The sequence below is a fragment of the Cydia strobilella genome, chromosome 14, assembly GCF_947568885.1.
Source record: "Cydia strobilella chromosome 14, ilCydStro3.1, whole genome shotgun sequence".
Taxonomy (NCBI): Eukaryota; Metazoa; Arthropoda; class Insecta; order Lepidoptera; family Tortricidae; genus Cydia; species Cydia strobilella.
The window spans coordinates 2,635,523-2,707,611 of NC_086054.1; the positions used below are offsets into that span (position 1 = coordinate 2,635,523).

General features: G+C 38.1%; 1 protein-coding gene, 1 long non-coding RNA gene and 1 pseudogene across 2 annotated transcripts; all 3 read right to left on the bottom strand.

Moving 5' to 3' along the window:
- Positions 1–9,849: 9,849 nt before the first annotated feature.
- On the bottom strand, positions 9,850–17,000 carry LOC134747337 (uncharacterized). The gene is made up of 3 exons (XR_010128316.1): positions 16,951–17,000; positions 15,550–15,649; positions 9,850–9,985 (listed from the first exon to the last, which is right to left on the bottom strand). It is a non-coding gene; the product is annotated as an uncharacterized LOC134747337 (long non-coding RNA).
- Positions 17,001–17,017: 17 nt separating this feature from the next.
- LOC134747374 (uncharacterized) lies at positions 17,018–28,441 on the bottom strand (annotated as a pseudogene).
- Positions 28,442–37,396: 8,955 nt separating this feature from the next.
- LOC134747338 (uncharacterized) lies at positions 37,397–43,556 on the bottom strand. Its single transcript, XM_063681972.1, has 4 exons — positions 43,255–43,556; positions 41,065–41,222; positions 39,199–39,324; positions 37,397–37,489 (listed from the first exon to the last, which is right to left on the bottom strand). The coding sequence occupies exons 1-4, from the start codon at positions 43,334–43,336 to the stop codon at positions 37,397–37,399; spliced, it is 459 nt and encodes a 152-aa protein (XP_063538042.1). The 5' UTR covers positions 43,337–43,556.
- Between the last annotated feature and the right edge of the window lie 28,533 nt (positions 43,557–72,089).

Genomic DNA, 72,089 nt, shown 5'->3' on the forward strand with positions numbered 1-72,089 from the left:
ACGAAGGGTTCCGTACCATTACGGAAAAAAAAACAGCAAAAAAATCACGTTTGTTGTATGGGAGCCCGATTTAAATATTTATATTATTCTGTTTTTAGTATTTGTTGTTATAGCGGCAACAGAAATACATCATGTGAAATTTTCAACTGTCTAGCTATCACGGTTCATAAGATACAGTCTGGTGACAGACGGATAGACGGACAGACAGATGGACAGACGGACAGCGGAGTCTTAGTAATAGGGTCCCGTTTTTACCCTTTGGGTACGGAACCCTAATTAGCTAAAGTTTATTAAAGTTGTGCAATATAGAGTGCCTATTATCTGGTATGTAGTAAAGTTGTGATACAACAATTAAAATCACTAAGTGATATCAACAGGATTCCTAAAACAAGAGCATATGTCGGGCCATGTGCAATGTAGAGTTCCGTAGTTACCTTTCTGTCCTTTCGTTCCATCTGTATATTTTTGTCGTGTATGGCGTTCTAGTGTTCATAGGAATGTAGACCAATTTGAGCAGCAGCGATTGGAAGACCTAGATGCTAAGCGTCATATCCGCAAGAGACGACCTAAGCCCTCCTACACGTACACCCGCAACTCGACTGGACAACTCCATTGCGCATCTTGTGACCGCATCTTTAAGACAAAGTTTGGTTTTGCGAGAATTGTTAATGGGGTCGCCATTGCCAGATGCGGCAAGGATGGATAAACACATATTTTTGTCTCCAACTTTAATGAGGACAAAAAGTTTTTCTGATCCATGCAGTGAACTTTAATGGCATTGTTTTTCAACACAACACATTTTTAACAATAACCGTTTTTCGAAAAATTATCAAACGATTGTGTGGGTTGGTTCTCTTATGTATAAACAAATACATCCAAATGATTTCGAAGAGATGATTTTACATAAAAAAAATCAAGATACATGGGACCCTAATTTTTATCAATACAATACATTTTACAAAAACCTTTATCAACTAAGCTAATTTCGATTATGCAAACCAGAGCGAGCGATCGGCCATTGTGTGCCATTGTGGCACGCGCTCAGACACAATGGCACGCGCTGTGGCACGCGCTCAGACACAATGGTACACAATGGCCGACCGCTCACGGAAAAGAAACTGGCTTTTGTTTAACAGATTAGGGTCTTAGACGTAAAAATCATTTGAGAAGATTCATACTATACCTGGCCACATACTATTAATTATTCTGTGACCTCGCTTAGCAACATCTGCTGCTGACTGTACTTGAGCCTTATTAGACATGCTCGAACGTAATCGTGATATGTCCACGAAATAAGAAACGCATTACCCATGCCGCATTGCGTACGTCCGGGACGGTTGTGACACAGACTATGTTTTATGGCCGATATGGCAGACTCAAATAGAAACGAATTTGTTGAATACTCTGGTTGGATGCAGCATCAGGCTTATCGTGGTTTAATTCAAAATTTACTGCTCAAAAATTATTAGTATTATTCTTTTACTATCAACCCGCCTGCAACCGATGCGACGTTGCAGTTGGCATGCTGTTGGAGTTGCAGTTCCGATACAAATTGCAGTCCGCTGTATCGGCTCTTAAGGCCAGTCCAGACGGGAACAATTTTTTGCCAATCTGATTAAATTGTCTGATCAAATCAGGTGTGTCCGCATCAATTTGGCTCGACGGTTCCATCCATAAAAAAGTCAGTGTATCTCGCTAGAGGAGTTCTAATTTGAATTTGAAATCATTTATTTCATGTAACTGTGACACATACATTTTGTTAGTAAAAAACAGTTTCAAAAAGGTTAGTAACAAAGCCTAACAATTATACCTATACCTAAACCTACACACTTAACCTACAAGTTACCACTGTATGGAACCCATAGGGGTGATGTAGTCCCGCACAGTGTAGCATTAGCGGACAATTATGCTTATCCGCTATCATTCTTAAGATATTGCCAGATGAACTAAAAGGGGCCCACTGACTATCAGTTCGCCGGACGATATCGGCCTGTCAGTTGTTCGGAACTGTCAAATTTTTGTTCTATCTGACAGGCCGATATCGTCCGGCGGACTGATAGTCAGTGGCCCCCTTAACACATCATTAGATATAGGTATCATACATCATCATTTTTGTAAACGGGTACCGTATCTCCTTGGCAATATGTCATCTGTTCCCTTATGGTTGCTTCCGTTATCGCCCGTTGTAACGTGCAGACACTACAGATATTTTGTCGTTTTAATATATTTATACCATGATGGATGTATGGCACACATTTTTGGGAGAAAATCGCTTTTTCGGTTGCGAGACATGACATGCATGTTTTTACAAGTTCACGTTTTTGATGGAACTAATAACATTATTAGTGTAACAAAGATGTAGTGGCGCAATTAAATGCATTACAATTTATAGATGTTTTCTTTATATAGTGAATAAATAGTCAGACATAAAACACTATGTAAAACAAATTAAAAACCAACTTAAATAACAAAATAGAAGTGAAATATGAATAAGAACGGTCCTAAAACTCTGCCTTGCGGTATTCCATGTAAGTGTTCAATGAATGACGATTGTATGGTATGTTCTTGTAAAGTTTATAATAAATATAATAATGTAAAAAATTGCTTGTTAAACTTCCGTATTTGCTACAAAAACCTCATTTGGCACATTTTACGGCAAAATGGCGGGAGTTCATTTAAACTGGCCTAGTTGCGCGAGGAGGTATTTTCGTAACGTGCGATATTTTCATAACATTCTGCACTGTGGTACAAGTCAAATCACAAACATTTAAACTAAAAAAAACTACCTTTTTTATGATTACGTGGTGATCTATAGGTACCTAGGAGGATATATCCAAATCCAATCAAAAAGGAAGGAAAAGTTAACTAAGGTTAAGGACAGAAATGTAGTTATTACTTAGGTATGCTAATAAATATAAATAGAAAAAAAAAACATTTTTGGTACAATTTTATATTACAATTATTTTATTGCAACTAAGTTATTAATATAACATTGGTTCCTGGCTCTCAAAGTAGGTTTTCCTGTGTCTCAAGAGCCAGTTCCTCCTTCCGATTACAAGCGTATGGTTATAATGTTAGACATTTTATTGAACAGCACTCTTTTAAAGCAAATCCGTTCATAAAACAATGAGGCCATAAATATTTAATTTAGACTTCGCTTCTGTTAGAATGAGATGAAAAGACAAAACGAAGAGCTAATTGCGTAATTTGACTTTGAGATTGGAATTTTCTATTTGTGAAAGCCAATTGAACGCCATTGTAATCGCTGAGGAAGTGATAGCTCAATCCGTAGTAAAAAGTAAGTTTAAGCAGGGATGCGAAACTTCTCGCTTCGGGCAAACTCGGCTCCGTTCGGCTCAGCATTGCAGCAAGCAATTATTAGGGTTGGCACAACTTGACGTCAGTTTGCGTGCACGACTACAGATAAGATAATGACTTGAAGTTTGACAACCCTAAATAGCCGAAAGGGATAGGTATGCTAGTTTTAAGATTTTTATCTATGGGCCAATAATTGCCTTAAAATAACTTACTTACTCCGTTGGCTCAGCGACCCAAAATGATACTTGGCCTCCGACACAAGACGGGGCCATTTTTCTCGATCCTGTGCGACCTTTCGCCAATTGGTGAAGAAGTTCGCGCAGATGCACCTCCACCATGTCGCACCAGCGATACCTAGGCCTCCAATAGGACCTAAAAAAAGGCCTTAAAATAAAGAATAAAGAATTTAATTTCATTTCTTTTCATTTCATTTCAAAATACCTGTAGGAAGTAAGGTTGTAACTTGCACCAGCATCTTCCGAGACGCATACAAGTTATGACGTCATAGAGTAGCGAGAACCGAGCTTTGACAGGGGAAATTGAAGGAAGCAAGTAAAGGGCCGCTCCAAAACACATTCGGCTCAAGTATTTTAGCTTTTAGTTTCTACTGCAGTAAAAAAAGCTAAATATATGTCGCGATTGTGAAAGCTGTATTTATTGATATGACTTTGATAACAGGCACTAAGTAGACGAGATATTCTATCTAAATTATATACATAATAAGTCAGGGATAAGTGCGCCTTTGTACTACTTTTATCTGAAGTAACCATGATTCCTTTCTTTTTCGTACAATAAAGTGTTTACTTACTTACTTACATAATATAAATGCGTAAAGTCAATCTGATATATTTGTTGTTAGTTAAAATCTTTGGCCCACATAGAAGCGAATAATAAAAACAATATTTTTCTAATGTCAGCGAAAAATCTCAGCATAGTATGTAGCACGATATTACACTATGCTGTGGTGGGAATATATTATTTTGTTATAATTTTCTTCATTGACCGATGAACACACTATATTTGTTGCCTTTATGCGAATTATATTATTAAACTATCATTTTAACCTTTTATCTTATGAATATACATAAATCATACTTACGAAAAAACAACAACTTAGGTACTTTACTTATTTGTTGACTGTGGTCATAGCAAGGAATCGCTGAGCTGATATAACGAACTGGCTTATACACAATAAATTTATATTCTTTGTCAACAATTTCCATCGCAAATGTATACCCCCAGATCTAAGGAATCGGATTTCCTTATACGGCGCTTCTCAAATCGCTTTTGTCAAGGTCGAAGTCTGCATTCTCTTTGTTTCAGTCTAATGTAAATCTAGCGGATCCTATTTTCACAATTTGAGTCTCAATTGTCGATGTGTGTTGTGATCCATTAATTTATTTTGTAGAATGTAGGTCTGCGCGTCGACATGTCATAATTTCGTTTGACAGTTTCAATAAAAAAATTGTATATAGTACCTAACTTTTTCTTATTTGTGTCCATAAATTCGCAAAAATACTGTTATACTTATAAATCTTATAATATATAATGATTGTTTTTCTCGTGACTTAAGATTAAGATCAGCCAACTACAAAACAATTTCCCCATAAAATAATTCCCTATAAAGTTACCAGACGAGACATAACTAATATGAATCTATGATTCGAATATAACTAAGACATGCTACTCGCAATACAGTTCTCTGATACAATTTACTTAGATAACAAGAACAAAACCCACAAATGCCTGCATCATGTTTTGTCAAGAATACAAAGCTGGTATAAACAACGAAATATTTTCCAAGAACAACTTTCCCTCAATATATTCAGTCCTAAGTCTGCACAATCGGATTGTCTCGCGGGCTTCCTTCTAAAAACAAAAGACTTACATGATGAATATTACCATAATCGTGTATACATATTATACCGTATGTCTTCTGAAATAAGGACGGGATTTGTATACATGTTTATAAAAATCAATGGAGATACGACCGTTTGGGGCGAAGATAGAAGTTTCCTCAGGATTGAGTTGAGTGAAGTGCAATGCAATAAACACAGGTGTTTGTTGCGAAATGTCGTTTTGTAGATACGGCGGATACACTTTGACATTTTAAAAATCTTTTCCGTTCGATTATCTAGGAAAACAGCGTCTTGGCGTCAAAGCCCTTAACTCGGACAGTTTGCTTAACTTAAGTTATGCAATGGCTTGCCAGTAGAAGGATTGGGGAGTAATATTGGTTTAATAAAAATTAAACTTAGTGCAGTAGGTACAAATTTCAGTCGCAATATAACTTTTCGTCGACAGTGAGTAAAGTAGACCAAGTGTTTAAAGATGGCTCTCGCAACAAACAGTGGTGTTCATCTGTACCGCATCCATGCCGTTTGCCGCTGAATAATTTTAAATTTTATTTGACAAAGAAAAAAGGGCAAAGGCCGGGGTAACGCTAGGTAGAAGAAGAAAAAATGTTCGACAAATGTCACCTTTTTACTGCCTACGCATGGGAACTGTTGACTGTCAAAATTATGAAGAAGGTCACTGATCGCCTAAAGCTTACGGTTCGAAAAACTATTTAATTGAAAAGTAGTATATTTTTGGTTTTAAAAGAAAGAACAGTCGGCGATAAAGGCTTTAAAAAAATATGAATAATTATTTCCATTAAAGCCTGACCAGTAGGGTATTTGACTACTAGTCAAATCAGTTTCTTTTTTTGAACTGTCAAAACGATTTTGCTACTATCGAATTTATATGAAACACTAGCATGTGACGTCACAATCAAATCACCTAATTTATAGTTTTATAAGAGTTTTAAAATAGAAATTCCGTCTAAAAATAACTGCTGTCTACGTTTCTCTATTAATCTTCTGGCGCATTATTTCATGCATGGTGTATAATAATTTATTTTTCAACACACTTGTTCAAAACGACGTTTTTATTCCACCGATTTTTGGCTCATAATCCTAGATATTAAACACGCGTGCTCTTTCAGTGTATTATTCCACTCGTGCTTTTTCATTATATTATCCGACTGAGTTAAGAAGCTAACTGATTGCTAATAATATGCATGGAAAGGGAGCCTTCTTTAATTGGTCGGACTGGCGGGCACGGGCGCGCCCGACCGCCTGCGCGGTGCGCGGCCCGGCCGGCCCGCCCGCCGCGCCGCCCGCGGCCGGCGACAGATGAAACACACAATACTAACTGTTTTAACTATTAAAATTTGATTAATATGAAAGTTTCTTTTTTTTTCTCGCAAGTGTGTTGAAAAACGTCGTATGAAACGCGTGTGCATTGGTCATTACACACATCGGCTTTCTTATTGCGCGCTCGCTTACAGCTCGCGCGCACAATATCGCCTCGTGTGTAATAACCAACTTAGCACACTTGTATCATAATGTACTATTAAATACAGTCGAATACCCTATTCGTCCTTAACGGAGAAATTGTTTGAAAATAAGGATACCGTTGCACCCGGCCCTTGCATTTAGCAATAGTATGTTAGATGTAGATCGAAGGTGATACCTATGTTTTTAAAAGTATTGATTTCATATTTATATATAGTCAACCTCATCGTTTTCTATGACGGCGACCCTCAATAAACATAATGGACGTTGTCTAGCGTGAGGCCTAATATGGCTGGCCAGGCCGAACTTGCTCTTAAATGCACTATTGCACCTGTGACAATAAAGTTGGCCAGCTGCGTTGAACGTGTACACGTAGTTTAATTATTTAACAACGGATACAAACGACAAAATATATGATACGATCGCTACAATGAGACCACATTTTAGTTAGGTATAAACTTTGTTTGACGTCGGTAACATAATTATTCATTGAATTGCAATGTCAGCATCAGACAAGCTTTTGATGTTAGAATACAGACTAGAGAATAATTACTTTTGTTAGTAGGTATTTTACTTAGATAAGCGTGATCCAACCCAAACTTTTGTAGGTATTTTTTGCAGATAATCTGCTTTTTATTTTTAGAAACGAAGCTTGACCTCACGATTTTCTTAGCAAAACAATTACTCGTCCTGCTACTAGTAGTGCTTTATTTACTGACTTCTTCTTTCAACAAGTTGAAAGATAATATTTCTGAGGAATACTGTAATAGAACCAGAAATAAATAAGTACAGATGTTTATATCCAATTAAAGGTATTTTGTCAACAAATAACTAACACAAAGTGAAATAATTGGAAATATTTTTCCGCTGTATGGTTATTATTTAGGTATATATATTTATGTACCTATATACAGCAGGGGCCCGTTTCTCAAAATCTTGTAACTTGTAATACAAGAGAATGTCAATTTTTGACAGCTTTTGTGAGAAAGGGACTTCCACTTGTATTACAAGTTACAAGCTTTCGAGAAACGGGCCCCACGTCTTTCAAGGAAAAATACAAGTTATCTACCTATTGCTAGTGGTGGTGGCATTTTATATTTGGCATATTTTGTTTTTGATTTTGTTTTAGTTTTTTAGCCTCCAATTCTTTCGTAGACGTCGTTGGAGGTTCACTTTGCAATATTGCTAAAATAATTTTGGCACTTGGCACATGTCTATACATGTGCCAAGTGCCAAAATTATTTTAGCATTATTGGCAGTAACATCATAATCTATATAGGATGTAACCTAAGTCTTTAATTAAGTACTAAATAACCAGACCAAGTTATTAATATGGTAATTGCTTCTTCGGCTCAAAGGGAAGTAATTATTAGGTAAGAGCGGGCTACTTTTTGTTTAAATACATTCCGTAGAACCTAAAAGGGAAAAATTGTGGACATTTTCACTTGGAAATAATCCAAATTATCATTAAACTTGTACAATTTTTGTACAATTTCAATGATAATTTGGATTATTTCTAAGATAAGGATTGGATAAGAACTATGTCCTTCTCCGGGACTCTATGCTATGCCAAATTTATCTAAATCGGTTCCGCGGTTTAAGCGCGAAGAGGTAACACACAGACAGACAGACAGAAAGACTTTCGCATTTATAATATTAGTAAGGATAAAAGCTATTTTAAGTAAACAATCATTTATTATTAATTATTATATTTCAGTTTACAATAACCTATAAACATTTGCTTTACTAAGTAGAGACGTTACCAAATAGATATTTGTACACTGACCCGCCTGTTGCTATCTCTATTGCACGCGCATAATTATATATATAGCTGTCCCGCCCAAGATAGCGGTCGTCAGTGTCAATATGCGAGCGTGCTAGCAATATAATAATGCGAGTGCAATAGAGATAGCAACAGGCGGGTCGATGGACGAAAATCTATATGAAAAGCGCCTCGTCATTATATTTATATATTACGAATTACGAGTTTTACGAGTTATTTCATCCTAAAATACAAAAACTTTATGTACAGTCGCCATCAGAGGGCCTACCGCGAACCACGTTCGACGTGTTGCCTCTCTGTCACACTTACGTACGAATTTACAAGTGCGAGAGAGGAGAAATATGTCGAACGTTGTTCGCGCTAGGCCCTCAGATATATCGGAGCGGCCAAGGTGTTCACAATATCTAATGTCTTGACAATGAGGGCTACCGCATTTAATTTCGCCGCTAGGGGCGCTAGTGTAGATGGAGGTCTTTCAAAATGTCAAATGCAGAGAAGTTTTGGGGGTTTCAAGCTTTTTTTATCGGGAATTTTCACTCCTTATTCATAATTGTGGTAAATCTCTGTCCATCTTTGATTAATAAACAATATATACGCGTATAGCTCAATAAATGTTAGTGGTTTAAATAAAAGGCCAACTAATATATAGGTATATGTAAAATTAAACAGGTTGAAAAGAATAGATGGCATATTTAGACATTAAAATACCTTTGTGTATTAGGACGTATTGATTTTATAAAAAAACCGGACAAGTGCGAGTCGGACTCGCCCACCGAGGGTCCCGTACTTTTTACAAGCTTTTTATTAACTTGCAATGTACCTATGTAAGTATGTATGTAATATGTATGTAACATGTTTGTAAGGGTCAAATCTTGCAAGTTAAATTTGACTCACTTCCCGGTTTCCGATGAAGCTGAAAATTTGCATACATATGTAGGTCGGGTGACAATGCAATAATAATATTATGGTACCATCGAGCTGATCTGATGATGGAGACAGGAGGTGGTCATAGGAACTCAGTAATAAAACAACGCAACCTAATTGTGTTTGGGGTTTTTTGAATTGTCTCGATGAGTAATAGTTGTCTGTGGAAAGAAGTCAGCCGCAAAAGCTTGTACGAAAAATGAAATTTTTGCCAAAAACTTATTAGTATTTGTTATTATGGCGGCAACAGAAATACATCATCTGTGAAAATTTCAACTGTCACGCTAGCTATCACGGTTGATGAGATACAGCCTGGTGACAGAGAGACGGACAGACGAGTCTTATTAATAGGGTCCCGTTTTTACCCTTTGGGTACGGAACCCTAATAAGCATAGAATTTTGAGATCTGTTTTTCTGGACCTACATCTACAGTGGCGCCAACTGGTGAGCACAAAAACGGTAGCCCTCATAGAGGCGTGTACAGATATTTGTGAGCGCCTCGACCGCTCCGATATATCTAATGGCGACTGTACTATGTTTCTCTGGCGGATGTCAGCGGCAGTAGCAGTACGGGTTTAGGTGTGGATGCGCCTTGCTGATGCAGTCCGGTTCGCTCCTGTAACTGTTGGACAAGGACAACATCAGTAAGCGCCTGTAACTGTTATAGTAGGCCCAAACCAAACGGACGACTGGGATCATATCTCTATCTCTCTCTCCCTACTTTTGACCATGCGAGCGTGAATGAGAAGTTTTACGACCCCGGTCGTCCGTTTGGTTTGGGTCTACTAGACAAGGACAACATCAGTGAGTTCCTGTAACTGTTGCTGAGTGAGTTGCTGTGCTGTTTTGTAACTGTTAGACAAGGACAACATCAGTAAGCTCCTGTAACTGTTAGACAAGGTCAACATCAGTAAGTTCCTGTAACTGTTGCTTAGTGAGTTGCTGTGCTGTTTTGTAACTGTTAGACAAGGACAACATCAGTGAATTCCTGTAACTGTTGCTGAGTGAGTTGCTGTGCTGTTTTGTAACTGTTAGACAAGGACAACATCAGTAAGCTCCTGTAACACAAGGACAACATCAGTGAATTCCTGTAACTGTTGCTGAGTGAGTTGCTGTGCTGTTTTGTAACTGTTAGACAAGGACAACATCAGTAAGCTCCTGTAACTATTAGACAAGGACAACATCAGTAAGTTCCTGTAACTGTTGCTGAGTGAGTTGCTGTGCTGTTTTGTAACTGTTAGACAAGGACAACATCAGTGAGTTCCTGTAACTGTTGCTGAGTGAGTTGCTGTGCTGTTTTGTAACTGTTAGACAAGGACAACATCAGTAAGCTCCTGTAACTGTTAGACAAGGACAACATCAGTAAGTTCCTGTAACTGTTGCTTAGTGAGTTGCTGTGCTGTTTTGTAACTGTTAGACAAGGACAACATCAGTGAGTTCCTGTAACTGTTGCTAAGTGAATTGCTGTGCTGTTTGGTAACTGTTAGACAAGGACAACATCAGTAAGCTCCTGTAACTGTTGCTGACCCTGAGCGTTAGGAGCTTGCTGGAAGAGGCTCATCTTGGCGTTCTACCATCCATAACGGTGTCAAAATGTTTGAAGACAGCTGCCTCACAAGCTTAGACATAAAACGCCAGTTGCGGAAAGAGAAATAAAAGTAAAAGAAGGGAGAAAATAAAAGTGCTTGTTGCTAGGCCTATTTGAATAAAGATTATATTGACTTTGACTTGACTTTAAAACGGCGGCGGCAGCGGCGAGCGGCGGCCATAGGTTGGAGCGAGACAGCGATCGGACCTTTCGTTCCCACCTATGACCGCCGCTCGCCGCTGCTGCCGCCGCGCGATGTCGTGGCCGGGCCGTAAGCCCTCCTACGTGTACACGTTCAACGCAGCGGGCCAACTTTATTGTCACGCGTGCAATAACTCTTGAATACTCATTCAAGAGCAAGTTCGGCCTGGCTAGCCACATTAGGGCTCACGCTAGACAACGTCCATAATAAACATATTAATAACGGGTCACTCACGTATTTTAAGTCGAAAAACCCTCCTCCACCTCCTCCTCCTGCTCCTCGGTACGGAGTGAAACATGTCGAGCGTTTTTCGACTTAAAATACGTGAGTGACCCGTTATTAATATGTTTAATATGTCTGTGTCTCACGGAAGTTGTGTTATTCTTTTAATTATTTTACTGAATTATTATTTTTTTTCAATTTGACGATCTTTTTGTGAGTTCATGTTATTTAGATACATTGTGACATTGTTAAATATCATGTAATTCCCAATAAGAAATAAATTAATCTAATCTAAAACTATGAAAACGGATTATATCGCGTATATTGAATTTATAATACATCCCGACGTTTCGAACTCTTTACAGCGTTCGTGGTCAACGGGTGACTGAGGAAAAATTACAAAATGCAAAAATACCCACATACTAAAATAATGAACAATCATAGACTACAAACTTTAAGGCTGGTTGTACATGCAAAATCGGTTCATAAGGCTAGTTATACACTATAATTATTTTTCAAGTAAAGATATATATATATACGCGATAAAAATAAACTATGCCGGCTCCAACCCTACACCACGGACCCGAGAAGATTTAATTCCCTCCTAAATTGTAGGAGGGTATCCCAATATGGGACCGGCAACAAACTCGGCGGGACACATCTTTTCAAAACATCAGAATGTCCAGCATCATCCAACACTACGGTCTCACAGTCTATGTCTCGCTTGCTCCTTTATCAGGTGGACTACAGGATCCCAAGCTGGTGGTAGAGAAAAGCCATCTTCCCTATTAAAGTTTGGATATTTCTTAATCTCAATGGCCTCGCGCAGCATTCTGGGTATGTAACGCTTCTCCTTGGCAAGAACCAGAGGCTTATCAAACTTGATTGAGTGATTGGCTTTATCCATGACATGCTCACAGACAGCAGACCTAGGTCGACGGTGCCTGACGTCAGCTATGTGTTCCTTCACCCGAGTGGAAATGCTCCGTTTCGTCTGCCCGACATATGATAGGCCACACTCACAGTCCAGCCTGTACACTCCTGCAGTCTGTAGAGGGGTATTGCATTTTACAGGCCTCAGGAATTGTGACATCTTCTTCATTGGCTTGAAATATGTTTTTATAGAAGCACGCTTCAAGATGTGGCTGATCCTGTCCGTGACCCCCCTGACAAAAGGCAGAATGGCAGGCCTGCGCTCAACTGTGGGGATCTTAATGTGGGACCTCTGGTTGACCCGCGGTATCCTGAGCTCGTTTGCCTGGAGCGCGCGCCTGGCATGCTGGAGCTCCGCGGCCAGATGCTGGTCATCACATATCCTCTGGGCTCTCTGAAACAAAGATTTGCCTACTGTAACAAGTTGACTGGGATGGTGATGCGATTTGCCATTTAAGTACCTATCAGTATGAGTAGGTTTCCTATACACAGTGCGACCTAGGGTGTTATCAGGATTTCTTTTTACCAATACATCTAAGAAGGGGAGAGAACAGTCTTTTTCCAACTCCATAGTAAATTTTATTTTGCTATGGATGGAATTTAGGTGATCCAAGAAAGTTGAAACACTACTTTTTGGAAGTATAGTAAAAGTGTCATCTACGTATCTTTTAAATATCTTCGGTCGCACAGGAGCCAATGAGAGTGCCCTCCCCTCGAAGTCCTCCATAAAGATGTCAGCGACTACTGGAGACACCGGAGACCCCATGGCCACGCCGTCGACTTGAAGGTAGAATTCACCATTCCATAGCAAGTAGCCAGATGTAAGGCAATGTTCCAACAGCTTAGCATATTCCTCTGACATGTTCTGCTCACATAACCTCTTCTTGACAATTTCAATGCAGTCTTGTACCGGTAGGCTTGTAAATAGCGACTGGACGTCAAAACTGACCATGATCTCATCATCAGTCAATGTTAGGTCTTTAATCTCACCGATGAAATGGTAAGAATCCTTTGTATGCGTGCTAGTGTTACCACGTAATGCTGAGAGGGCTCCCGCGAGGTACTGAGCCAATTTATATGTGGGAGCATCTATCTGGCTCACTATGGGACGTAGTGGGGCACTAGGTTTGTGTATTTTTGGCAACCCATACAACTTTGGAGGCACGGGGCAGTCAGGAACTAAACTTGCAACATTCAGATCAAGGCTGTCCGAGTAATCACTAATTAGTTCTTTAGTGGTTTTCAATACTTTCATAGTCGGGTCCGTCTTTACATGTTTGTAGGTTGTAGTATCCGCTAATAATTCCCTAATTTTCTGGTTATAATCTGAAGTATTAAGTACAACCGTCGCATTTCCCTTATCCGCTCGAAGAATAGTAAGGTCTGGATCATCGCGTAACGTTTTCAACGCGGCCAATTCATCTCTAGGCAAATTCCTTTTCGGAGGCTTGGCTTTCCGTAATAATGACGAAACATCCTGCCGTATAGCCTCCAAATCTTCCTTCTTTACCTGATTTTTCACCAGACAGTCTTCTACACTAACAATAATGTCCTCAAAAGGGATCTTTCGCGGAGCCACAACATAATTAAGACCTTTTTCTAATACTGAAAACTCAGACGTCGACAATTGTTTACTGGATAGATTGACAACCGAACGATTTGACACTGACAGCGACGTTCCGTTAGCGCTATTATTCTGAAGCCCTCCGTTATCGCTGCGTCTCGTTTTCGATTTTAACTTGTCAAACTTGGCACTTTGTCGTTTCTTGCATTGTTCAAATGTAAATGCGTAACGTTTATTACCTTGTTCAACAACATCATTAAAATCGGTGCTTGTCAACACTTCCTGCAATTGACCGGTGCCTACCTTAATCTGTTGCTCAAGTCTATAAGCCGTGTAACGGTTGTTATGGATGGTTTTGCACAGTAATCTCTCACTCGCCCGGCGAAGTATGCGTTCACTGCCGATAATTCCTGAGGCCTGTAAAATGCAATACCCCTCTACAGACTGCAGGAGTGTACAGGCTGGACTGTGAGTGTGGCCTATCATATGTCGGGCAGACGAAACGGAGCATTTCCACTCGGGTGAAGGAACACATAGCTGATGTCAGGCACCGTTGACCTAGGTCTGCTGTCTGTGAGCATGTCATGGATAAAGCCAATCACTCAATCAAGTTTGATAAGCCTCTGGTTCTTGCCAAGGAGAAGCGTTACATACCCAGAATGCTGCGCGAGGCCATTGAGATTAAGAAATATCCAAACTTTAATAGGGAAGATGGCTTTTCTCTACCACCAGCTTGGGATCCTGTAGTCCACCTGATAAAGGAGCAAGCGAGACATAGACTGTGAGACCGTAGTGTTGGATGATGCTGGACATTCTGATGTTTTGAAAAGATGTGTCCCGCCGAGTTTGTTGCCGGTCCCATATTGGGATACCCTCCTACAATTTAGGAGGGAATTAAATCTTCTCGGGTCCGTGGTGTAGGGTTGGAGCCGGCATAGTTTATTTTTATCGCGTATATATATATATCTTTACTTGAAAAATAATTATAGTGTATAACTAGCCTTATGAACCGATTTTGCATGTACAACCAGCCTTAAAGTTTGTAGTCTATGATTGTTCATTATTTTAGTATGTGGGTATTTTTGCATTTTGTAATTTTTCCTCAGTCACCCGTTGACCACGAACGCTGTAAAGAGTTCGAAACGTCGGGATGTATTATAAATTCAATATACGCGATATAATCCGTTTTCATAGTTTTATTTCATGAGTAACTATCGCGGTAACCGAAGACAATATAATCTAATCTAATCTATTAAAACGTCCATAATGTTTATTTAGGGTCGCCGTCATCAAAAACGATGAGGAGGACTATATATCGTCAGGTGACAACCGAAACTAAACGACCGGTCTGGCCTAGTGGGTGACCCTGCCTATGAAGCCGATGGTCCTGGGTTCAAATCCCGGTAAGGGCATTTATTTGTGTAATGAGCACAGATATTTGTTCCTGAGTCATGAGTGTTTTCTATGTATTTAAGTATTTATATATTATATATATCGTTGTCTGAGTACCCATAACACAAGCCTCCTTGGGCTTACCGTGGGACTTAGTCAATCTGTGTAAGAATGTCCTATAATATAAAAAAAACACTTAATACCACCACAAGTTCATAGCCATAGTGAAGCTTATTAGTACTAAAATAGGGTTGATTATTGTTTAATTATTATTATACCACTTACGCATTAGTCCTCGATATATCCCTCGTGTGTATCGTGAACTTGTCCTTCTTTATATTATAAGTCACCGACGCCTCGTAGATGCCGTGTCCCGGGCCTACTACTATCTGAAAATAAAAAATAAACAGTTTATTTGCCAAAAATTGTAGGTACAAGTTTTTCTTAAACCTATGACTGTCACACTAGGCTATGCTTGTCTTGTGGAGTCAGATTAAAATAGATTAGATCTGTAAAAACATATAAATTTACGAGGTTATCATTTATAATCGATCGATCGATATAGATCATCGATCGATCGATGAGGTCCAGAAAGACCTATGTAACTTCCAAGCGGCTGAATGGCGTCGGATCGCACAGGACAGGAACGAATGGCGAAATCTAGTATCGGAGGCCAAGATCCACTTCGGGTCGCTGAGCCAGCGAACTAAGTATCATGTTTCATTTCTAATGACATAGGAGGCAAAGGAGCAGACGAATCGCCTGATTATAAGCAATTACCGTATCTCATGGACACCCTGCAAGTCGGCTGCAACACAAAATAGATAACCTTGTGGACCGCGAAGTACCGTACGTACTACAAGTATTTACCTGCGCCAGTTCTCGAGAATGGTCGTGCCACGCTCCATTGGGATCGATATATCATTACTGACAGGGCTATTGTAGTTGTAGCCAATAATGAATAAGCCTGACATTGTGACATTGTATGATTGTGAAGGGTGTCGTGTTTCGGAGGTTCCGGGGCAAACTGCCGAATCCGACACAAAGAGCAGCCGATTCAACGGAGCCACGCCGTTTTGTCGCATAAATAGCGTTTAGTTTTATGTTTATATAATACGGATATGTATGTTAGTCTGTAAGTTATTTTTAATATGGGCCTTGTTCCCTGATTTAAATTTTAAATAAATAAAATAATAGATCGATCGCAACGCCGGGCCGTGCTCGTCGACATCACCATCCCCTATGATGAGAATATCGTGAAAGCCAAGAAGGACAAGTCCAGTAAGTACCTAGACTTGGCTCACGAGATAACCGCCATGTGGGATGTTTATTCTACGATCATTGTCCCTATAGTCGTTTCAGAGAACGGTCTCATAGCGAAGTGTCTCGACCAACACCTTGAGAGACTCTCGCTAGGTGGTTGGATCAAGGGTCAGATGCAGAAGACGGTGATCTTGGACACGGCGCGGATTGCGTTTCTATGTGTGAACGGCACGTTTGTATTCGCGGCATGCGTCATTGTGTGAGTAAGTTGCTTAAAAACAGTACTGAGCGTCGGCAAAAGGTCGTCAATCTGCTGTCGCGGGGCGAGGTAATTTGAGTTGGGGCGGGGCGGTGCGTGGCCGTTCTGTATGATAATACTATTACTTATTCTGTGCTACAGGTATCAAATAATAGACGAGAAACTTACCTTGACCTGATAGTTCTCATTGGCGACTTTAGTCTTGCCGCTGAAGTGTCCCATCCAATCATGGGCATTCTTAAACCCTAGGAGCCGGCTGTTGGCGCGCTGGCGAAGCACCCACGACGTTGAGGTCAGAGTCCGGGGCATACAGAGGTCCCTGGAACCAATTGGGAAGGTAACTGTGATTTTTTTTTATGGATGGCTATAGGTATCCCCTTTTTCTAGTTATGTTCTGCGGTCAGGATTCAGGGACTAGCACCCAGGCGATAAAGTAACAAAAGCAAAAGACACTTTTGGTATTAGGATTCACAAGGGAACCTTTGCTGGTGCCATGTGTAAAAACTTTGAACACTAAATCATAAATTAAATAAGTGCAATGATCCACCAGTTCGTCTTGTATAACGGGTTTTCGGTGGATACGTTTTGCCACGCGAGGCAAACTCACCAGTGCGAAAATGCCTCGCACTTACCCGACAATGGCGACTAGCAAGTTGATGTACCTAGTCAATGAGCGCGTGCGTAGACGGCGTAGGTAAGTAGTCTTATCGTTTAACGGGTCGGACACGTTTTGCCACGCGAGGCAAGCGTAATGTGGAAATTGTGTGGCAATAAAAAAAATGTCTCGCACTTACCCGACAGTTGCGACGAGCGAGTTGATGTAGTTAAGGAGCGCGTGTGCAGTCTTCTCGTACAACGGGTCGTCGGTGGAGACGTTTTGCCACGCGAGGCAAACACACCAGTGAGTCTCGATGCCTGCCTCGCTGCACGATCGGTTGCGAGGGATCTGAAAATAAAATTGTCGTTCATTCAATGGTTTTAGCCATTTGACCGCCAAAGACGTCAACAGACACGCGTGGCTACAGCCGAATATCAATCTTCGTGCGTTTAGACAAGGTTTACGCCGACGCGCCGCACACGATAGGCGTCCGTTCAAAATACAGTCGATGTAATTAGAAACTGCAGCACATGGTGACTAAGGATAACATTACCTAAGCTCCGTTTTTTAATCTTTAGTCTTCTTCTTCTTCTTCAGGCCTTATTCCCATCTCTATTTGGGGTTGGCTCTCCTAATCCTTAGTCTCCAGAGTGGTCTTTTCTGGGTCGTCTCTGCGTCCGTGTTGGAGTTTGGTCTTTTTTATGACGGATATCCATGTAGTTCGAGATCTTCCGCGATGCCCTGACCTCGGTTCAAGTTAGTTTTTTTTTTATATTTAGTGTTTGAATTTTTGTACCTAAAGGGGCCTACTGATTATCAGTCCGCCAGACGATGTCATTTAGAACAAAAATTTGACCGTTCCGAACAGCTGACATGCCGATATCATCCGGCGGACTGGTAATCAGTGGGCCCCTTAATATCTAGTTTTTTGTGTATTTACTTACCGGTTCCAACATGGTTAGTGCTCTAGTATAATCCGCCCCCGGCACTTTATACGGGTTCCAATGTTGCTTCATATCCAACACGTCAAGTATGGTGGCGTGCAGATCATGCGGCGTGGTGAGCGCGCGCGCGTTAGCTTGAAGCGCGCGTTGCGCGTGCGGGCGCGCACGGGCCAGGCGGTCGGGGAGGCGAATTGCGATGAGGGGGAGACGCTCTTCCAGCTTGCCTTGAAGCGTGTTGCGGACTTTTGCGTGCCTGGGAAAAATAAAAAGCTCAGATGGTGCTGTCATCGTTAAAAAATAGATATACATACATAATTTGTTTGGTGGTACTTTGAGTTTGTTACAGACGTACAGCAATCTCAGGGAGACAACGTTTTTTGTGGCTGTAAAATCCTACGCGGGAGAATCCTACAGGTGTATTGTGCCGGTGGCGAAACAGATGTCGCCTGGCTCGTATACTCAACGTCGCCGATCAACGTGCTCACTAGCGCCACTGCTTAATAATTGTGATTACCTATTTAAATTTAACGATAGATATTTAAAAAAGGGGGCCGCTACGTACCTATTGTATTTTTTATTTAAGTACCTTTTAAATACATCAAACTAGTTTTATGTTGCTGGATTCGTCGATCTATGAACTCAAAACAAAAACAGCCTTGCAGTGGCGCTAGTGAGCACGACGATGGGCTCTTAAACCAGGCTTCATCATGTATTTTACGATTTACGCTCGTCTAGCACCAGTTTGCAACATTTGCCTCTAGCTGTTCTCGGCAAACTCCTCCCATTTATGAACTAGGATGTTGAATGTGTGCATGACGCGCTTGGCGCAGTATTTATGCCTGCCGTAGAAAAGGGCGACCGACACTTCTCTTGGCATTCAGCTACCGCGTCAGCGCCAAGCAAAACACGCCGCGGCAAACGAAAAAGTTGCATTCGATGCACACGCCCCAGCCATCGTAAGTGTCTTTGTTCAGCGCAAAGAGGCTGGGCAGCTGAGCGAGCTCAAGCACCCTCTCGTTCGTGACCCTGTCCAGTGTATTGGCCAAGATACTCCGGCCGGATGCATCGCATGTGGAAGCGTTAAGACGACGTTAGTGCTTAGCGTATGCTGTCCAGGTTTCAGCCTTACCTAGGTCCATCCATGGTCTGCCATGACTACTATAAACGTATCTTCGGCACTGGACATGAGGCTATGCAACAAAGCATACGTGTCGTCATCGGCAGTACCCACCTAGGTCCGTGGTCTCCCATGACCACTATAAGTGTATCTTCGGTCCTGGACATGAGGCTATACAACAACGCAACGGTGTCGTCATCAGCGTTCTCAATAAGATTGAAGTCGTCGTGCGAAATGTCCGCGATGAACGTGAAGATGAAACGCTTACCGCCCAACTCCAGGAACTAGAAGGGAAACACTTGAATTAATTAATAATAATCATAGAAGTATGATTTGTTAATAAACACAAAGTTAATTGTCAAAATGGACTAACCTAAGACTAACCCAAAACCCGTTTTGCGTCTTCCGTGACCAAAATCGGCGGTTAGACAAACCAGTAAAATTAATATGACTACATAGTATAAAACAAAGTCGCTTCCTGTTGTCTGGATGGATGTCTGTCCCTATATATGCTTAGATCTTTAAAACTACGCAACGGATTTCGATGCGGTTTTTTTTAATAGAGTGATTCAAGAGGAAGGTTTATATGTATAACACATCAGCTTTGCACCCGTGCGAAGCCGGGCGGGTCGCTAGTTTTGGTATAAAACAAACCTGCGTAGTGATATCCATCATGACTTTAAACTGCGGCGTATCTCCTATACAGTAGTAATTACTCCCCATGAACCAACTGGGTCTCCTGATGAGGTCCTCCTGGAAAAAGGCGCGGAGGTAGTGGTCGGCGGGCTGCCGGCGGAAGCCGGTGAAACGCCATTGGAAGGTGCCGACGTTTGGCATGTCCTCGAAGTAGGCTGTGCGGTACCTGTTAAATAATCATCAACTAGGGTTGACATTGTCCTGATTTTTGTCATGAGTCAGGACTTGGGTGTCAGGTTTTTCAAAAACCTCAATAAACCACTACATAGAAGCGAGCTAAAAGTTTGGAATAGGGAGTATTACTGCAATGCTCTGGCTCCAGAGTGCAGCACTAGTGCACATCCTAAACCATAGAGTAACTTATACATACTATGCCTTAGACAGTGTTTTGACAAGTTTTCACTATGACATTGATGCATCAAGGCGTTTTGTTTACAGGTGGCCTACCGCGAAACGCGAAAATTAAAATTTCGTTTCCTGCCTCTCTATCGATCGAATATGTAAATGTGATAGAGAGGCATGCAGAAACCGAACTTTCAATTTTAGTGTTTTGCGGTAGGCCCTTGATTGTGCTAGTGACGCCCTCTACGCAGAGTTTTGCGTAACATTCCTTATTGCGCAGAAGAAAAGGGAGGTTATGCTGCAAGTTGTAACTACGTAATAAGTACCTATAGTTGGACCGGAATATGGACCGTGATTACCTTTTGTATTGTCACCTATATACCAAGATTGGTAAGAGAAGCCGTTGAAATTCACAAATACAAAAATGTCCCATCACCATAAGCCATACGACACCACTATCCTCTCTACACGCTGACCCATCTTAGTGGACCAGCATGATGGTCCATCGTGTAGAGGAGCCATGAAAGGTTAAGTGACCGTAGAGATTCAAGCTCTAAATTACTGAAATATTCGCGTATGACGTGCCTAATCGAAATCTGATATGGTTTGACATGAACTCACCCGTCCTGCTTCAACTTGTAGAATATGAAAGGGAAGGAGTCCAGGCTGCCATTACCCTTGCCTATTCTAACGTCGGGCAGTTCCAGCTCTGTCTTGCCCAGTAGGATGGGGAAGAGGGCTCGAGGCGTGCCGTCTCCTACGATGTTGTATCTGCAATGGAAATACGTATTCCAAATTTAATTTCATTTAAGCCAGGAAATTTGAAGGAAACTAAAGCGGCGGGGCGGGGTCAGCCCAGTGTGTTGCCAGACCAATCCGCTTTTTTGTTAATTACTCTGTTGGCTCCATAGACCTAGCATTACATAGACAAGCTATACGCGTGCGCCCGTAAGGGATAGACATAGATGACGTCATAAACGTGGGGATACCATATTGGTAAAAATTACCCCAATATTTGATATCACGTTGGGGCGATTACCCTGGAGGCAAAGTTAGCTTGTTTGACGGTATTAAAAAATTGTTAAATAAAATGTCAATGGGCCGTCCTTTTTAGGCGTATAAACAATGAAATACCTCCTATATTTCGCGCAGGTGGTACAAAACTAAACATGTTTAGTAAATAAAACGTAAAATAAAATGTATTATGGGTTTTAATTTAAAGTAATCACAAATCGCAATCACACCAATTAATGTACACCACATTTAATCTTCACAACATTTGTTTATTTATTTTTTGGAATTAGAAGTACGAAAAAACTTCGAGGTCAAAATTACCCATAAAATTATGATATTTTCATCTGGTATCCCTAACATGATTGTTATGCAGCTAAATTAAGAAGAAGTTTAAAAATGGCTGACCTCAGACTCCTACCTACCTACGTAATTTGGGCGGATAATTTTACAAATAATGTTTTGTTAATTTGCGTAAATAATTGTGATATTTTTATTGAAATCGTTTGATTCTACATTGCTTTGAGTGTAACGTAATTTTACGATGTTATTCTCACATATTGCGTTAAGAGGAAGGTGTAAAATACCGTACTTACGTGTGAAAGCTTGTTCTCATATTTTTGCTCAGAGCGGCTATTACAGCCGATTACAGAACAATTCACCAGTATTTTATCAAAGTTCAAGCATTCAAAACGCTAACCATCACTATATTTCATAAGAGAAAGCACAATTTCATACAAAACAACGATAATTAAACAAGCAACGAACAAACATGACATGTCACGTACTTATTTGTTTGCCACAACCTCGGTTGTGGCAGCGGTGGAAAAGTGAAACTATGACAAGGACAAACAATAACAGCGCTTTCTCTGCTACTCCTACTGAAAGATACATAAGACTATCCCGTTCGTTCATTTTCCCCCACTTCTCATGACCGATCCAGTTATACTAGATTCATGGTTGGCTCACACTACTACCTCGGAAAATCAAGAAGAATGTATGCTCGAATGGATGTCGCCATACCTTTGTCCTATACTCGTGTAGATGGCGTTTGCGACACCGTTTGACATTTAATAATTTTAACACATATCAGTGAAATAACATGGGTCCAGTCATATGGCGTTCTACAAAAAATAAAAATAAAAAATCATTTATCCATATACTTACAGGGTGGAATTTTAAATGGGTCAGTGAGGGCAGCTATCAGATCCCGTGCTGCTACACGAAAACGGTCTTAGAAGACCTTCCCTCGATTTCGAGTTAATGAAGATTGGCGTTTACAGATTTTGGAAAAAACATACCGGTTGCGAGAAAAAGTTTACTTTTGACAAACTCTTTTTTTTATGCCAATCGATCCCATTCCTATCCAGGATCAAAATCTTGTATGGGACCAAAAAAAAACGGCTAGAAGAGCCATAAATCGAGGAAAACCTTTCCCATACAATTTGTATGGGTATATCGCGTATATTGGCGAGAATACATCCCGACGTTTCGAACCCTTTACAACGTTCGGGGTGCAATGTTTCTTTAAAAAATTCAATATTGAGGTGCTTACCCCTCCATAACAGTATATCCTAGATCCTTCAGCATCTGCCAGCTCTTCGGCATTTTTCTAATGAAGCCATTTCTGGCCGTGGAGTCGAAGCAAATTATGACCACGTTGAAAGAATGTTCCCGGCCCGGGGGGGAGGGGAGGGGCGGGACGGGGCGGAAGCCTAATGTGTTGCCAGACCAAGAGGCTTGGGTGCTGAAAAAGGAAAGACTCCTGGAAGGAGTCGTTTTTATGGTAGAGAATAAAGGTGGGTGATTTTTCGAGGGTTTACATTGAAAAAAATCACGTACGTCCTCTAAATAGTGGAGTCCAGACGGGGTATTCAAATCGAAAAATTTGATCACAAATTAAATTGGCGTCAATCTCCAATTTCATCACCAATTTTAGATTTATGGTGATTGAGCTTGAGCCCTCTCAGTAAAAAAATGCCCCCAAACTAAAATACGGTAAATTTTATCGGTGATATCGGTCATAATCGGCGGTCAAAATCAGCGAGTCAAATTGACGTTTTCGTGAATTTGATCAATACACGGCCTTACTTGATCAGACAATTTAATCGGATTGGCGAAAAATGTTCCCGTCTGGACTGGGCTTAGGCTTAGAATGCACTGCGGTTTTTTCAAAAGCGGTTCCGCAACCGCAAAAAATGTAACGTACGGCATGCTTTAAAAGCACGTTCTTAAAAGACTGAAACCGCAAGAAAAAAACCGCAGTGCGTTCTAAGCCTTATGCATTATGCATTGCGGTTGGGCACTTTTATACTTCATCGTGGACGTCCATGGTAATGACACATCTACCATCACGACACACCAGGGGGCTTAGCCAAGATGAAAATTGTTTATAGAAAACGCCAATCTCAACTTAAATAATGTATGATAATATTGATAATGTGTAGAAATAGTTACGTGACTTTTCACAGCATCTGTCATTCTTATACATTTTTTAGGGTTCCGTACCCAAAGGGTAAAAACGGGACCCTATTACTAAGACTCCGCTGTCTGTCTGTCTGTCTATCTGTCTGTCCGTCTGTCACCATGAACCGTGATAGCTAGACAGTTGAAATTTTCACAGACGATGTATTTCTGTTGCCGCTATAACAACAAATACTAAAAAACCGGCCAAGTGCGAGTCGGACTCGCGCACGAAGGGTTCCGTACCATTACGGAAAAAAACAGCAAAAAAATCACGTTTATTGTAAGGGAGCCCCATTTAAATATTTATATTGTTCTGTTTTTAATATTTGTTGTTATAGCGGCAACAGAAATACATCATCTGTGAAGATTTCAACTGTCTAGCTATCACGGTTCATGAGATACAGCCTGGTGACAGACGGACAGACGGACAGACGGACAGCGGAGTCTTAGTAATAGGGTCCCGTTTTTACCCTTGGGGTACGGAACCCTAAAAAGTACGGAACCCTCGGTGCGCGAGTCCGACTCGCACTTGGCCGGTTTTTTTTATTCCGTAGACTGAAATGACAACCACAAATGTCAAAAGTAGAAATAAAGTAACCAGCTTAAAACAAACAGTACTGATCTTTGATTTCCGTTTGTGAATAACAGACAAATATTAAATTAATTTTATAGATTCAAAATAAGCAATAAATGAAATCTACTCGCTATACGTGAGAGGAAATAAACAATAAATAAAATCTACTCACTACTAATCTACTCAAACATTTAAAAAATGACATTGACGTATCGCCGACCTGACGCAACGCCATTTTGGTATTTTTGGTTTACGTATTCGACATTCGTTACTTTACTCGTATAAGTAGTGATCGTATAAGTAGTGATCGTATTCAGTGCGTTTTCTCTCGTCTTCATCAACAAATATACCTATAAGTACCTCCCAATAGTTTATTTTCGGTAAGTACCGGTTGTAGCACATCACTATTTATAAGACGTAAAAAACTAGCAACACAGGAAATGTCATTTTGTCTACGGAATAAAAAAAACAGACTAGAAAATATAAGTACTTACTCATCTTTCCTCCTCCCAACACACGAGACTTTAACATGGTCACTCTCCTTTAACTCGTATACCCCATCTCCCCACACTCGAGTAGGGGGGCCGATGGTATATTCATGGTCACTCTGGTACAGAATGTCTCTGAATGTACATGTTATGTCTGTGTACTGGTTTTTTATAGCGTTTATTACTTGGCATTTCGAGTGCTGAAAAAAATGGGTGTCATATTAATCAATATGCAAAATATTCCTATTTTGATGAACAAAAATATATATCTGGTCAGCCAAAATGTATACTTGGTCAGCAACTTAAGGTTAGCAAGTATTTCTAAACCTGTTGGCAATTAATGTCATACTGAGGTGCTCTAAATTGTTCTGGTTGGTAAATTAATTATTAAACAAATTTTGTTAAGCAATCAGTGGGTAAGCGGGTTATTTAATTTTGGATTACAATTTAACTGATCTGCATAAACTGGTTAGCTAAAAAATCAGTTGCTCAGCAAATGTCTAACCAACCTAATCAGCAAACTACCCCCTTTGCTGATCAGCTGATAAACATAAAAAAATATTGGCCATCGTTAAACATACTACCCACTAACTTAGTATGTAGTAGCATTTGATTTCTGTGAAGGTCGCAGTTCTAACCTAACCTAACCCACTTTTCTAGTAGCAGTTGGTTTCTGGAAAGGTCGCAGTTCTAACCTAACCTAACACACTTTTCTAGTAGCAATTGGTTTCTGTGAAGGTCGCAGTTCTAACCTAACCTAACACACTTTTCTAGTAGTAGTTCGTGTCAAACAAGTAATCATCGAATGAAATGCACGCTCACGATTTTTAAATCTTGCTGACCAAATAATAATTTTGCACTTCAACTGTTTATTAAGGCCGTTCCATCGGTTTGCCGCTATCACTGTCACATTTCGCAAGAAAGAACGGGAAAGACCATGCGCGCCAAGTGTCAATTTTGATCGAATTTTGTCGATTTTTATTTATTTTCAAAACGTCTTACAATATCGAAGTTCGAAAGCGGTAAAATTACTATTTGTTAAGATTTTTTTTCTTTTTTTTGTTTACCTATAGTGTCACATAATATATTTCTAATTATAATTCCATCTAACGACACTACTCATATAACACCCTTCGCCCTACAATCGCATTACTATTCTAAAGTCCAAACAAAACAAACTCGTCACTTTTGTCGCTGTCCTTCATAGGGACGATCGACGAATCACAAAAACGTAACGAGATTCCTATTGGCTAATGACGAAATTACCTAGCCCTTAAGACGTTCCTGCACCGACCTGTTCCACATCCGCATCCGCATTAAGCTCCGCATCGATTTTATGCGGATGCGGATGTTGAAAACAATGAGGAAGTTCTACGATTGCGGATGCGGATGCGAATATTCGCAACATCCCTGATCTGAAAACTATAAATTTGTGAAAAAAAAAGTTAAATTTGTACGGAACCCTCGGTGGGCGAGTCCGACTCGCACTTGGCCGGTTTTTAAGAATAAAGAGTGCCATTCTCACACAAAATAAACTCACATAGCATTTGACCCAGTCCTGCCCATGGCACTTGATCTCCGGTAACTTCTTGTCGAACTGTGTGACCTCCTGAGAAAAAGGATCCAGATTCGGTATCTCGCAGCCCATGCCCTTGTCCAGTTTCAGGGCTTCTTTTAACTCGTTCTCTATAATTCTGCAAAGATCGAATAGAATAGTTTAGAATAGTTTATTTGTGTAAAAAAAGGTATAAATTGATGTTACATAATATTCCAAAATATTTATCAGTACGGTTTTTACTCACTATTATTTTTAGGCGCTTTTGGCGACATGTTAATAATAATAGTGAGTAAAAACCGTACTGATAAATATTTTGAAATATGTCTCACGATAGTTTAAGTGCGATTACATAATATTGCTTCATATACTTAATTTACCATAATACATGGCGTACAAATATTCTTAAATTACTATATAATATTAAACATCCATTAAAATGTCACATTGAAAAATAATAAAAGTAAAATTAATAATAATAAATAATATAATCATAAATTGTCAATATCATTTAAGATTACAATTTGTCTAATATAAAAATATACAATCATTATAAAACATTATCAATATATCAATAATCAAACAGAGTAGTGTAACCTATAATTTACATAATGTCAAAAATTCATCAATTGAATAATAACAGCTCTCTAAAAAAAATACCTCAAAATTATGGCAGATAATCACCAAGCCTGGCCAAGTGCGAGTCGGTAGGTAGTTTAAGTGCGATTACATAATATTGCTTCATATCCTTAATTTACCATAATACATGGCGTACAAATATTCTTAAATTACTATATAATATTAAACATCCATTAAAATGTCACATTAAAGAATAATAAAAGTACAATTAATAATAATAAATAACATAATCATAAATTGTCAATATCATTTAAGATTACAATTTGTCTAATATAAAAATATACAATCATTATAAAACATTATCAATATATCAATAATCACATAATGTCAATAATTTACATAATGTCAAAAATTCATCAATTGAATAATAAGTAATAACAGCTCTCTAAAAAATTACCTCAAAGTTATGGCAGATAATCACCTAATCTGCATAAAAAAACTGGCCAAGTGCGAGTCGGACTCGCGCACGAAGGGTTCCGTACCATTACGGAAAAAAAACAGCAAAAAAATCACGTTTGTTGCATGGGAGCCCCATTTAAATATTTATATTATTATGTTTTTAGTATTTGTTGTTATAGCGGCAACAGAAATACATCATCTGTGAAAATTTCAACTGTCTAGCTATTACGGTTCATGAGATACAGCCTGGTGACAGACAGACAGACAGACGGACAGACGGACAGCGGAGTCTTAGTAATAGGGTCCCGTTTTTACCCTTTGGGTACGGAACCCTAAAAACCGCTATAAAGGCCTATACAGACATTATTTGCTGCACATGCTATTGCAGACTAAAAGCTAGTTTGGACTACGTTAGTCATTTAATCCAGAAGCGGGTATTTTAGCTACTAAAATCGATCAATTGACCAAAAAACGTTCGCACTTCAGACCAGCGAGTCACAAGTGATTATAGGCACTGGGCAGTGTTTTAAAATAAAGTGCAATGAATACAATCGACCGATGAAATAACACAATGAAACACAAATCGTAAGTGGTGAGGTTCGTAGAGGTTACTTACTATCGTTACTATCGTGTGCGCCGCATCATTTCATTGTGAACCTATTTGTCAATGCACAAGGGTTGATATTGGGATGTAGCCGCGCGTCAGTTGACGTCTTTGGCGGTCAAGTCAAGGGTTCAGTGTTCGTTACCTCCTAGTGATATCCAGGTCGGTGTACACAGTGGGTGAGTACACGTAGTACAGCGCGCATAGGGTCGCGACGACCATCGCGATGGCCGCATTGCGGCGGCGACACCACCGTTTAGGAAGCAGTCTCATCTGGAACCGATCATCATCATCATCATCATCATGTCAGCCGATAGACGTCCACTGCTGGACATAGGCCTCCCCCAAGGCTCGCCACTCCGACCGATCCTGTGCCGCTCGCAACCACCGAATTCCCGCGACTTTCACCAGGTCGTCGCTCCATCTCGTTGGAGGCCTACCGGCAGTTCGTCTTCCGGTACGCGGACGCCACTCCAGAACCTTCCGGCCCCACCGGCCATCAGTTCTGCGAGCAATGTGCCCCGCCCACTGCCACTTAAGGTTTGCAATTCTGCGAGCTATATCGGTGACCCTAGTTCTACTGCGGATATCATCATTTCTGACTCTATCACGCAGAGAAACCCCGAGCATAGCTCTCTCCATTGCCCTTTGCGTGACCTTGAGCCTTCTTATGAGGCCCATCGTTAGCGCCCACGTCTCAGATCCGTATGTCATCACTGGCAACACACACTGGTCAAAGACTTTTGACTTAAGACACTGCGGCAATTTGGACGAAAAGATACTGTGGAGCTTCCCGAACGCTGCCCAACCGAGTCGGATTCGACGAGTGACCTCTTTCTCGAAGTTGGACCTACCTAACTGGACTGTTTGTCCTAGGTATACATAATCTGGAACCGATAATGTTTGAAATTATGCCAGCAACGGCCATTTTCTATCATCGCAACGCTCGCCGTCGGCAGGGTGTTCATCCTAACAGCCTAAAGCCTAAATTGGCTGTGGAATGAGCTCCCTAGCTGCCGAGGTTTTCCTGACGGTCAAAGTACTCTACAAGGGGTTCTTCAAAAAAGGAATGTACAGGTTTTTAAAGGGTCGGCAACGTGCATGTAACATCTCTGGAGTTGCAGGCGTCCATAGGCTATAGTGACTGCTTACCATCAGGCGGGTACTGTGCTTGTTTGCCACCGTCGTGGTATTAAAAAAACCGGCCAAGTGCGAGTCGGACTCGCGTTCCAAGGGTACATTTAAAAAATGTATTTTTTATCCGAAATGTCTTTAAAAAACCCGTAGGGGTCGGATCAAAAACTAAGTAATTAAGTCCGACTCACGCTTGACTGCACATTTCTAATAGGTTTTTCGGTGATCTATAGGTAAAGATCTATTTTGTGTACTTTTTTCGAAATTTTTGACCCAGTAGTTTCGGAGATAAAGGGGGAATGGTCATTTTTTGCCTATTTTCTTGAATAACTTCTAACTATTTATCTTAAAATTATAAAAAAAATATATTTGAGATTCCCACAATGAGCTCTTTCATTTGATATGCAACACGATTTAGTTTGACAAACTTTATTTTTTAATTTTCTCATTTACCCCCCAAAAGTGGCCCCCATGTTTAAAATTAATTTGTTTACGTTACATGTCCATCTTTGGGTCACAAACTTACATATGTGTACCAAATTTCAACTTAATTGGTCCAGTAGTTTCGGAGAAAATAGGCTGTGACAGACGGACAGACAGACAGACAGACAGACGCACGAGTGATCCTATAAGGGTTCCGTTTTTTCCTTTTGAGATACGGAACCCTAAAAATGTCATTAACGGGTCTAACGCGATTAAATTTCATTATTTTATCTTTATATGGGATATTAATGCAATGTTTTGCCACCAGAGTGCAGCACTAGCCTTTTTAGTAAACCATAGAGTAACTTATACATACTGTACCTTTAACAGGTTTTTGACAATTTTCAGAGATAATAAAATATGACATTTATGCACCAAGGCGGTTTTTTTTGCAGAGGACCTATCGGGAAACGAATCCGAAATTTCGCTGTCTGCCTCTTTATCGCTCGAATATGCAGAGAGAGATGTTAGATAACAAACTTTCGATTTTCTTGTTTTGTGATAGACTCTCAGATTGTGGTAGTGGCGCCCCCTGCGCAGAGTTTCGCGTCATAATATTCCTAATATTACCAATAAGATATTGGTAAACAACACTAAATTAATATGAATGTAAAATCGTCGGAAAAAAGGTAATTTTTATCGTAAAAACGAGCTGAGTTCGTCAAATCAGAGTTCCTACCAACACTAATAACGATTGTGTGAAAAGGGGTTACTAATTAACAAAATATATACTTATATTATTTGCTATTACAACAAAATAACTATAAATCAAACCGAATATTCCAAAACTTATTAATTACCTTTTCAGTGCGGGAAGTTTGTTCACAACATTCTTATAGGTACATGTTTTTAGTTGACAGTTATTCTGTCACCGGGTTTTAAGTTTTTATTTGTGGCCAGTTCTTTAAATATCACGAAGATACAACGAGAACTATAAAATAAAATATAGTTGGTCAAACCAAATTGGCAGTAAATAAGAACAAAAAAAAACTGTACTTATCCTTTTCTTTTGGTGCTAGTACTAGTGTAAGACAAAGATAGTATGATTCTCTCTGTCTATGTTTGAAATAAGACAGTCCTTTGACCATAGACATAGTATAGTAGTTATAGACATGAAACCAAGCGACCAGGGGTAAGAGAAAGACATATTCATGTATTGACAGGTTAATGTATGGCAGCATAATCCTTTTTCTCTTTCACTCATATTAATTTCGGTATTTCGCCATCGCCTCCTACCTATGCTGCCATAACCCGACCATGAAAAAAAACCCGGTCGGTGATAAGGTCATCACAAATCTAGTGCGTATGGTAAATCTTTTGCGGTACTAGCGGTTCAGCTTAGGAATGAGTTGTCTCCCTCCTTAAGGAAATCGCGGTCCGTTGCATCGCTTTAGGAGTTAAGGAAACTGTGGCTATCGGACCAGAATTAACTGTTTGTGACTATGGATGTATATTTATTATATATAACGTAGGTATTATATATATTTGTTATACTGTTACTTCAAATTTTTACCTTATTTTATTTATTTTCGCCCTCTTTTATAAATTTATTGACTTTCTTCTAGTCTATTGTACGCAGTGCTATATCTGTCTACCGTTCTTCATCAATTCTCATCTACTCAAAGGTTAACTGGAAGAAATCCCTTAAAGGGATAAGTTCGCCTTTGTACTGCCTATTTCTGTGCCATATTTGTGTTCTATGTCTTTGTACAATAAAGAGTTTATACATACATACATAAGGACAAAGCAGGGCACTATTTTCTCTTTCCTCTTATAGGAATCGCAATAAGACTATCTTTCTCTATCAAAGAGTGTCAGGCCCTTGATTTAGCCCGTATTTACCCACTGCTGAGTGTAAGCCTCTTCTTACACTTACAAACTATATCTAAATTCTAAAAACGAAGGGTAAATCACATAGAGGATATAACTAAACGGAGAAGCCATTAACAGGCGTTCCCCTCTGTCGAAAAAAGTCGGCAAATGGTCATACACAATGTATGGACTGACGTTTATCTGACATGGCTATTTTGACGTTACGTATACATTTGACGTGCCCCTCCCACGCAAAAATTGGCAGACTTTTTTATACAGCAAACTACAGACAACCACAAGATGGCAGATCCTCCAATGCGCACGGCCCCGTTGAAGATGGCTACTGCTACTCGTCACGAGATGGTGATATAATTGTAGCTGCTGCGCACATCTCCGCGCAGGATTGTCTGCGCGGTTTTAAAAAAGTCTGCGCGCCTTGTCAATCTTGTCTTAGAATAATAAAACTGAATATCAACGTATTTTCATATTTTATTTACGGGCCCTAAATAATCATTGAAATAAAAAATCGGCCAAGTGCGAATCGGGCTCGCGCACAAAGGGTTACGTACCATTACGCAAAAACGGCAAATATTTCACGTTTGTTGTATGGGAGCCCCACTTGAATATTTATTTTATTCTGTTTTTAGTATTTGTTGATATAGCGGCAACAGAAATACATCATCTGTGAAAATTTCCACTGTCTAGGTATCACGGTTCATGAGATACAAAACGGACAGTGGAGTCTTAGTTAAAGGGTCCCGTCTTTACCCATCCCGCCGCGCCATCCGACACCAGGACACCACTACCCTACGCTGGCCCATCTTAGGCTACTGTGATGGTCCATCGTGTAGAGGAGCCATTTAAGGGCCATCCAGACGGGAACAACAGGCATATTCATTGTACAGTTTTCGCATCCTTTGCAATCTCGCAGAGGTTCACAAACAAAGGCATAATTAAATAAGCGGCTAACTTGCTTGCGTATTCCCTGTTTATACGAGGCACAGCTTACTTCAGCGTGATCACTGTAACGACTTACTGCTTGCAATGTGCTCAGCTACGGCGGTGAGGCGTTAGCTAGAATCTACTGGAGTAGAGATTGAGAGGCATAGCATAACATAGCATTGGTAGCCGAAAGGGTATAAGGCCCGATTTACTTCATTATGGTTAGTGTCTTTTCTACGATATTAAAGGCATTTTTGATATCCTTTTATTATTATTAAGTTATTAGATATATGGTGTTCGAAGGTGAAATGACAAGTGAAATGCATCAAAATATGACGTACGATGATACAGAGAACCTACTAATAGTCGTAACATGATTGTGTACTTTGAAATTTAATACTTAAGACCCATTTTGTTAAGGCGATAAGACTTCTATTGTGTAAGTACTACTATTAATTTATAATTAAGTGAATAATTAAAAATTGATTAATTTTGTCCTTCGCTGCCTGAAACACAGGAACTCCTAGTTCAGGCATTCGTAAACCACTTTCCTCTACTAACAACTCTTAGTCTTTAAGATGAACCTCTGTACAATACTTTTTTCAATAAATTATTTGTATTTGTATTTGTATTGGCGCTTCGCAGCCCAGTATTGTACCAAATCTCAACTATCAAAACTCCTTAAATCTGCATGACAAACGTATTGTTGCTTAAATATGAAAATACTATCGGTATAAATTGTTCCCATCCCTCAAATTAGGTTTTCTCGTTGTTATTAAAACTCCCTACATGAGGTTACGTTTTCGATGAGACATATTATAAAACTCTTGGATTTTTTGATGTTTTGGAGTGTTGAAAATTTGTTTGCGGGAGTTCCTTGCCTTTTGACCTGTTTTTTTTTATAGGGAATGCCTAAGAACCGATTCATCTTTAGCTGCTAATGTAACTGAAGCTGTTTCAAATGATTAATTAAAATGATACAGATAAACCGAATAATTCGGCCGGGTTTTTGCTTCGGTAAGATCTGAACCGAACATTCGGCCGAAAAGACTTATTGGGCAAACTCAATATTCGGCTCATCACTATTTTGTTCTATTCAAATTGGTGCAAAGCTAGACGGACTCTACGACGATAATTGTGGCACTTCCACATTTTTTTGTCGAGTGAAAGTCAGTGCAGTTAGTTTTGACGAATTCTAACAGAGCTGTGAATAAAAAACCGGCCAAGTGCGAGTATCTATAAACTTGAGATCTGTAAAAACGGCAAAAAAATCACGTTTGTTATATGGGAGCCCCCTTAAATATTTATTGTATTCTGTTTTTTAGTACTTTTTGTTATAGCGGCAACGGAAATACATCATCTGTGAAAATTTCAACTGTCTAGATATCACGGTACATGAGATACAGCCTGATGACAGACAGACAGACATACAGACAGACAGAGGAGTCTTAGTAATAGGGTACGGAACCCTAAAAAGTGGGTTTTCTCATTAGCATTAGCTGTTGTAAGCTATGCCAGGAGGCACCAACTGGGGTTCGGGCCACCCACAAAATCCTGCAATGCGTGTTTTCAGCGCAATAATAAATGAAAAATAGCAATATAAAACACTTCTTAATGGTTATCGTTGTGTATAGCATCTACAATATATAGTCTCCATGAGAATTTCTATACCTTAATATTGTACTTGAAGCATAAGGACCCTTCTGTGTGGAAAGGCACATTTCTCTATTTAGCCCATAGACATAGTATAAACAAGTAGTTATAGACGCGCCACCGAGCATGCATACTACAGCAATATTGCAGCGCGATATTACTGCCGACTGCATTACTGCCGCTAAATCCAGACAGCAATATCGATTTTTACATTTGCGGCAGCAATGCAGTCGGCAGTAATGTCGCGCTGCAGTACTGCTTCAAATACACAAAAGATTCCGATATTTTATGAATGTTACTTACCATACATTAAGACTCAAAAGACCAAAATATTCTCAATATAATATATTATTATTTTATTTACATCAGCGTCTAAAAATACCTTGCTGCTTTATTAACCACGTATCCAATCGATTTAAAAAGAGTATCTTTAATACGTTGACAGTGGCGCCGCCGTTGGCCGTTGTTGGTATTATATTGCTTTCCCGCCTTTTCGCTTCACGACGATTTGGCATCTTGCGGTTTAAGAAGACGCAAAACATAAATTTTAATTTATACATTATTCAGATTAAATAGTATTCAACTAATAGTTGGTCAAACCAAATTGTCAGTAAATAAGAACAATAAAACTATACTCATCCTTTTCTTTTGGGTGCTAGTACTAGTGTAAGACAAAGATTCTCTGTGTCTATGACTGAAATGAGGCAGTCCTTTGACAGACTATATAACGTTTATTCTTAGGTATATTAACTTAGATTTTCAATTCATACGTAAATTAAAACCTTACTCGAAATAATTGCGCGTTTACTGGCCGGCTAGAAATAATAGAATAAAAAAACATTCGAACATGGAGCGCCGAAAAAAAACAAATGATTGACGCAACGTTCGTGGGTTGCGTCAAACATTTCACCATTTCAATTGAAATTCAATATTTTCCAATGTTTTCTTATATATATAATATTCCTCATTGTTTTAAAACATAATAAGCGAGAGTGCGTGTAATATTCATCAAAAGTGTTGTTGTCAGTCTTGCTCAAAAGGCTATTTTGTTGAGAAAAATAATTTTCACTCAGTTCAGGTTGAATTAATGAAATAAAATATTACGTTAAATAATACAACATATATAAAATAATATTATAAAAAGAAGAGGAATCTAATGTTTTATTATGGATTTCACAACCGTCATCGCAATCAAATCTTTCTATTCTTCTTCTCGTTCCTCTAATTCTCATGGAGACCGCTCTGATGATTGATATTTGTATTTTGACTTTGATCCAGCTTATTATTTGTGAGTCTGGTTTGGACCATTTTTCACATAGCTTTAGGTTGAATTAGTTTTTGTATATGGTTTATTGCTTTTTTCAAGGAAGAATCCAGCTATAGCCATTTATCTTGAGAAATGAAATATTTATGATTAGGTAGTACTTATTTGTACATTAAATATCAAATTTAATACCAAAAGCGGGCGTTTGATAAAATAATTTCTCTTCGTCGTTTTGTGTTGTATTTCTGTATTAGTAGTGAGTACAAATTATGTAGGTGTCGTGGCCAGATCATAGATTTTGATCATTTTATTGAAATGATTGCCACAACATGAAATGACCAATTGAGGTGTCTTTTCAAAAGGGTTTATTTCTCTATGTAAAACCATAAAATAAGCCTTGTGTCTTTTCACAAGGCTTATTTTTGTATGGTTTATAATAGAGAAATAAACCCTTTTTTAAAAGACACCTCAATTGTAAAATCTAGCCACGATATTGGTACGATTTGTATTGCTTCGTACAAAACTTTGTTCAAGGGGCACTAGTTTTCGTTGGTAGAAATTGTAACAAATAAATTAGCGCGAGTAGGTAGAAGTTGTACATACAAAACTTTTACCTCCTTTCTCTATTTTGTATAAGAATTTGAACAACTCGTTGCTAGTATTAGGGTTGTCTTAATATGGTCTTAATAATGGGATTACTTTGGTCTTGCGAATTTATTGACTGTGTGTGTCTGTGTATTCTGCGTTGTGTAGTTGTATTATCTAATCCTAAGCTAGTATATGTAAGTTCAATTCCAGTTTTGACACTTCGGTGACGTGGCGTCTGGATGACTGCTTTTGTGTTTGACACGGCGTCGAAAAGGTTAAAGTTCCCAATTTCCTATTCTCGCGTATAGGAAATATGTAATAAGATTCCCTGTTTTGCCGTAATATATTGGGCTTATTGTATAGGTGGGTAATTTTCTGTCATCTTCCAGCGAGAGAATAAAAAAAAAACTTTTTTCGATTACTTTGATAAAAATTATATTCGAATTTAAACTGTCTTGAGACATATTTCAAAATGTTTAGATGACTACGGTCTCACTCACTATAATTTTTAGTCGCTTTTGGCAACATGTTTCGGACTCTTCGAGAGTCCTTCCTCAGGCAAGAGTGTCCGCGGCGGCTCTACTCAGTGCACTGCGTGCGTCGCTCGTTGCGCGCGCACTGGGGGCGCCGCGGACACTCGTGCCCCAGGAAGGACTCCCGAAGAGTCCGAAACATGTCGCCAAAAGCGACTAAAAAATAGTGAGTAAAACCGTAGTAATCTAAATATTTTAATAATTATATTTATCGTTTATACACATATTTACATTGAATTTTAACACACGTTAATAATAAATCCTTTATGCAAAAGCTTTTGCAAGTGTACATTGTTTCAATGAAATCAATATGTATATTCCATTTGTTTTTGTACTGATGAAATGATATTCATTTAGTTTTTCACATATTAACTTTTATTTACTGTTTGTGAAACAAAATAAGAACAATTAGTGTGTACGACTTATGTCTAGTTAGCAATTATATAGTTATGTTAGTTATTAATATTGTCTTCGGTTACCGCGATAGTTACTCATGAAATAAAACTATGAAAACGGATTATATCGCGTATATTGAATTTATAATACATCCCGACGTTTCGAACCCTTTACAGCGTTCGTGGTCAACGGGTGTCATTCAATATACGCGATATAATCCGTTTTCATAGTTTTATTTTATGTTAGTTATTGTTAAAATATAGTAATATGAAACCTATAAAAGCTTGGAAAGTATAAAAAATTGCATGTTGCTATTTTTAAATAATAATCCTTATTTAAAAAAAAACATGCTCATCGCTAAAATAATACATGTTAAGCTTTTAAATGCAACTCAGGTGCATATTTGAAAATGCAAGTAATTATTTCGTTGCCAAGCTCACACGGCGTCCATTCCACATGGTTTATCTGCAAACATAATAATGTATCAATTGAGAGTGTATTAGTTTAACCCAAAAACAAAGTTAATAAATATAATTTAAATATTATGTTACCTAAAAGTAGGTAGGTAAAATCTTCCTACAAACCAAAGCACATAAAAAAATTACCCTCCTATAGAAAATGGACCAGACAAAATGTATAAACAGCCAAATTTTTTTTCGCGATTTCGGGGTTGGTCCCATAGTAAGAGTTGCTCAGTATAATCCCAAAACCTCCCTGGCATTGGGAATGCACTTATTTTTTAGCCACCGTGTATAATTAGGTATTATTCATTTGACTAGGTCGCCAAGGCCTATCCGCTACAGAAGGATTCTCATTACCATAACATAAGGTTGATTGCGTTCCCCGTAATAAATAGGTAGTAGGTATAATTGAAATCCAACTTTTTCAAATCTTACTTTGGAGTGATATGAAATGTACCTAAATGATAATAAATAGGTGGTAATTTTAACGTACGTATCTACGTCGTTCTTCAAATACGAAAACGAATCACAATCTGATTTAATGACCCAAATTTGGCGGAAATTATGCATACAGAAAAATGGAAAACTAATTAGAACTTCCGACAAATCAAATGAAAACAAGGTCACATACTCTTCATTTGTATTTTTATTTCATACAAACGGTTTTATAGACGACTTTAATAATAAGGCACTGGTTTTTGGAGAAACAAAATGTTATCTGCCAAATAGTAAAAATAGATAAAACAGTATCAAAAGTCATAAACAAAAATACGTAAAAAAAAAATTATAAGAAAAGGTTGTGCAAGTCTGGCATAATAATATAAATAATGGCCATTGATCGATTTATTTTTTTATTTTTTGAGCCTATTTGTGTGTCCGACTGCTGGGCAAAGGCCTCCCCTCTCCCTTTCAAATCCGATCGATTTCCTTAATGAATAAAAAATGTTATTATGTTCCCTGCCGGCCTAGCCAAGGTGACAATCGCTATCGCTACGACAACGACACGCTTTGTGTCTCTCTATCACCCTTCTATATTAGTGCGACAGTAACAGTTGCGTTTCGATCGCTACGGAGCTTAAACGATTAGCATTGTTGACTCCGCCTCCGTCAAACAGAAAAATTGTAAAAAAAATAGTAAATATTGTGTGTCGATGTAATTATGTATCATGTAATTGTAAAAATGTAATTATGTATCATGTAATTGCAAAATACGATTATGATATTGACGTCAAACCTAAACCCATATTAGTTATAATTATTGATGTTGATATTGGATTTGCTATACAATACTTGTTTACTCTCCAAGAAATAATACGAATGTTTTTGACTGAATACAGCTATCAAAGTAACGATTTTTTTTGTTAAATTAATGGAAAATGAAAAAACAAATCTCTCGGCTGTGTAACTCAATTACTGCCAAAATAAAAGACGTATATCTGGTAAACGTTCTCCTATTATGTACAAAAAAGATTAAATTGATTAAACAACATAAAGAACTGCACACTCCAAAAGCGTTTAAAACGCCACATTTTTGCTAATTATTTTTCGTCTTGTAAACTCAACCGGTAAAAGTAAAGACATTATTTATTAAAACAATTAAATTACTGTTAAAACTTGCTTGACTCCATCAGTGACTAGTTAAAAAATCATTTTAATTAATATATCTGACTCCGCGGAAGGATACGATTTACAATAGTCCCCGAATTATCTTACCTCTTTGTCGCAGTTTTCTGATACGGTTTTCATGTGTTCCAACTTCTGTTTGTTTCTAAATACGAGAGGTGTAACTGCCGTCATGAAACCTTTCTTGGAGTATTTGTTGTACTTCACCACGCCTATCTAGAAATTTGAAAGCATATCTTTATTACACACTTATCATAAATGGACCCTGCATTTGTTCCCCTAGCTAGGTATTAGGTAGCTTTAAAAGTACCCAATACTTGACACATGTTGAATATACGAACAAAATTTAGCTAAATGAATAGAAAATGAGCCATCGATTATAAGAAAGTAGACTTTAAAAAGATATTTTGAGATTATAAAAAAAGCAAGTCCAGCCTCAACATTTTTTTTTAACTTTAAAAAAGAAAATGGTACCGCGATCTTCAATCTATTAAAATGAATAAAGAAAATAAATAAACATCAAATTTTAAAATGAGAGCGACAGAAAAATGGCAATCGCCTAATAATTTATTTGAAAAATGCATGGAATCTAGGTTTTCCTCTTCATGAGGTTTGACATATTCCGCATTGGAGTATAGTTTAGGGCCGTTTGTATACATGCTACTCAATCATTTATACACATTTCAGTAAATAAGATCACTCGCCAGGAAACCTGCTAACAAATAATAAAATTTCGGTAAATTATAATTCGAATATCGTTCGAACACTTAATTCTTAAATAATAATAATAAACCATTTAAAACTACGCAACGCGGCGAGCGTGATGGGCACCTTTGCGTCTGGACGGGCGCGGGACGAGTGGTTTGACTAGGTTCTAGGTGTGTCTTTTTTTGTTTAGTTTTAATTTAGTTTAGTTTATTAATTTTAGGGTAATTTATTATTATGTACAATGTCAATGTATTGTTGTGACTTGGTTTTGGTTTAGTTTACTTTTTAGTTAATTTTAATGTAAATTGATGTATGTTTTAATTTAATTTATAACCTATTTTAATTTAATTGTAATTTTTAATTTGTATTATTGTGGACCATTGTTGTCTGGAGTTAAATAAATGATAATCTTAAACCTAGTTTAAAACTAATACTAAACAACAATTATAAATACCTTATCTAAATTAGCGACCTATCACATATTTCATCAATACCTACTACTTTCAACTGTTCGGTAATTGCTGATGATGCCCTTCCACGAGATTTTTTTTAAATACCTATCTACTTCCTTAATATTCTTCAATGAAGTTAGTTCTCATGTAAATTTTAAGCATTTCATGTTTTCTAAGCTCTATTTCTTTTGTGGTCAGCCATTCTCCCTCTCAATGGGGGACGGCATTACAAATGTGACCAGCATTCAGCTGTAAATAATAGTTCCTAATCTCTCTGGTGGCGCTAGTTAGGCTCTGGGACATGAGTATAACATGAACCATATAAGGCAACAAATAACCCGACCAAATTACGTAGGTTGTTTTTGGTAGTATTTCGGTGTATGGTGGCGCCGCCTAATTACTGTTTTTTGATGGACACTTTTCGTACATAGAGATTTGGCTCCTTTATATAGTCTCCATGATTGGTTCCTTGTTTTTCTATGACACTTTTGTTCCATCTGTATTTATTTTTTTCAACTAAGTAATGAGGTTGAGGTTTTTCTGATCCATGCGGTGAACTTTAATGCCATTGTTTTTAACAATAACCGTTTTTTTCTAAAAACTATCATTGCAGTGGGTTGGTTCCCTTATGTATAAATAAATATATTTGCCAAACAACCAGTTTGGCGCTTTGTTCATCCTTTTAAATGTCGGCGGCCAGTATCCGCGCCATTCCAAAAATGAGTTAGCATAGTTTTTGATTTTTAAAGAGGTTAGATATAAAGAGACTGATCTTCACCACTTTTTGAGTACCTACCTTCTCCAACAAGCACTTGATGATGCAAGCAGCCTTCTCAGGATAGGGCGGGTCTTTCCGAAGGTACTCGAGGTCTTTCTCCGTCGCGCTTACTTTGGTCATGCAAGACCGCGCTGTGCTGATTAAAGTCTTGCGCACCACCGCAGTGAATGGGTTCTCTGTTAACAAATATAATAACGAATTAAGATTTTTTATAATAGTAGTAGTAGTAGTAGTAGTAGTAGTAGTAGTAATCACTTTATTGTACACAACACGTAATGGAAGTACAAAGGCGAACTTATCCCTATAATATTATGTAGCCGCCGTGCAGGTCTCGACGACTCAAATAAAAAGACTTCGATTTGAAGTAAACTGATGTAATCTTCCAAATATAACGGTTTACAAAAGTACAGTTGCCCAAAATGGTCAAAAGGTGTAGAAGTGGTGGTTATGGTATGGAGGCTGATGAAAGAGTGATTTAGCGAAATTAAACAGTCTTCTTCTTGCTCGTGTAGAGGGATCAAACTTCTTAAAACTAAATTTTTGTCTGCCAATGTTTTGCCACTTCTAGCCCTCGGGGTGTGGCCTTCAGGAGATCTTCCTCAGTGCACATCGTTGAGCACAGAGAACACTGTCTCATGTGTATTGTTGTTTGGGTTGTTTGGGTTAATTAAACAGTAAAAAGGTGGTTTAAATGTAGGTGCCTCTAATTGGCCGCGATACAAATTATGTGGAGCGCTCCTATTGGTGCTTTAAAAAGCCTCCAAATACTAACCGAGCCCGACGGCTGCGTTTTGCTACTGCAAGGAATATTTTATATAAATAAAAAGTTGCATTCGCAACAATTACCTAAAAGGGGAAAAGTGTTTTTATTAACACGTAATATTTACAAAACACGAATAAACACCAAGTTAGCAATAATAACAACCATATACCTAAAAATTCAATAAATAAATAAATAATTTCTTTATTCAGACACACGATACACACATAGAGATTCAGAATATTAAATAAAACTATATTAAAAGTTACCCCCTCTGTACTGTCAGCGATATACGCTGGGAGAGGTAAGCGCCAGCCCTATGGTCTCCTGAAGCGTCGTCTGCATGGTCGTGTCGACATATTATAATGGATATATTATATTACAATTGAGTTATTGTACTCGTGTCTTTTTGTTTTAAGCTAGATTTCAAATCAGAAACACGGACCGTTCAGAAATTTACTTTGGCACTTGATTGTCAGGTAACGTACTCTTCCTGGCGCAGTGGAAGAGTACGGAACTGATCAATTTTTCTTTCGTCTATTTTTAAAGTTAGGTCCTCGCTTCCAGTACGGGCGGCCTACACAACAGCACAACACTTATTACTTTGTTTTATATTTTACATTTTCATGAATATTGATTAAAGTACGTATATAAAACATCTCTTATTAGGTACTTTGTTTTATATTTTACATTTTCATGAATATTGACTAAAGTACCTATATAAAATATTGATAAGAGTTTAGTAGAGATGGAAGGAGGATGGAAATAAAAATACAGTAATTTAGGGGTATGTTACTTTAAATATGATCTAGCGATGATCTGGGAGAGACAATATGGCGCGTTTACACGCGTTCGGTTCGGGGTTAGGATAGAAAAATAACACTTCAGCATGTCCTATTTTAAAGATAAGATATTGTCCACGTCATTTTTGATGCAGTGTCTATCATGAATTTAGGTAGATACGTGTCATTTAATGGAATGTTCTAATTCAATCAGAAAACTCTGGTCTTACCGATAAGGACAGTCGGCAATGTATGATCAGAACAATCAGCAAAGTTGCTGCCCAATTCAAATATTAACAAATCCGAACAAGTTTGAGAACAAATACAATTATTTTATTAAATATTTCGATTTGTGTTTTTTAAAGTAGTCACACTACTATATATAAATTAAAAACTGTAATAGATGTCATATATTAAAGAAAAAGTGACGAAGCCCTCCAGTGGTGAAGGCCGGATTTTTAATTAACAAATCCGTTTACGCTGGTTTTTATGGCGAATACATATTTTTGTATTTATGTCGACACGAATACTACACATGGTCAAAAATACACTATCTTATTCACTGTTTAAATAAGGCAGACGAATTGTGGTCTTTTATACAGAAACAAAAAAAAATGTTTCCTCGAATCCCAACTGCATTTATAGAAAACATATTAATTAACAAACCTCTTTCCTCCCCATTTACAAGCCAAACCAGTCCGATGAAACACAATAGTTTTAATCCCAACAAACTGTTCGTTTTGTTCATTTTCCACGTTGTTTCTAGTAAAATATTCCGAACAAAATGATACAACAATTTCGCTGTACTTCGTTATTTGCGTCTGATAAAATCTTTCTACCAATTTATTCGACTATCGGGACGTGTGATCGCTTCGTATCCGTTTTTGGGAAATAATTATTGTTGATTTTGTAATTTACCTCAATTGATTTGAGTCATTAGGTAGCGCTATCAAATTTTGAGTACTGGAAGTTTCTATTTCTATTCTATAGTGATACTCTCACAGAATCTTACTGGGGTTCTGCATGTAGGGCATGTTTCCGTTCGTTCTGCCCATTTTCGTATGCAGTAATTACAAAATGTATGGCGACAATTCAGGGTAAACGGGTCTATATATAGAAATGTGCATATAGCACATTTCAGCTCGAATAAAAAAAAAAAATTCTCGGTGTACCATGTTGGCTTCCAGATTAAGCTTCAATGTGAGGACGGCGTCAAGGCGGAGATACTGTCTCCGCCTGTCGGGCGTCCTATAAGACGTTGTCGTAGAGTGAGCTGAGGAAATTCTGGCAAACGGTGACGGTGGCTCGCCTAATTTCCCTACCCACCGCCGCCTTGTCGCCGCATTAGAAGGAAATTTGTGAAACGCGACACACCTATCACCTTGGCGATTCTTGCATATTGGGGACACAACACTTCATAATTAGAGAAATAATATTAATAATATACCAATAGAAATACAAATAATATAGACATAGACATAGACATCATTTATTGGTAATTGTAATATTACAGGTCACAAGGTATAATAAAAAATATTATAACTAATGTGCCAAAGAACGTCACAAGTCACATGAAAAAATGTCGTATGTATTATTTGTCTGAAACAAATAACATTTTCAATACGTCTTGGTTAGCCTTGCTTAGTGAGTGATTGTAGACATATTTGGACTCCATTATCAGACGCTGCGAGCTACTTTGCATAAACTATGACTCTCTTGTACCAATTAAAACTTCTAAAATGATAACGAAGAGGCAATCCTGCTTGTTTTCGCAAATGGATAATTATATTTTATTGTTGTAAAAATACCTAGAGTAACTATGTCTTGATGTAGGTAATTGTTAATTCTACATAGAAGACATACATTGTTATTTTATTTCCTTTATTATTTGTTACAAACTTATTTTACATACGTTTGAAACGCAAGTTTCAAATTCACATTTATATACAATCAATAACCCTCATTAAGTTCCAATCAAAACTAATTTGAACCTTCTGCTTTTATATTTAAGTTTGCAAACGCTTTAACTCGTATTTGTATGGCTCGGTCTAGACGTGATGAATTCCAGTATTCAGCGGAATGAACGGGCGTAATTTGTACCCGATTCGATCAGTATTACATTGTTTGGCTTCGAATGGCTTATTTGACTCTGTTTAGAGTTCTTTGCACTTGTATCTTGTATATTTCAACGAGATGTAGGTACTTGGTTGCTCTTTTTGAGGGTTCTGTTCCAAAAAGGTCTGTCACGTCGCTAAATTTCTCGTGAACTTACGATATCGATTTGAAAGGTATATTTACGAGCAAGGCTAATCAGTATTTAAAATGTTATTTGTTTCAGACAAATACGACATTTTTTCAAGTGACTTGTAACTTTGTTTGGCACATTACTAATAATATTTTTAATATGAATATTTATATTTTATCGGTTTATTTTAATATTCTTTCTCTAATTATGAAGTGTTTTGTCCCCATATGCAAGAATCGCCAAGGTTATCACCGGTTGTCGCGTTTCACTAATTTCCTTCCAATGCGGGGCGACAAGGCGGCAGTGGGTAGAGAAATTAGGCGAGTCACCGTCGCACCAGAATTTGCTCAGTTAACTTTACGACCATTGGAAATGGAACTTAACGTACTTATATTATTCAATTTTCAATTGAGATACCGCTTTTTAGCTCAGCAGGGCACCAAGGCTGAGGAATAGTGTGAGGGGGTAGGTAGGTAATCTATCGGAGAGAAGCTAGGGGGAGGAAAATTTCGAGAACGAAACCTCGATTTCGGAGATTTCTACGCAGGATTGTTGGCTGCAGTTGTCCTTATCGCACTAATTTTAGCGTCGGACGTCAGCGCGACAAAGATATTTACCTAAAATTCTCAAATATGAGAAAGGGCTCAGCTGGTATGTCCTCTTAAAATATTTCTCTTCCACTAGACATATATAGATCTCTAGTCGGGTCTAGTGAAACTAACCGTGAATCATTCAAAACTTATTTCTCTTCCAATCACTAAGTTACATTTACCAAATAAACACTGTTTTAAAGCAGGCTCTTGCTTACTTTTGTAATCGTTTGCAGCCATATTTAAGAGGCCTGAGCTGGTGTGGTGTACATGAAGCTATTTAAGTTGGTTTTATGCCGGATAGAGTGCAATGGCTGCCTTTTTGTAGTCAGTTCTGACTCAGAACTTCTGACGCGCTGACGTGTTCGTCAATTCGGTATTACCAAATTGGTGTCCGTCTAATAAGTTGTTGGCTGTTTTAAGAGTTGATGCATAGTAGCTCGCAGCGTCTGATATGGAGTCCAAAACTGACTACAATCACTCACTAAACACGTATACACAACACAACATAAAAATACTGTTTTCTAACAAACTAACAGTGATGTTTTAACCTCTCTGGTGTTGCAAGTGTCCACGGGCGGCGGTAAATAATCGCTTACCATCAAGAATTGGAATTCAAAACGATAATAAAAATCATGAACCAAAAATGGCGTAAGGGGTGGGCTTTGAAAGCTAGTGGCGCGACTTACCACTTTTATGTTGAAGTATTTGACCGTAATTTTGAGATATTGTTATATTTGCGAAATTGTTAGAATTATTTTTTATGTAAACCTAATATTATTAAAACAATTTAATTAATTTAATTTACTTTCAATTTAGTTCTTTAGATCACTCAAAATATAGGTATTAGTATTTTATTTTTATTTTTTGACAAATAAAAGAACATGTCAGTGTCACTGTCACTACAACAGTGAGAAGGTTGCATATATAGTTGGTCAAGCGAATCTTGTCAGTATAAAAAGGCGCATAATTTAACGTGTGACTGAGTTATTACTGTGTTAAGTTTTTTGTATAGAGTGACGCGTTACGTCCTCCTCCACGTATATAGAGGAGTGCGTAACGGAGCAGGGAGTGTGAGAGAGTGAAGAGAATAAGAAAAAGATAGAAATAAGAGGGGTACGTTCTTTATTTAACGGCTTAAAGTGTCAATACACGCTAACAAGTTGATTCGGTTAGAAAAATAATAAATAGCGCGCTGCCAGCGCGCCTGTAGAGGAGAGGCGCGCTGACAGCGCGCGCTTGCAGAGGCGAGGCGCGCTGATAGGGCACCCGCGAAGAACCACCAGTCTTTGGGCGCGTGCAGAGAGAGAGCGCCAGACTTTGCCAGGAACGCAGGAGCCTTTTTTGGAGCGCGAGCGAGGGTTTCTTGAAAGTGCGGGGCCTGGCTTGGCCCCGGACGGACCCTTATTACTGTTGTTTCTTAGTCGGGAACCAGTAGCAAACTGAATTGCAGATGGCCGCTGGGCCGCTTGTATAGCTCTAAGATATTCTAGAATATAAATGTATGCAAAAAAAATCCCTACCTAATAATGTGTGGTCTTATTAAAATCGCCCAATGAATTGTACGGGGCCCACCGGACCCACCCATTATAACTTTTTCTCGCTACAAAGTTTATTGTTCCTGGGATTACTGAAGTTTTTTAATGCACCCTACAGGACTATTTTCATTAAAAAGTTGAGGTTCATGCGGAATTATTGATAAGGCAAGGTCACGTCCGTGACCTTGGCAAATAAACTCTAGTGTAAGTAAATAATGAGTTTTGGCGTATTTTTTTAGGGCATCAATGCTTAAACTTACCACTTCCAGGAGTTTGTAAAAATAAGATAACAAAAGTTAATTATTACATATGAAAATATTCGTTATAAACTCAGTAGGTAAGTTAAAATTTTATATATCCGTTTATTCTGAATCCTCCTTCTTATACTCTTAATCAAATAGCATACAACGCAAGATTTTACTAACCTACCTACTGACTCTATTTTCTATATTTTCAAGAATTGTATATAATAACTGGAAAAAAAATATATTGAATACATAACTATATCGCGCAAATATTTATCAACGGCGCGTGACAAAAGATTTTATATTAAAAAACCCTTTCTCACATTTCTTTCCTTTTCTACTCCCTTGTTATTAACCAAACTGGTTTTATCCGCTTTAGCGCAAAAACATTTTCTAATAAACGAATATTTGTTGTTTTCATTGGCTTTTCCTACGCGGCGTTTTTATATTTTTTGCAAAGAATTGTATGGTCTATTGTCGACTGCCGTCGTATTTTCAATTCAGGAAAATTTTCTTTGTAAAATTGTGTGATTTCTCCTTAAGGATTAGTAGCTGTGGTTGCTTTTTATAAGTTAAATCTTTTTACGTCATAATTGTTTTGAAAGACTGTATTAGACGCACAATGGTGTTATATTAAAATTATTGATTAAAATAAGTGATATCCTTTTAACTAGAAAACTATCGCTTGACACGCCAAATTCGATCCAAATTACTTAGGTACATAAAACCGGTCATTTATATACATGTTTAAAGAGTAACTAGTTTTTTTTCCTGACTTTATTTATTACAACATCGATAAAACTAAATTTCGACAAAACACGTAACCCGAGGCATTGTTCGCAAGATACTGGTTGCATGGCCGCGATATGTAAGCCTAGCTTTGGTAAGCTAAGGCTTAGCTCTGGGAGAAGTACGCCTCTTCTTTTCCCTTATAAACATAATCCGGCTGTGTTAAAAACTACTTATCGCTCCTTTTCAACACACTGCATTTTAAAAACGCCGCACCGTTCCAATCAGCGGACATTGAGCGCTCGGAAATGACACAGTGATATAATACCATCCGGATATTGCCTCGGCATTCCAAAATGATGTAAGTACTTTTAACGTCAAATATATTTGTACACATTTAAACCTTGGTCCATTACGATAAGGCGAACAATGTGTATATATTTTTGACATTAAGTTCGAATTCATTTGTTACGTCCGGATGTTCGGTCCGGATACCATGTTTTCGGTCAGCGATAGTCTTGGCACAAACAACTCACTCTTATGTTGACATTCGTATAAATAGCGGCAAATTATTTCTGTTCTAGAGATATGGTTCGTAAAAAGTTGCAGCCGTATTTGTTTTATACTTTTATTAGGACAATGAACATGTGATTTAGTTGTGCTGTTGATGGAGTTGCCAAGATATTTAGTTCTATTAAGACTGCACTGCTATTATATCCTCAAGCTACTAAGATCAATTGATCATCTTTTTTTATAACGGTTTTTTTTTCGTCGGTTAAAAAACGCAAAATTCTATAAAAATATTTGCAGTTACGCACGGATAGCCCTTGTGAAGTTTTTATCTGGCTTTTGTTCATCAATATATAATAATAAATTGTCAATACCAATCGCAACATTATACCTATTCAAGTTTCGACTAAGTTATATGGTTTTGTGAACTAAAGTAAATAGCTGCCAATTCATGGCATGGCAAGTATGGGTACTTATTGCCGAAAACTTTATCAAATTAATTGTGTAATTAAGCTGCTTTTTTTTTCATGAATCTATTTAATTTATTTATAAATGTCAGTATAACAAAAAAAACATAACAATACAATAACAACTTAAGACTAAACTTAATAAGCCTAGTCAAAAAGTCCCCCACGAGTTGTCCCTGGCGCTAATAATTTGCATATATCTTGTTTCAATAAAATTGCATTCGTAATTTGTTTATGCGTTATCGTCTTCACGGTGTTATGCTTTATCGTTAGTACACACTCAGTAAAACTATTTTATTGTATACAAAACATCAATATTTTATTTTCATATTTTTTTTTACTGACAGGGTGGAAACTGTGTACCTATAGGTACGCACAGGATTATGACCGTGACTATACGAAATTGACTTGGAAAAGAACCAGCAGTTTATTGAATGAGTGGATTGCATTTATAAACACAACGGCGTCGTATCGTTTCGGTGTTTATTTACTTTCCCGTCTGTTTGCCACACGGGTAATAAAGTTTTCTTTGTTGCGTTCCTTATCGGTTGTTTTGCCATCAGTTCTGAATGCGTAGATATTTGTATACGTTTTCTTAGATCTACAAAATAGTTCAATTATGTTCCTATTAGTGCTATTCATTACTGTTTCATTAGTTTTATGCAAATTTACGTTAAAAAACTTAATAACTAGGTATGTGCTCATTAAATAATACCAACTCACACAGGCACAGATGAGTATAAATGTGAGTTACAGTCATGGCGGTTAAATATGTTTTAAATTGCTTAAAGCATTAGTATTTTGTATGATTACTGTTGACTAGATTATGCTGTAACATACCTATGATTTGTGATGCCTTTTTTCTTTATGCCAGCGTACTTAAATCGTAGAAAACAACACAAGCAAGTATCAAAACTAAAAGTAACCACAATCAGATTGCACTAAGTAATTACTAATCCTTTTATTTAAGATACTTACCCTTACATATATTTGGGTAATAATGTAATGCAATTAAAACTAAAATGAGGTACAATTTTATTGCACTAAGTAACTAATACTTAATTTATCATAATCATAATCGTTTATTGCAACCATGGTATTACAAGGTGTTGGTTATTTTATCAGAAAGTACATACATGGACCCTACTAGGGCGTGGCAACATTTTTAAAAACCTTAATTAATCTAAAACTAAGTTGACATAAGACAAAGATAGAATATAAAAATGTAATGATACATATCGAACAAATGACATAAAAAAGTTGATCAGGTTTGTTTTGAGGATCAAATTTAATATGACAACACATCGTGACGTCACCATGTAACGTCGCTTTTGCTTAGAAGCCGTTTTGACGTATGGAAAAACAAAGAAATTGTGATCGCTATACAATATTTTTTTAAATTAAAAGTAAGGAGTCGAATAGTATGAACAATTTTTTTTGTAAGTTACTGTCTAGATTTTTTTATTTTATTATCGCGTATATTTTAAGTCTCCGTTTTATTGATATCTCTAGATTTTTTTTGGTAATAATCGAATACAAAATTAAATACTAATATTTAATTAGAAAAATCTTACAAACTAATACATGTACATAATAAAAAGCATTAAAACTATCTATAAACTAAACAAATTATACAATATACGCTGGGAGAGGTAAGCGCCAGCCCTATGGTCTCCCGAGGCGTCGACCAGCCGTGTCGACAGGTCCCCGATGAAGGTTTTCATATCCGCCGACCATGGACCCATTGTCTCCACTGCAAGCGCCGCAAATTCATAACCTTGCAGTAAATATGAGTATTTGCGGCGCTTGAGTAGTTGGGCCTGGTCAGCAGTAGCGCCGACCTTTGCGCGGGGTAGCCTGGATGTGGGAATGCGCAAAGGTGTCTACGCATGTAGCGTCCCACACCAAAGGCCTACCCAGTCTCCACGTCACGTCACCAGTGTGGCTCCGTCCGGTCGCTTGCCATCGTCTCTCGTCAATCTTTAATTAATTAATTGTCATGGTCCTCTATGAGATTTGAAGCTTTCTCATTAATTGGAACGTCTTGCCAAAATTTAAGCCTCTGTGGAGGCATGAATTTTCCAAGCCGCTTGATAATATCTCAGAACCCCATTTCCCCATTTCTTCTTCCACACTGCCTGGGGCAGGTTTTCGGGACCCTGTTGGCTGTTTTAGGGTGTTGACTTTGTCTGAAACAAAGTGCGGCATAGCTGTAAGAGGTGGAACCGATGCGGGTGGGACTAGGGTGTTTAGGAATCCGTCCCTCCTTGCAGTTTGTAGAGACTATGCGCTGCGTGGCTGTCGCAACCTTTGTGTCAAGGTCCATTATCTTGGATTAGATGTTACGGTGAGCCGCAGCTCATCGTGTTTAGAGGAAAAGAGTCTGTATGGCAAGTAGAATCTCAGACTGCATCTGGGCCATCGTTTTCAACATTTCTATCACCCCATCCAAGGATGGGAGCTGGGTCGGGCCCTCTTTTTCGCGGATCTTGTGTCCACTCCTGGCTTCATTGGGCGTGGTGGTGGATTTATCAGACCGACTTCCTTTATCCCTGTCCTCTATAGGTGGAGCGTTTGGGGGATTCTCGTTCTCCAAGTCATCATCCTTAGAGATAATTCCTCTATCCATAAATGATGTAGCCTTTTTCCCTGACATTCTTCTTCTTTTCTTTTATAGGTGACTCCTCTAGGCTCAGCCTTGAATTTAGAAATTATAATAAACATTATATATTTGGCGTCTTTTGTTGGTTTGTTTGGCCTTTTTTTTATGTTTGACCTGTTTCTCACTTGACTTTGAAACAGCATACAGCAGTTTGAGAATTATGTACCGTAAATACGTTACTTAACCTAGGAGATCTTCTCGGAAGATTACCGCTGGAAGTCGCCAGCATCATGCTGAGATAATAATAATAATAAAAACCAAATGTTAACGCGCTTGCTAGGCGTTAACTAATTCTTGACTTTTGTAAGTATATTGTACAATAATGAAGACTTGTTATAATAAATTAATAGTAGATTGTGTTACAAGGAAGCAAAATGACATATTTACGGCGAGGGCGTACATTGAATCCTAAACGAAGCGAAGGATTCTAAAGTAGAATCCTGAGCGTAGTGAGGGATTTAAGTGTGTTACGCCCAAGATGGAAATAATTTTGCTACCATGTGATAAATACTGCTTTTCACATCACCTATGAGGTAATTTTGATTTTTAAAAATATTATTTAAGCTAAAAAAATAATGTGCAAAAAAGTTTTAAAAATAGTGTCCTAGAACAGAAAAGTGTTACTTTGATCCCTCCTAGAAGGGAAGAAAAGTGCCACTTTGATCCTTCCTAGCAGGGAAGAAAAACCCCATTTTCGAATTGGTGATGTGAAAAGATTATTTATTCTAACTTTATGTGAAAATATCTGACATTAGTCTTATTGTTTTAGCGAATGACATATTCGAATTCATTTTAAAAGTAGAATCCGCGCCGGGTCGTAGTTTCTTCTAACGGCGCTAATGCAGAAAGATTGGATTATTAAATGACTCCGGGATTCCGAAGAAGATTGTTGTTGTTGCTCATAGAACGTAGGGTCACCAAACTTATGACCATTTATTGGCACGTACTCCTTCTTATGTTATTATGTTTGGAACATTTTCTCTTCTGGGTTTGTGCTTACGAATAAATCATTCCTATTTCTATTTTTATGGAATTTAGGTAGGTGGAAATTTAGGCTGGAATATGTTGAACAAAATTAAATAGTTCTTTGTTTTATTTTACACAATGCAACATAAAACTTAATCCTTTAGGTTTGTTTGGAAAATTTGGATTTGCCATATTAATATTTATTATGTATGTATAAGTACAGTCACCGAATTTGAAGGTTTCTCGCTTTTGAAATTTAAACATAGAATCAAGAACAAACCTTCAAACTCCGTGACTGTACGTATTTAGTAAGTACGTTTCTTTAAGATATGTAGTATCTTATGGTCGATACTGTCAGCTGTCAGTTTCCATCTGGAGGCATACGTACTCTTTCGATGTATCTTTTATCTTTTCTAGGCATTCACGAATTCCGTAATTCACACACTACACAGAAACAGAAACAGAACACTACGAAACAGAGTCCACTTTTTGGGGTTATTGAAAAATCTGTCTGTCTCAAAATATAGAATGGAACAAAATCTTGGAAGGTTATAAAATTTGGTCATGTTTATTACTATACGGTAAGGTGAATATAGTTAGGTAACTGAGTCTTGCTTTTATCTAGTAAAATATTATAATGTATTCATATATACCTCATCACGGGCCTTTGTGTCTATTGCAGACGATTTATGCATTGCTGTTTAGACAGCGGGTTTGGTGTCTGTGGAGGCCGATGGCCGATGCGTGAGCGACACGACCTCCCACATTTTTGGCAGAGAAACCTCATGCCACCTAAGGTTCCAGACCCGGTTTGCTTTCTGCGACACCTGCTATCTAACGCATTAAACTAGGCTTGGTCGCATAGCCTTCTCCCCTCCACAACACGCTTGCGCCATCCATCACGGTCCTTAGCTAAGGTTTCCCAGGCATGGTGGTCGATTTCAGAAAGGTTGGATTTCGAATGCTGACATGTCTCGCTGGACACAGTCTACAACCTATGTAATTACCCCACCTAACATATGTAGTATACCTACAACGTATGTAATTGCCATTATAAATTTTCATTCACTTCATGCGACAATTCACTTTCCGTGTCCCCTCGTGTAGTGTGAATCGAAACATGTCAACACGTATACTGACTACGTAATAATAATTAGTGCATTACCGTGTAATGCCTAATGAATCGTGGCTGTCGATAAAATGAAGCTGTTCGGTTAGCTGCATGTCACGCATATTGATTGATGGTAACACAGTACTTTATTCAAATAACAATTTGTCGATAATTAGGCAATGGAAATTTTAAATGGTTTACTAGATTTCAGGATATCGTGTCGCTCGGCTGGCACCGCAATAATTTATTATTAAAAATCGATTCCAGCACTTCGAAGGACGTTCTCATTTCGTCGGAGATATTCTATGTATGTCCCAAAGACGTTTGAATCTATTTAGAGTTGTTCCCATTACTTCAGTTGATCTGTCACAAACTAAGAATTCTTGAAATATTTTGTGTAGTAGATTTGAGTAGATATTTTTTATAATATCCCGTGTATTTTCTATTGGAAATGATCTCTGAATTTGTGAAATATGACTGATATTGAGGATAGTAACATATTTTTTTGTAAACTAACTTGCCAAGTCGAACGTACATCCGAATGATAGGTACCTGAATGATGCCATTTCGTTATTTCGGTCTTACTTGTCAGTTGTCCGTAAATGTATTGGCGCGAGCGAAACGAACGATAACTAAATCATTCTGATATTAGATTGGCCTGTTATATAGTCAATTAAATTAGAAATATTGGTTCACTGATGGAATAGTTATCTTTCGTGCGTACAGCCTTACGGAGGTTTCTGGTTAAGGATTAAACATTTTCAACGTGATTGTTTTATGATTTTTATTCTAACACTATATTTAATTAATTGGTATGCCTGAGATTTAAAAATATGGTTCCTATTAAGTATATTAATAACGGGTCACTCACGTATTTTAAGTCGAAAACACTCGACATGTTTCACTCCGTACCGAGGAGCGTCATCAGGAGCTTGCGTCGACGGTGACGGACCGGCCTCTCGGGTCTGCGCCGGTCCGTCACCGTCGACGCAAGCTCCTGATGACGCTCCTCGGTACGGAGTGAAACATGTCGAGCGTTTTCGAGTTAAAATACGTGAGTGACCCGTTATTAATATATTTAATATGTCTGTGTCTCACGGAAGTTTTGTTGTTAAAATATGGTTCCTATTTGATTTACGCCGAATTTCATCGCACCCATCAAATTATGCACCTACTGTGCATAAACTACTGTGCTGAAGCTTTTCTCATTTCTAGTATTGGCAAGCTGTGTACCTGTCTTTTTGGTCAGCATGATTTTCGAACATTGTCAACATGCTCGTATTCCAAAATTTCGCCTTGCAACGTATGAAAAGAAACAGTAAAATAAGCTAAGTTATTTACCGTAGCAGGGCTCATTGTTTTTTTGTTTTGCGACGTGTTCTCACAGACAATGCTGACCCGGCTTTGTGTTTGAACGTAGCTTGTATTGTGATATCTCTCCTTGTTAGGACTGACACGTGCATTTTGTATCTGAGACGGAAATGGTTGGGTTGCAGTTAGGTACTGATTGTTAAGGACTTTGTAGATCAATACAATACAATAAACATACTCTTTATTGCACACCTCAATACAGAAAACTATACATTAAAATACAGCAATTCAAGAAGAGGTAAGCAACAGACGGTCTTATCGCTAAAAAGCGATCTTTTCCAGACAATATTATTTCTCTTTATTTACTTACTTCTTACTTCCGATGGCGCTACAACCCTTTGTGTGTGAGTCTTGGCCTCCTCCACTATCTTCCTCCAGTTATCGCGATCATTGGCAACCCTTCTCCAGCTGGTATATTTCCTCATTCTCCTAAGATCTTCCACGCAGTCCAGTCATCTTTTCTTAGGCTTACCACTAGGTCTTTTCTGTTGTGGCCTCCACCTGTGGGCGGGCTTGTGTGGGCGTGGGTGGGCTTAACACCAGTTCAATTGTGAAGGTTCGTACATTAAAACCAAAGGGCCCGAAAAAAAGAAAAAAATGACAGGAAAAAATACCACACACACACAAACATCATCAGAAGTTTATATATTTCATTTCATTTCAACCAAAAATAAGACTTATTCTGAACATGTTGATTCTCCTCCCAGAAAAATAATAAAAATCGATACGAATAGTACCAATATCGAAGTGGTAAAATCCAATAGCAATAACAAATTGCTGCTGTTAATAATATAACGAATAATACCCAATAACCAATATAACACACGAATTGGTAGCTGTTAATAATGCTAGTACCAGCAGCTCACACGCTCTTCAAGTGGATTGTCCTATATGCGGATTGAAAATGGAGGAACAAAATATAAATGGCCACTTAGATGAATGTTTAAATAAAGATGTAATATCTCAAATCTGCAATGAGAATGAAACAGCACCAACAGCTCTAGTTAAAACTGAGGCAACAATAGAACCTGGAGGTAGTGGAGGTGGTACCGTAACTGTTTTGATGGAGCATAATTGTCCATGCTGTGGCACTAAAGTCAAGTCAAGTCACATGGATGAACACTTGGACGAGTGTTCGGCATTTCTCGCGACCAACACGGCACCTGTAGAAGCGTCTACCTGTTCCGCCGACCAGATCATAGTGATCGATGATGAGGATGACGACTCGTTCGACGAGTGGCATGTGTTCAACGCCACTGGAACCAAGTATCCGCGCCCGTGTTGTATGAAGATGGTAGAAAATGATGATATGAATGCGCATTTAGAGTTAGCGGAGAGTTAGTTAGTTCCTTGTAAAATGGCCTGGCAAGATTACGAACATTCAAGTCTTCCATATTTCTGAATGTTTAATTTTCCATTTTCCTTTTTTTTCTCCTGGCCATTTTCCTGCACATTATTATTATTTAATTGGCGGCGCGTAAATTGAATTATATATTTTTTGTGGGAGCATTGTGCTCCCATCACGGCCACTTACTGTATAATTTTGAATGCCGGGGCCTAAAAAGTATCTAAGCAAATTTTTTACGGTCGATGTTTGGTGATCTGCTATGATTTTTCGTATTTCCTCGTTTGCGAGGAATAATTGAACCTCGCAGGCTTTCTAGTCTTTATTTATTTATTTAATCTTTATTGCACAAAAGAAAATACAATCGTACAAAAGGCGGACTTAATGCTATGAGGCATTCTCTACCAGTCAACCTTCGGGCAAAGCAGATAATTTGTAGGCGGTGCAACATAGTGATTACATATATACAAGTATAGTTAAATAATGGATAGGCATAGACATACATACATATATCTGTATATATAATATTCATATAAATACATACAATATACATACATACAAATACATAAGATATCAGATGAAACTTTCAAAACAGAAACACTAAGAATTCATCGTTCTGCCAGCAAAGTACTCACGTAAGGATTTTTTAAATGCAAATCTATTCGGACACTGTCTAATTTTAACAGGGAGACTATTCCAAAGGCGAGCTGCCTGAATAGAGAAAGAATAGGACATGAAACCTGTCCTTTACGTTTTTTTGTAAGTACCTCTGTCTGTGCATGCACTTTTTCGTTTTCTTGAGACTGTGCTAGGACTAGCGCTTATAAAGCCTTCCTTTTAATCTTAACTTGCATAACCTGTCACTGTGATTGGCTCAAAGCCCAGCACAGCACTTCGGAGTTTCTTGCTGATGATGAAACCAGTACCGCGATGTCCTTATTTGTCGGCACAACTGTAATGCATAGTGTACTCAGGCTAATCTATGGAGCCAGAACCTTGCCATCTGATTTCTTGTAGGGCAATCAAATCTATGCTGTACTTGCTCAATTCGCGGCCTACCTCATCCATTTTTCCAATTTGCGTTATTGTTTGCACATTCCATGTACCAATTCGTAAGCAGTTTCGTTTATCCTTAAGTCTTCGCCGAGGTCGTTGTTTTATAGGCAATCCGGATTTTTCTGTGTTGGACTTCGAAACGTTAGTGTCTTTTACCTTGTAGGGTTGTTAGCCCTATGAAGAACCCTCCTCCTTTACCCGGGCTTGGGACCGGCAGTGCGCGAGATTCGGCACAGGCGGAGTTATTTAGTTATTTCTCTTTCTTTATTTTATTATTTCTCTTTTCCACATATTTTATTAGGTATTTATGTATCCAAACATATTTAAATCCACAAAACAATCAACTTATATACAAAATCTTAAAAAATAATCTAGTTATATGTAAGAAATCCGCAACGCAGGCTTCGTCCGATGGCTACAAATGCAAATCAGCAACATGCTTCGTCCCAAAAACACCAATGATATCCGCAACAGACCACGTCATTACTTTCTACACTCTATCTCTTTCTCTTTCTTTTCTCGTCATTATTCTATTCCATATTAAGTCAGTTTTGAAGATAATATTAGAAAATCATAACTAAATCTGAAATATAATTATCTTTTTTCAAATCGATAATAGTCGCCTCGCCACCCGTAGGAATGACTTCACCTATTGTGATTTGTTACCTGTAGTAAGTTAGGATTGAGTTAGAAAGATGAATGGCGTGGGTTGCGATGTGGTCTGAACGTTGAATGTAACACTTGAATTTGTAGTTTTCAGTTTTAATAAATTATTACAATTCTTAACACGTTTTTCCGCCTCGGCTACAACTTTCTCGATTAGCCCGTCTGTTTTTTTAATGTACCAATTTGCTTTTTATGAATACTAAATATTGTACTCTGCAACTACATGAAAAGAATTATAGTAGTTTGGAAACCTACACTCATTTTGTATTTGGTGCAAGTATTAATTAAAGTTTTAAATGTTATAATAAAATTCTTTGCCACAAAGTCATCAATATTTTTCGAAAGCAAATACCAGTCTCCAATGACAAGTTATGACTCTCCTTTAACATTCTATTTTCAAACCGTATTTTAGAATTGAAAATTCCAGTGGCAATCTATAAGACTATGGGCACCAGTCCAAGTGCGAAGCGAGGGGGCCGTATATCACGGGGTATCACACCTCTTTGGGTGAATAGAGCCCACTTTGTAACTTTGAACTTTACGCTCGATCGATTAAACTATTGTGTAACTTAATTAAAAGCGAGTCAGAGAAGCGAAATAATATTAAGTTTTGCAGTTGGCGAGGTTTGGTCAATATTTTGAGAGGAAAACACTGATCGTGCGTTTTGTGCGCGGAAAAAAATAGTTTTTAATTGGACGTACAGAGTGAGTGAATGTATTGACCCGTAATATTAATTACGTTTATTTACCAATTTTTATAGTGCAATAAGGAAATTATTACAACCAAATACAATTATTATGCCAGCACGTTTAAGTTAAGTGTTTTTATTACTTAAATTAATGATCGCTTGGTAGGGTGCCCAGAAGGCTAACCGCATTGCCCCGCTGGATAGCAATTCTGATCCGCTGAGCGAAATATTGGCCAGGCCTCTGGTCACCAGAAGCCGACTCACACTAGTCACACTAGGCACCCACGGCCCCAGGGTTTTAACCCATAATGCCGCAAATATGTATTGATACTGCCGACGGTGACATGCTTGCGACGTTTATTAATTTCGTCTATATGTTTATTTCAATTGAGAATTTAAAAGCAGATTTCATTCCATACAAGCCATATCTTCTTCGGATTCTCAGACTTGGCTACAACTTCTTCGATTAGTCCGACTAAGTACGATATATGTCTTTGTTACTTTTTGTGAGCGTCTTATTGAAGCATACGTTAGACTTTATTATAGTAAATCAACTTAAATAACATAAATATAATTATAAACTAACTTATTAGATAAACTAAACCTACAAATAAAATTAAAATTAATACTAAAATAAAAATAAGATCACAAAAAGAACACCCCGTCGGGCATGGTGCCCATTACGCTGGCGGCGTTTCCTCGCTGAACCGCCAGGGCGATCCGTTGCGAGAAGTACGCGCCAGCCCTGGGGTCTCCCGTGGTGTCAATCAGCCGTGCCGACAGAGCCCTTACGAAGGCTTTCATGTCGGCCGACCAAGGGCCCAGTGTCTCTACAGCGAGCGCCGCAAACTCGTAGTCCTTATCCGTAGCGTGTTTGTAAAGGGCGTCCTCTGTCTTGGTCATTGTTTGGTGCGGGATGTACTTGAATATGGCCTTAATGTTGTTTTCAGTTGCTACCTGGTACAGCCGTATTTCTAGGGTCATTTTCACAAATCGAAACATCTCTGGAACCCATGGATTGTCTGGAGTCTTATCCCAGTACCCTCCGTTATAACATTGCACGTCGTGGGTGGGTGCACTTGCCAGCAGTCAGGTTGGGCCACCTCCTGCGCTTCTTCGGGCATCCAGAGGTGGTCATGGATAGGAGTGTGGGAGCCTGGATAGAGAACAAGCCAAAATATTTATCAGTACGATTTTTACTCACTATTATTTTTAGTCGCTTTTGGCGACATGTTTCGGATTCTTTGGGAATCCATTCTCAGATGAAGAAGGGGAAGATTCGCGAGGCGATTGAAATTGCACGCCGCCCTAATTTCAATCGGGACGGAGGCTGGATGTTGCCACCTGCATGGAAGCCTAGTGATAGTGGTCAAGCGGCAAGTGTGTTGTGACGATCGCGGGGACATAGTGAGTGCAGTGTGCTTGACTTCGTTCGATACAGCCGCCCTACCAGACCTTCACTTGACGAATCCATCTGCGGACTGCCCCGCGCCCCCCGCCCCATCAGCGCGTGCGCAACGAGCGACGAGGCGGGCGGCGCGGGCAGTGCACGACGTAAAACCGCCGCGGACACTCGTGCCTGAGGATGGATTCCCAAAGAATCCGAAACATGTCGCCAAAAGCGACTAAAAATAATAGTGACTAAAAACCGTACTGATAAATATTTTGAAATATGTCTCACGATAGTTTAAGTGCGATTAGAGAACAATCCATTAGAGAAGATTTCGTCCTTCAATTCCCAAGAAACTACTACAAGAAGTGCAGCGCTGCAGCGCAGAGGTCTGAGATTCGTGTTCTCGCACATGTTTAGCACGCAGACGCATTTGGGCCAACCTTTGTGATCGTGGTCCGTGGTGTGATCTGATGTTCTCGCATGATGTGAGATAGCCTAGCTTTTGTGACCTGCGGATGTTACGTCTCTTCCAAGTTCTACTATTTTTCATTCCATTCCATTGTTTTCATAAACACAAGTACAGAAAATTTTATTACTTGAGGCAGAATTATTGTGGCAGTTTGAATTATTGTCATCATACTTTTTTTTAGCATTAGACGTCTGTGTGGCATAAAGATCGTAAAGGTGTTACCAGCGAATTATCACATGTTTTTTTTCTTCCGCATATGTTTAGGGATGTCGAATTTGACCTCGGCCAACTTTCAGGTACCTATTTAAGAATTTGAACTCATCCGAATATTTGCTTGTTATGTGCACGTGGAAGTTTGATCGAAATTATTTTTATTAAATATTTTTATATTAAACCCAAACATGACGACTTAATGCTGTGTAAATTATTATTATTGTGTTATTTAATATAAAAAAATATATTTTTAATGATATTAAGTCGTTTATTGACAGAGCCAAAATCATGTCTTGAATAAAATGTGGTTTTTCTTCGTGTATTTTCTACTAATTTAAATCCGAAATTATATAAAAGTGCGACATTTTATTTCCATGACAGATGTCAGTAATGCGTGACACAATTCTTTTTAGTTATTCAAAATTATGTCATTATCAAATGCACGTACATTAAAACGTAAAAAAGGTTGCAATCTGAACATGTCTTCTGTAGACTGTAGATTTTTTAAGGGCTCAAAATACAAAGTAATTGCGTTTTCATCGTCTACCCTTATCCCATTCACTGTTGCTTAGTTGAAATAAAACCTTGTAACAAACTATTTCTCTCAAGCAAACAAATCGCGCTCAATCTGTCAAAGTTTCGCACTAACCAGTTTGCTCGGAACTTTTATAACTTGTTTTCCTAGACCAATCTGACGGATGACGGATGACGGATCACGTTCAGCAATTTCCTGGGCTTGCCTTCGGGTCCCACGCAATGTGTAATTACGGATTTTTTTCATGGATTGGGGATTTTTCTATGCATGAAATGAATGATTGTTCGTTGCCTGTATGAGCTGCCGTGTGGGCTTATTATTATTTCCTCTATTCATCTTAAGTCTTTATAATATGGATATAACATTAAAACTGAAGGATCAGGGCGTAAAAGGAAACTATGATTGATGGAATATGAAATATATTTGTCCGAAGATTAAGAACTGACAATTTATGCAATTGTGAGGAGCTGGACGGCGCGGGCGGGGGTGGTGGTCATGTGCTAGTGTTTGTGCGTTTTCGGCTCTATCAGACGCAAGCGAGGCTTGAACACACGATTTTCTTTAATTTATTATGCACAAAAACTGCTTGAAAAAACTAAATCAGCGCCATTCTATTCTCTCTATTTTTAGGTTTATTATATACTATGAATTCATGTGGGTACTAGTTTTTAAACGCATTTATGCAGTTTTGTAACAATATGTTGAATATTTTAACGAAAAACCATCGATCCACATCGTAATTCTTCAGAGCGCACATTGCTGCGTTCCGTTTCAATACACGTAATAATATAAAACTTTAAAGCCTGTAGCTATTTTGAATTATGTCTTAATTAATATCTACTTACATCTGTATCGCTAAGGCTCCATGCGGTCTCTCCGGTTGAACCATTGAAATAGTAAAATTTTCCGGGAAAACTCTTCGATGGACACAGTAGCCATGGACTTTCTATGGCTTGATGCGAAAAATGCTCTAAAATTAAATAAACCAGTAGATTTTACTTTGACGCGTCCGCCAGTCAGCGGTTTTTTTAACTTAAAAAACATAACACAATTGCCTTTTTTATTCCCTCACATTTTTAGCATTTTTTAGGGTAACTACTTTGATCAATAATTTCAACTTATTTATCCGTTTCTAGAAAAAAACCATTGTTACTTTACAGCAATACATTTTAACGATGTGTAGCATCTCATACCTGGGTCCTAACTCCCAGTCCTTACTCCCACGGGCTGATCCTCTGGATTCTCCAATCTGCTATAATTCCTTAACGCTTTGTTTTGTCTTCCTGTCTGATTCTCGTCTCCCAAATTACTCCCTGAAACTTTTAATTTAAAATGTTTACTTTCGGGCTACCATTTCTAAATTCTCACTAAACTCCTTCTACCCTAATGCGGCCCTGACCCATCCGGTTCCTTACCCTGCTGTTTTTCTATTCATTTCATGTTTTTATTATAATATCGAAGCTATTTGACCTAAATTTCACTATAAATTTTCTTTGACATATTTATTTTCTTGGTTTGACATAATCCGGCAAACTATTAATTTACTCTAAATTCTTTAGCATGAAATTTAGGTCGTATAGTTTTAAAGTAGTTTGTTCAAAATGTATCTCAATATTGTATCTGGTTATTAACTATTTTTAAATTTGCATTTGTTATTCTAGAATTGCTTAGAGCTAGCTATATAAGCGGCCCAGTCTAAGTTAGAATCTTAAGCGTAGCCAGGAGCGATGTAAAATAACTTTGCTCTCGTGTGACACATATAAATTTTCACCTCAGTAGTGAGAACATAATAAAGGTTAAAATGTATTTCAAATTACACAAAATAATACAGAGAAAAAATTGTAATAGAAGTATGAAGTGGCAGTTCATGGCCTTCACTAAATTAAAAAGCTACTTTGTTTCACTCCCTGGAGTGACGAAAGTAGGCTTACTCGAGCTGCTGAGGTGAAAAATATTTTTTCATATGTCTGTACCGACTGGTATCTTCTAAGCCGGCCATGTCTTGTTGATTATTCCTTTGCGCTGAACCTACGCTTGAACAATTTGGCGTGGCACTGGATTCTAATAAATTTAAGTGTTTACCTATTGAATCCAATTAAAAGGTATTTGTAAAGCCAACATTATTTCTATTATGGTTGTCAATTTTCATGCATGTTTCCCAGTGGTTTTCTTTCTTTTTTTCTACTAATTACATTCAACTTTTTATCGTGTGCTTCTTAAACCTAAATGATCGGTTGCTTATAATTTTATTTTAATCTAATATAAATATTATTTTCTGCCTAAAAAGGTCATATCTAATCTTGTTGGAGCTAGTATTATTCACTGTTTCTTAGGTATATCTAACTTCCATCGACTAACTAGTCTATTCAACTGAATCATCTGTAATATTCCTTTCAACTAAAATAATTTATCTTTCAACATAAACCAAGACCAAAACAAAATCAGGCTAACCAACGTAAGTAACGTAACAAATGATGGAAGACGACCATTTTTCAGTATTACTAACGTGTACAGTTACTGGTACATCAATTTTGTATCACCTGCGATCGAGGCGAAGGCCATTAGTCAACGTGTGGTGCGATATTTTCTTATCAAAACGAACTAAGTCATCAAATATATAATAGCACTTACGCTCTTTTCCCTCGAAAAAATGTTGGAGAATTTATGAGCGCAGGAAATTGATACCTAGCCTTGGTGAGTTAGAAGCGAGAGTTAAATAGCGATTACGAAAGTTGTGGTTTTAGTTCTGCAAAATAAATAGTTTGGCGTATGTTGAAAATTAGGCTTATGCCGCTAGGTGAAAAGTCTTTATTTACCTTATATTCATTCATCATTTATTCTGTTTTGTTCGATTGTGAAGTTTGTTTAATGTGTTCACGAATATACTATGCTTTCGCAAGCTGTTTATATTTTAAACTAGTTAGGTGCTCTAAAAGGAATTTCGGGAATTTCGACTTATTCCATTCGAATTTGTACTTCATTCATTTCTTTGTAATAAACAAATCTTTGTTAAAATTGCTTTTTTGAAACGCAATATTTACAGAACAGGTATAAAAACATGAATCTGGTATAAAACTGGATTAGGCATGAGTGGTGGGGGGAACTGTCAGAACGGGATTGTCTTATGTATCTTTCAGTTCTGTAGGAGTAGCAGAGAACAACAAATTTTATTATATTGTAACCTGCCTGCGGCTGTCGTGAATATAAAAACTCGTACAATATTTCACTTATCCCCCACGTTGCACAATGTAGAATAGAATATTTTTTATTTTGCTTAAAAATGTGGTACAAGAGATGTTATAAAAAATATATCGTGGTCACACACATTCCACCAGAAACAGGCATGCAAAATTTAAAGTACCTAAATATTAAAAGAAAGCATGCAACGGTACGCATTTAGAGTACTTACAACTAATATTCTAGTGCTTAATCTAGCGTATTACTAAAATGTCAAAATTACAATTATATTACCAATATGTCATAACTACAATACAGATTCAATAACTAATTATATCATAAAATTTCAAGTTTGATGTCTAAAGTAATCGAAATATTCTTCAACAGAGTAAAAACATTCTTGAATGAGCCAGTTCTTAAGTTTACGCTTAAATAAACTAATAGGCAGATCTTTAATGTCATCATGCAGGCGATTAAAAATGTCAATGGACTTACAGTATGCGTTATTGCTGTACAATTGTGTCTTACGGCCAGGGCCAGCGAGACGATCTGGGTACCTTGTAGGAAAGTTGCATATATCTTTAAATGTTCTGAAGAGATCTGGGTGGGCCTTAACGAATAAACAAACTTCATATATATAGATACCTGGCACAGTTAATAAATTCAGGTTTATGAATAGCGGCCTACAAGATGTTAAGACATCTACGTTGCAGATCGCTCTGATGCACTGTTTTTGTGCTAAAAGTGCGCGTCTTGCATGGCTTGAATTTCCCCAGAGGAGAACGCCGTATCTGAGCAGTGAGCAAACATAACCATGATAAGCCTGTATAGCGGACTGTTTGGTGCTAATCTTAGCCAATTTCCAAAGAGCATAAGCAAACGTGTTAATTTTATTACATAACTTACTAATATGCTCGCCCCAAGAACATTTGTCATCTAAGCAGATGCCTAAAAAAATTGTCTGACTTGATTCCGTTATCACCTGATCTGCGAATGTTACAGTCAGTTGTTGTTTTTTGCCACATCTATTTATAAACTGGACAAACGTAGTTTTTGATATATTTACTTTAAGATTATTCCTATGCAACCAGTTTATTACATCAGCGATTGTTTTATTTATGTCTCTATTATACGTTTTGTCATCACTACATGGTATAACGACTGATAGGTTTTCCGCAAAGAGTATACACTCAAAATTTATCGCATTCGGTAGGTCGTTAATGTACAGTAAGAAAAGGAGAGGACCCAGGATACTCCCTTGCGGTACGCCGACCTTGTTTACTCTCGTGGAAGACCTGAAAGCCTCAATGGTGTTGACAGAGTCAATTTGAGATATTTCCACAAATTGAGTCCTAGAGCGCAAATAATCTCGGAACCGTTCATTAACTACACCTCTGATACCGTAGAGCTCGCATTTGGCCAGGAGTGTCTCGTGGCATACAAAATCGAAAGCTCTAGTCATGTCAAAAAAAATAGTCGTTACTGGTAAGCTCTGGTTCATGTAACCTAAAATCTTGTTTGACAGCGTAAAGGCAGCTAGTGATGTTGATTTACCTTTTTGAAATCCAAATTGTTCAGATTTCAATATATTAAACTTATTTAAAAATGATAATAGACGTTCGTGAAACGCCTCAAATATTTTGGAGATAATAGGAATCAGCGAGATTGGTCGGTAGTTATCTACGCATTCTTTGCTACCTTTTTTTGTGAAGTGGCTTAACAAGAGAGAGTTTTAAAGGCTTCGGGAAAACTCCATTACTAAATGACAAATTTACTAGGTAGCTTATGACTGCAGGAATACTTTCTTTACACCCTTTTAATATATTAGTTTGGACTTCGTCATAGCCCGCTGAGTTAGTAAGGTTTAGAGTGTCAATAAACTTGCGAATATCATTTTCATCTGTCGGTGATAAGAACATATTATTATTACAATTGATTAGTGAGATGTCAGTATGTACATTTACTGTAGTATTAGTATTTCTAGTGGGGTCACTTTTACCTAATCGGCCATGCGGACGTGCCGGTTTGGCCGGCGGCGCTCTGGCTGCGGCGGCGGATTAACTATTTGTTCGAGCTCTCGGTTGTGGACGTCTATAATTTTCTCTCCTCCTAATCCTCCCCCCTCTTCATGTTGCTGCTGCAGAAAGCGGTGGTCCTGCTGCAGCCGGTCGTACCGTCGCAGTAGCAACCTGTGTCTTCCCTGAAATAGAAAAATATAAATCTTCATACTGTGTTTCTCAAATTAAACTACGTAATTTTTGCAATATTAAATTTTAACATCCAAATATGCTTAATCAGTCCTCGGCAGGTACTCATTCACAGTTTAAAACATAATGGAAACTGGCAACAATTCAAATTTTATATAATAGTTCATTCGATCTGAAGGAAATCAAACGCGTTGTTCAGTGATGAACCATGGTGATATTCAAAATGAAAATTTTCATATTACTGACGCACCATTTGACGTCATATTTAATGTCGAGTCGTGGCGAGAAAATCAATTTCCTGCTCCAATGCTGGCAGCAATGCTGCTATATTATTAACTCGGTTGTAAGTTCAAAAGCCAGTGTTGCCAATATATCAACTGTGATAAATTTGGAATGGAAAATTTTGAGAGTACAATGAAGCAGCAATACCTAAAATTACAGCTAAGTACGTACTCTTTCGCACGTGAGTGAAATAAATATTGGTCGTCCCAAATTTTAAGAACTTTTTAATACCATCTAGCACTTTTTAAGGTCTTTGTTGGTACAATTATAATGAACCAGTTTTCCATTTTATTTTCCAACGCACTATCCAAATAAATCCCTCAAGGGAATCGACTGTTTCCAATTGTGCTTACAAAAGCTTCCAATTGTGCTTAATCATCATATTGGTCCATTTTCAGTCGCTCAGAAGTCTTATGTACTGTCGTATGTCGTGTGGATTTATTTGTAATTGATATGTTAAAAAGATGGAACGGTGGACTGTAACGCTAAATAAATGAATGAAAGGGAAATTTTACCTTTGATACTAATTTATTAGAAATATTTATAATAAATAGAGAAGCCCACAAGAATGACAACCAATCAATAAAAACATGTAACCTAAATTATCAGAATGACATTTCCGTTTTAAGTCAATATTTGAATTTGATAATATAATGGACAAAACTAAACCAGATGCTGCAGGTTTGCCAAAGGTCTGCAACAGATGTCATGTAACGTCTCGTCGGGCCCAGAACGCTCCCACTGCTAGAGCTCTGACACTTTTTAACGACTTCTTTAACATCAAACATGATGCTGACATATAATAAATAAATAATAATAAATATTCTTTATTGCACCACAAAGAAACAAAATTTTTAAAACAGATTTACAATGTAAATAATGGTAGCAACAGGCGGTCTTATCGCTGTGAGCGATCTCTTCCAGACAACCTTAGGGTAGCAGGATATGAAGAACAAAAGTTTTTATAAACAGGTAGTGCACGAATTAATTAGAGGAACAGGAATTACACATACATTAATCAGACAGTACATATAGTAAATTTTAGATAAATAAATAAATAATATAACACAAATAAATATATATATACATATATACACATACATACACAATATATACACAGCAGCACATTAAGGAAGAGATAAGTAATGATTTTTAAGTAAGGTTTTAAACTTTGAAGAGTTTTTGCGCACCTGATATCTAACGGCAGGCATATATTACGATAGTATCGGTGTCTTTACTAGGAAATTTTTAAATTTTATTAATGTGTATTTGACGAATGAATAATGACATTTTTGTATGTGTTTAAGTTTAAGTTTGACATTCTCTCCTCCGTTTCTTTTAATTTAATTTATGTGTGATGTCTGTTGATTTGACCTGAACTTATTTGATCGTTTTTGTTTTGTTTTAATGTTTTAATTTTATAGAATATATTGTCTTCGGTTACCGCGATAGTTACTCATGAAATAAAACTATGAATCATTGGCTCCTGTGCGACCGAAGATATTTAAAAGATACGTAGATGACACTTTTACTATACTTCCAAAAAGTAGTGTTTCAACTTTCTTGGATCACCTAAATTCCATCCATAGCAAAATAAAATTTACTATGGAGTTGGGAAAAGACTGTTCTCTCCCCTTCTTGGATGTATTGGTAAAAAGAAATCCTGATAACACCCTAGGTCGCACTGTTTATAGGAAACCTACTCATACTGATAGGTACTTAAATGGCAAATCGCATCACCATCCCAGTCAACTTGTTACAGTAGGCAAATCTTTGTTTCAGAGAGCCCAGAGGATATGTGATGACCAGCATCTGGCCGCGGAGCTCCAGCATGCCAGGCGCGCGCTCCAGGCAAACGAGCTCAGGATACCGCGGGTCAACCAGAGGTCCCACATTAAGATCCCCACAGTCGAGCGCAGGCCTGCCATTCTGCCTTTTGTCAGGGGGGTCACGGACAGGATCAGCCACATCTTGAAGCGTGCTTCTATAAAAACATATTTCAAGCCAATGAAGAAGATGTCACAATTCCTGAGGCCTGTAAAATGCAATACCCCTCTACAGACTGCAGGAGTGTACAGGCTGGACTGTGAGTGTGGCCTATCATATGTCGGGCAGACGAAACGGAGCATTTCCACTCGGGTGAAGGAACACATAGCTGATGTCAAGCACCGTCGACCTAGGTCTGCTGTCTGTGAGCATGTCATGGATAAAGCCAATCACTCAATCAAGTTTGATAAGCCTCTGGTTCTTGCCAAGGAGAAGCGTTACATACCCAGAATGCTGCGCGAGGCCATTGAGATTAAGAAATATCCAAACTTTAATAGGGAAGATGGCTTTTCTCTACCACCAGCTTGGGATCCTGTAGTCCACCTGATAAAGGAGCAAGCGAGACATAGACTGTGAGACCGTAGTGTTGGATGATGCTGGACATTCTCATGTTTTGAAAAGATGTGTCCCGCCGAGTTTGTTGCCGGTCCCATATTGGGATACCCTCCTACAATTTAGGAGGGAATTAAATCTTCTCGGGTCCGTGGTGTAGGGTTGGAGCCGGCATAGTTTATTTTTATCGCGTATATATATATATCTTTACTTGAAAAATAATTATAGTGTATAACTAGCCTTATGAACCGATTTTGCATGTACAACCAGCCTTAAAGTTTGTAGTCTATGATTGTTCATTATTTTAGTATGTGGGTATTTTTGCATTTTGTAATTTTTCCTCAGTCACCCGTTGACCACGAACGCTGAAAAGAGTTCGAAACGTCGGGATGTATTATAAATTCAATATACGCGATATAATCCGTTTTCATAGTTTTATTTATAGAATATGTTTAATTCTGATTGTTTTATATCTAATATCTCTACCGCATAAGCGTTTTGGCATCCTAGCTGTAAGTTTGTGCATGTGACTAAATAAATAAATAAAGGAGTGCGAAATCTGGCCAACATTACGTAGAATTTTGGTATGTAGAAGGTTATCCAAAACAGGAGGTAAAAAATTAAAAATGTTTTAACTATAGGGTGTAATGCCTTAATTTGTTGGTGTAAAATAAATATTTCCGACGTTAATATATATTCCGTGGGTAATCCTATTAGTGCGGCGCAGTGTCACTGATGTAATCCGTCGGTTGATTGAAGATTAAAGGGAATTTCCAACATGTTTCGTTTGTTTTCATTTAAAATATTGCTTCCTGTGTCTTTGACACATAAGTTAAAGTCACGAGTAGTTACCTACAAATATTATCTTAAAATAAAAATAAAACGGTGTACCTACTGAATTATATGGTTGTTCCTACTAAAGAACTGCTGCACTCCTACGCATATTATTGATAATTTTAATTTGTCTGAAAAAATTAAACATTATTTATCACGTGCTCAAAAGCTCCCCGAAGGAGTTAAAACAGGATAGAAAGTTTTAATTGACATATCTGAAAGTTTTCAAAGGCGTGATATAAAAAAATCATGTGTGTCAGCTCCGACGCACGACTGGAGTATTATAAAATACATTATAAAATTTAAGATCAAAATTCCGCAAATTGACAGATGTAATTTGATGACATTGAGTTAATAAAGGACCTGGCCGGGGCTTCCGGCGCTTCGTTTTCTATGGAAAGCATTACGTCTTACGTCATCACCGGGTCTCGAGGAGTGGCCCGGTGCGGACCCGGAACGGAGGCGGGCCGGTCATGTTTTGTTGTTTGACGGCCGTTCAAGCTATGAGCAAAGCGTCACCCACTCGAGTGGGTTAGTACCCGGACCGTTAGCCTCCAGAAAACCCGGAGACTCAATTCTTCTCTTTGCAATATGCATGCTTGGATGTGCCGGAATATATTATATATGCCAAAATAAGAAGGTTGCAAAACGTCATAAATTTGTATGTTAAATATGATGGTATAGGTAAAAGCTTAGTTTGCTTCGGCCCATCATTAAAGTTATTTATTATACACGCATTGTATTTCCATATCTTACCTCAAGCAGAGTGCTAGTTTACTGGATATTGGTTTATGAAACCTCGTATTTTGTTTCACTAAACAGTGTTTAATTCTGTCGTAAACGGCTTCGAAAGAGTCTTGGGTCATATGAAAAATAAACCCACTTCCCGGTTTCCGATGAAGCTAAAATTTGCAGACATATGTAAGTCAGGTGACAATGCAATATTATGGTACCATCGAGCTGATCTGAATGATGGAGACAGGAGGTGGTCATAGGAACTGTAATAAAACAACGCAACCTAATCGTGTTTTAGGTTTTTTGAATTGTCTCGATGAGTATTAGTTGCCTGTGAAAAGAAAAGTACAGTCAGCGATAAAAGCTTGTACCAAAAATGAAATTTTTGCCAATAACTTATTTACTTTATTAATTCTTTCCATATTGCTTCCGATTGAGCAACCAATTATTTCTTGCTCAAACGGCTCGGTCAGCTCGGACAGCCCGACCCGGCCCGTCTCGGGCTTGAAGCCTCAACGAAACTAGTGTCGGTGTGGCTCGGACCCGGTGGCGCTGCGGAAAGCCCGGAAAGTCCGGACCCGGCCCGGTCTAACGTGAGATGTGAGTCATTCTTAGTGTTTCCATGCAGCCGTTTCTAGGGGATGCGCAAGATGAGTTGCGCATTGCGCACGAAACATAACGTAATGTAACGTTTAATTTTACTCCCTATAAAATTTCATACTCTGGCTTACTTATTTACCTATTAAAAACTTTTTTTAAGGAGAAAACTCCAAAAAAAGTATTGGTTTCGTAAAGCGATTTTTAAATTAGTGACGATTAACTCAATATCGAGGTTATTTTGTTTATCGTACATTTTAAATTGTATCCCTTTCAACCATGCCATGTAAGAAGTTGCGCATACAATATCAATCGTATTTACGACACCTTTCAATAATACCTAGTCCAAATCGAAAGCACTTTGCATTTACGATCACCCTCATGTTTTTGTGTTAGGTCCGTAAAACCCGAGTTTAGTGTGAGCCCAACAAATTTTATAGGCCCCTATTACGCGTAAGAGCATACTGTTATATTTTTTACGGTGTACTGT

Excerpts from the sequence above, each read along its gene's own strand:
- LOC134747338 (XM_063681972.1), bottom strand. The coding sequence starts at position 43,336 with ATGAACAAAACGAACAGTTTGTTGGGATTAAAACTATTGTGTTTCATC. Across the intron at positions 41,223-43,254 it reads TGTAAATGGGGAGGAAAGAG|AGAACCCATTCACTGCGGTG; the intron begins GTTTGTTAATTA and ends ATTTGTTAACAG. Across the intron at positions 39,325-41,064 it reads TCAAGTGCTTGTTGGAGAAG|ATAGGCGTGGTGAAGTACAA; the intron begins GTAGGTACTCAA and ends TCAAATTTCTAG.